At 38.9% G+C, this 72,089-nt stretch overlaps 2 protein-coding genes across 2 annotated transcripts; one reads left to right on the top strand and one right to left on the bottom strand.

The window, feature by feature from the left end:
• Nucleotides 1-5,161: 5,161 nt before the first annotated feature.
• LOC110906469 (UPF0481 protein At3g47200) lies at nucleotides 5,162-6,386 on the top strand. The gene is made up of 2 exons (XM_022151598.1): nucleotides 5,162-5,492; nucleotides 5,611-6,386. The coding sequence occupies exons 1-2, from the start codon at nucleotides 5,162-5,164 to the stop codon at nucleotides 6,384-6,386; spliced, it is 1,107 nt and encodes a 368-aa protein (XP_022007290.1).
• A 30,558-nt stretch (nucleotides 6,387-36,944) lies between these two features.
• Nucleotides 36,945-38,261, bottom strand: LOC110906470 (vegetative cell wall protein gp1-like). Its single transcript, XM_022151599.2, has 2 exons — nucleotides 38,175-38,261; nucleotides 36,945-38,093 (listed from the first exon to the last, which is right to left on the bottom strand). The coding sequence occupies exons 1-2, from the start codon at nucleotides 38,259-38,261 to the stop codon at nucleotides 36,945-36,947; spliced, it is 1,236 nt and encodes a 411-aa protein (XP_022007291.2).
• Nucleotides 38,262-72,089: the final 33,828 nt, after the last annotated feature.

Below are 72,089 nucleotides of genomic sequence, written 5' to 3'. Positions count from 1 at the left end.
CGCAACGTTTTAATTAATTATTTCGGTTATCTTGCGAAACCGTCGCTTAGTGCACAACCATTACCTATTAAAAACCCAACCCAAAACCACCCCTCCCCTCCTTGCGCCACATATAGGCCCAACCCCAACCCAAGTCCCCTTATTTGAAACATTAGGCCCAAACCCACACTTCTTGTTCCTTGTAGCCCATTAGCCCAACTTTCTTGGGTTTTAATTATATGTAGGAGACTTTGGGAATAAGAAATCAAAAACCAAAACCCTAATACCTTCCTTGTGTACGTCGACCAGAAGAACCCCCCCCCCTGCGCAAATTGAAACCCTAGTTCAGCTTCTTGATTCGCCTTCCACTTCCTCGTAATCCCTTCTGTTGCTCCAAGGTTAGTATTCTTGATTTGGATTGTGATTCTTGGTGTGATTTTTGTAGAAACATGGCTGTGAATTTTAAGTAACATGCTAGGGTTTTGATGTTATATGATTTATTTCGGTTAAGAATGCGATTTGTTGACGTAATCGATAGTATGTATACATATATCATCATAGGCTGTGTTTTTATGAAAAATCATGATATGTTATGGCTAGGGTTTTGTGATTTTGAGATGGTTAGATGATAATTGATGATTAACATGTTGTGAGTTGTTATTAGGAAGAGTTGAGATCGTTTACACGCATTTTGGTGTTGTTTAATTGTAAAACTGCATGCTGATTGATGAAAACAGCCAACTTCAGTTGGCTGTAAATGGACCGTTATAAATTGAAAAATTGATTGTCTGAAGTCTAAATTATATGTTTTCCAAAAAACGAATCAAATGGCACTAGAATCATATTTTTTTTGAGGCCTTTTGCTATTTTTAAAGGTCCGTTTTCTACAGCAGCAAAAGCTGCGTTTTTTCTGCAGAAAATGTGTGTTATGTTTTTCGTCATAACTTGAAATCTGGATAGATTCAGGTCACGAAATTTGTACTGTAGATGGCCACTGATGTCGTTGTAATTATCCAACTGGAATTTCATCAATCGGACTTACGATGAATTTTAAATGAACTTTCCGTGGACTGCAGTCAGAATGTGACGAATCTGATTGCAGCCCGGTAAATGATTTTTATAAAATAATTGGTGATGAATTGTATCCCAAGATTTTTACACAGTAATATTTGGATCGTTTAAAACATTCTGCAAAATTTTAGGAATTTTTATAATAAGTTAACTATTTTATTAAAATACCCGAAAACAGCCAAGTTGTGGATGTTAAAGCTGAAACAATATGAGTAATGATTTGCGAGTCTAAATGTCGGGTATGTTATCTGATAATGATCCAATGTGTTATATGTCAATGTAAGTGTTATGTGCGATATCGTATGCTTGCTCTTGAGTAGTTATAGGTGGAATGTTTATATGGGCATGAATTGTTAAAGTGAGTGCATGTTATGTGGTAGATGCGTGTAGGAACTACGTGCTTTATTTGAAATCACTAATAAACTAAATGGTAATCATACTAGGATGTGATTGACCAACCCTGACTATTAGCTATATTTTAGGAGTTCAACCGAGCAACCAAAGGTGAGTTCACACTTTCGTCAAAGCATGGGATTCCCGGTGGTTTGGGAATGGGTTAAGTAACAACGGTCCCCCTTAGGTGGGATGTAATCGGAATGGGTTAAGTAACAACTGTCCCCCTTAGGTGGGATGTAATCTGCGTATTCTCCTTGGGTAGAATACGTACCTCGGTCCTCCTTGGGTAGGACAACAACCTTAAACTTACTAGACAAAACTCTATCATGAAGTCCCTCATTTTTATATCGACTTAATCGCTGGGCCAATGGCGAACGGGTCATTAGTTAAATAGCGCTATTAGGTCTGACAAGACTCACACCATGCCGCAGAGGACGGGAGTGGACTAATGTACTTGGGCACTGTCAATGATGATAGACATTGACTTAGGGCACATAAACATAACTTAAGTCAGTAGTCGATATGGTAACGGATCTTGTACGGTTTACAACATGGGGAAGCCTCCACGGTATATGGTTATGGGAACATGGAACTGGATAACTTTTGGTTTTCAAAACAACTTAACTACTTATGGTTTTTGGAACAACATTAAAATGGACAACCAACTGTGAACTCGCCAACCTTTTTGTTGACACGTTACCACATGCTTTGAAGGTCGTTAGGTTATTTGTTGGAGCTTGCATGGGGAAGGAGTCGTTGTGGGACATGAACCGCTGCGTGTTCATGATAAACTTATAAAACGTTTAACTTATATTTTGGTTTTTGAACTTATGCTTCCGCTGACTTTTTAAAATTGGTTTTGGACTTTGGTTTGGTGAACTTTAAACGTTTAGTTGCAATGGTTTTAATTTACCTTACTTAATGTTTATTATGATTAGTGTATGATTCTGGTCAGTCACACGCCTCGCGGTAATACTCCGCTTGTGGATTTTGAGGGTGTGACAGATTGGTATCAGAGTCATTAGTTATAGTGAACTTGGTTTTAAAAAGGGAAAAATCTTTTTGACAAAAACCAGACTATAACCTATTAAGTGCTTAACGATCCACAACGACACTTCGCTTTGACACTCAACTACTTACTTGAAACTTGACAAGCAGTGATCAAACTCTTTTCCTATTTCCTTCTCACCCTCCTATGACAACTGTTTTATCCGTTCTATTTATCCATACGACTGTCTCGACATGATGTCGCCGTTACAGCTAGAATTCAGATCTGACTCTCCATACATTCGGTTTGCACGTCGACATTCACGTAGACCAGAACCGGCCCAAACGAACTCGGATCTAGGCGAACAATATACCCACGCGTCCATGTTGATGAACCCCACACCTCCACTAATCGTCATCACCAGAAGCGAAGCAGTCACAGTTACACGTGTTTGGCGTTGTACAACTCAAAACCCTTTCATCCAAACTCTGTTTTGGACCAATGATATACTCACGTGATCATGATGCAACAAACCTTCCTTTCGTGTCGTGCTGCCATCTACCATTACTGGAACTGTCTCTGGAGAGCGGAATAGTTGGCGAAATTCTTTGGTTATTTGTTGGATTTTTGTTTTCACTCAATTCTTCGTATGAACATCACCAACCTCCTGTTTCTTCGATCCTCAATAACGAAACTCTAACAACCATACCACGATTTCCACCAATCGCAAGATTACCCCCCCCCCCCCCCGCATTGCCCTGTTGGGTGGTTAATTCTTATTCTGATTTGATTTACACCTTTGTATACCCAACTTAGCAAGTGGATGCCTCCTAATGATGAGATAGTCATCGGGACATTCAAGGACGGTGATACGGATTGCTCAACCTACAGACGAACACGATGAACTACACATTCACCTCACCCCTTTCCCCCTTATACTATCAGAGTCGCATTTTGATCTTATGAAAGTTTATCTTAATTGTGTGAAACTTGTTCGCTAGCCTTTGTACCAACCTATACTTGTTAATTAATGCCATGCCCAATTTTTTTCTACTATTGACTTAAACATAAGCTATACTTGTTAGCTTTTTTTTTTAATTTAAATGTTTCGTTACAAATTTGTTACAATCAAAGATCTGTTTTGTTGCAAATGTGTTGCAAGCATTAAAACATAGCAACTATGAAATGCGTAGGAAACGCGTAGCAAAATTTGTGACGCAATATTTTCGTAGGAATTATGTTAAAATTTGCGTAGTAAATGCGTAGTAATTAGTTTCCGGCGAGGCTTTTTCCAACATCAAGGTTTTGTTGTAAATGTGTAGCAAATCTCAGTTTACTAAGCATTTGTGACGGAAATGCTTGTTAGAAAATGCCAAATTTCTAGTAGTGGTGGTTTGGGTCATGACCACACCCTTATAGTAGTGATTTTGGATATGGGTTTAGAGGTGGATGATATGACACCTATGTAACAACAATAATTGGCTTCCTTCATATACTCCCTGTTTTAGGAGTATGAGTTTCAAGATTCGTTTCACAGGGTTTTTTTTTCTTGTTTTCAGAGGGTGATGTGTCATTTATTTTTATTTTTGCTATTGTGGGTTCATCTTTTAATCTTTGATTCTTGTGCAAATATAAGAAAAAATAGAAGTGGCTGTTGATGGGGCCAAATGGGGTTGGGTGTCTTTCCCTTTCTATATATATAGAGAGATATATATATAAAATTATAGAATGGTGATGAAGATATGTCAATGTTTTTTGGTGATTTTGAGTTTTTTTATTGGGTGGGTTTTGAGTGTTTTTAAATAATGAGTTTTTTTCTAATATGACAGCTGAGTAGGTATGTTTTTAAGCGTTTTTTAGTTCTCATATTATGGATGGTCTAAGGATACATATGAAGTAGCATTCGACGAGAATGTTGGTTATGCATTACTCAATAAACTTTATAAACTATGAATTATAGTGAAAGCACAAACTATTTTTCCACGCCGAATTCTTTTTCTATATGTTGGTTACACATGAACACTTTTTTGGCATCACCTTGGAAAATGCTTCCATTTAAAAAAAAGGTAGATGCACGGTACCCCCGACCGCGGAAGGGATCCCCCTTCTCAAGCTAGCGACCCGACAACGTTGTCTGGCGGTGAAACCCCTGCCAACCCGAGGGGCTGAAACATGTTTCGAACCCGTGACCTCGAGTGTCCTCGGGCCGGTTTAAGGAGGGGGTCGGTGGCCACTAGGCTGACGCCCAATGGTTAAATTTTGTTAAAAATTGGCCCCACTAGCACGGAGCATAGAAGTTGAATTTTAGAATATGTGGTATTACCTATGTTAGAAATATGTGGAAATTTAGCACTTTAAAAAAGAAAAAAATACAAGTGGTCAGAACATCTTTAGTCATGTCATTAAACTTTGTCATAAGCGTATAAACTTTTTAAGTGATGTGAAACTTATGGAATAACTTTATATACATTAAGTTAGGAATGCTATGCATTATAATGTTCTAAATCGGTTGTTCGTAACTTATGTCGTACCATAATTCCAAACTTCATATTTGGACAAAGCTAAAGTTTCAATATTCACTAGTTCAAACGTGAGACACATGAACACATGTATTTATATCCTCGTACCAATTCCATAATAATACTTGCTTATGATCACATATTCAAAATCACAAACACTAAACCTCAAAATCCAAAATTTCCTTTTAAAGACCAAACCCCACGTAGCATGGAGGTCACTAATGTTGATCAACTCGAAGAGCAGCAATGGGTTATCGACTCCATTTTCGAAGCCAATAAAACCCCCCCACCACAATCAACTGCAAAAATCCATACAATATCAGAAATGATAAGAGAGAGCACAGACGAGTACCAGAAGTTCTCTCTTCCGAAGGTTGTCTCCATTGGTCCATACCATTTTGGAGAACCAAAACTCGAGTTTGTCGAGAAACTCAAGCCTGTTTTTACATTGAAGCTCCTTGCAGGCAACAACATGCTTGAGAAGCTAAATAGTTTGTACGAAAAGCTTGGTGCACCAGAAATGGTGCAAGAATTAAGAAGTTTCTATGAAGAAAATTCGACATCCAAGTTAAGCAATAAGGAGTTCACTAAGATGATGTTGCTAGATTCTTGTTTTATTTTGTATTACATTCAATCCATTTTTTTGCCAAAATGTAGAAGATTGTGGAGAGTTAAACAGCCACCAGATTGTCTATCTTCATCAAGATTTATTCTTGTTGGAGAACCAAATTCCTTTTGATGTTCTAACAGAGGTGATGAAGTTGGCGGAAATCAATTGTGTTGATAAGTTTAAGCAGTTCATCTGCGGCAATATTTTGGCAGGGAAGCCAAAAAAAAGGTGGTTAAAATCAATACTGCATATCGGAAACAATCAAAGTTCGAAAGATGAACAGTATTTGGAGTTAAAGGACGCGGATCATCTTCTCCATCTTCTTCATCGTACTCTTACTGAAAATGCCGATATTCCAAGGAAGGATGGGATTTTACAGTGTACTTTTCGCAATGTTAACGAGCTTATGGATGTAGGGATTCATTTCAAGCCAAGTGAAACTATGTCTTTGGCTCACATTAAGTACCTTCAAGGCTGGTTGTGGTTTACAGCGGATGTTGAACTCCCTCCAATAACCGTGGATGATTCCACCAAGCCTTTGTTGTTAAACTTGATAGCCTATGAAACGTGCACACGTGATGCATCTAAGGCATGGGTTACATCATACATATGTCTTCTTGATTCTCTGATTGATCACCCTGAGGATGTAAAGGCTCTTCGAAAAGCTGGGGTGCTTGAAAACTCATTAGGGAGCGATAATGAAGTTGTCAAATTGTTCAATGAAATTGGCACTGATTTAGTTCCAAATAGTTTAGCATATTTGGATGCTAAGAGCAAGATACAAAAGCATTATAAAAGCTGGAGTAATACACTTATTTCTTAACTCAAGCATGAATATGTCAAGAGCCCATGGGCGTTCCTTGCACTTCTAGGAGCTTTGATAGCTCCTGGTCTAAGTGTTGTTCAAACTTACTATAGTGTTTGGAGTCCCAAAAGCGATTGTGATGAACTTTGCAAGTTTTTGAAGATAAACCATCACTTATAAGGGGTAACGGGTCGATGGATATTGTATTTTTTATGGTGTTGTATTTGATGATTTATGCGTTGTATGATGTTGGTTTTTCTTAAATAAGTTCATGTTTGTTCGAGTGCAACCATGAGGTGAACTATGTTGCTACCACTGATAATAAAAAGGTATGCTATATGTATGTGTCTAGCTATGATTGATATGATAATGGAAATATGTTGTAATTTTATTATAGTTTATGAAATATGCTACTACTTTTAAAATTGTGAAAGTATGAGTTGGTATGTTAACTGATAAGGTACTAATAATATTCTACTCGTACATTACTGCCAAAAAATAGCAGTTCCTTTTCAATGTAACGGGACTTATAGAAAGAGAGTTATCTTGTTTGTCACTACATGACAGAGTTTTATATCATTAACTAGATTATAGATCCGTGTATTATACGGATTTACAAATATAAATTATGTAATTTTATAACAAGGTGTAAACAAATTTACATAACTAAATTATTATTATTAAATACTTTAAACAATAGCGATTTAACTTACATATTTAATTCAATATTTGAAAAACGTAAAATAGGGGAACTATGTAGTAACTAGTAAATCATGTATAATGTCATGAAAACGAAAAGTAAAATTATGCACATATGTTTCACCCCAAAACATTTGAAAAACGTAAAATAGGGGAACTATGTACTCACCTTTGGGTGCGTTATTATGTGTTAACACAAAATCCCTCAAATCGTTTATTCGTCCTAAATTAAGTAAGAACGATTTAATAATCAAAAACTCACAAAAATACCTAAGTTTCTCTGATACTTAGAATTTTCACATAACTTTGAGATTTTCTCGAAAAGTTATTATTTTTTATTATATTGGTGTATTTATATATATATATATATATATATATATATATATATATATATATATATATATATATATATGATTTCATATATATATTTTAAGAACTTTGCGACTTGAACGATTTTATTCGTGACCCTCGTCATGTTTTAAGCAATAATCTACGATTTGCGCGTTGTAATATATATACTCAAACGTGACATACAAATAATAACGTAATACACATAATCTTGTCAAGTATTAACATGTCATCATACACATATTATAAAACACATAACACATAACACATTGTAACACATAAAGTTTACCCATGTACAACCCATTCAAGTGTATATTGAAAAACACGTATTTTAGTGATTCGGCAACGTTTTTTGGCGTCGGAAGTCACGTATGACTAACCAAACACCAAGTAAACTTAATATAAGTTAAAATACTTATTTTTATATCAAAAATATCAGTTTAGTTACTGATCTAAAACAGTTTTATAAAAATCCTCCGAAAAGCCGATTTTTAACCGTTTTACCGCATAGTTTTGCATCAAACGTTACCATAACCACCCCAAATCGTAACGACTTGATATTTTAACATAACCCATGCTATTTACTGAATAAAATAGTGGTTATACTCATGATAGTGTAGGTCTCACATAAACCACATAAATCATGCAAATCTCACACATTTTACCACTTTCTAAGCAACATGTACAACATGCAAAGCTACCAAACCTATGACAAAGTTTCATGCCATATTAATACATCAAATACTGTTATTTTTAATGTCTATAATCTGTTTTAAAACATTTTTGTTATACATTCGTTTTTCATCATTTCTTGAGCATTTAATCAACATGCATGCTTATGTACAAGTATCTAAAGCACACTTATCATATTATCATCATTTCATATGAACTTAAATGCATCAAACATGATATTAATTCATACAATCCAAGACATGTTCACCAAATCATCATTTAATCATTTAAACATCATTTCATGCAACATTCTTTCATTAATTTATACTAACTAACAAAAATTCACATGTGCATGTACATACATATACATATACGACACATGCATACATATATATGTTTCCAAAAATTTCCTTTGTCATATAATCAATACAAATCACAAGAACTTTTACATAACATTCATTTGATTAAAATGCATTCACTTTTCAAGAATAAATCAAACAAGTATCCATAAAAAAATCAAACTCAAACTCAAATACATACACATACATATATATACGTTATATATACACACATACATACTTCCCTTTTTATTTTGTGTAAAAACCCATTTCTTTTTAGTTTCAAGTTTGTGAATAAATCTAAGAACCTTGAGAAACTTTTATCATCATCAATACCACTAAAAATCAAGAACAAGGATTTTAAAAATAAATCTTATACCTTCAAGATTTTTGATGGGTTTTTGAAAAAGTATGATGATATGGAGCTTGGTTCTTGTTTGAAACACCTTAAAAACCGCTTTGGATCTTCAAAAGTGCTTGAAACTAACTTGGAATGAGCTTGGATCTTGAAGAAGAGGATTAAAATTCGAAAATGTGTGGGTGTGTGTGTGTTTACGGTTTGGGAGAGAGAGAGAGAGAGAGAGAGGAAGAGTGATAATGTGTCTTGGTTCATGGAAGATTATGTAAGATAAAGAGGGGACAAGGTGGGTTTCCAAGGTTGCATGCATCATGCATGGACAACACTTGGCAAAGTGTAAGAAAAAGGTGGCAAGTGGGTGTGAGAGGTGTCATATTCTCTCACATATATACACAATTACACATGTATATATATGCATACATACATAAATATAAAATATAAATGGGTAAAAACAGGTATTTAACTGGATACCGGGTATTTTATTTAGCGTTTTAAATTATTTTTATTATTCTAAAAAAATATACTCGCCAAATTATTACTGAAATAAATATCAGTTGCCGAGACTGGCTGCGTTGTCCGCGTTTTGCAGTATAAGCATTGTATTGCGCAGTAACACGCGGTACGCGCTTAAACTTGAAAAATAACGTTTTTAAATGTTTTAATTTATTTTTAAACATGAACATGATTAAAAATAAAATTATAATCATAACAGTATATTTTTAGGATTTAAATATTATCCGGTCGGTCACAAACGTTCGTTACGCAGTTTTGTCGCAAGTAGTTCTTAAGTTCAAATAATCATGTTTTTGCCATACTGAATCCTTTGAAACTTATTTCTAAGTTCTGTAAAGGGTATTTAGGGTATGTTTAGCATATGTCATTTTTCCGGAGTGTACGTCGCGTTAAACTGATTATATTTACACAACGGTTTATGATTTCACTTCCATAAAAGGTTTGAGAGTTCGAAAATGAACAATGATTAAAAACGTGTAAATGTCACAAATAGTTATACAAATATTGAAATTAAAACACCATATTTCATTAAATGCAAAGTTGTTCAGAAAGTACAGGGATTAAAATACACAGATGTCACATAACGCGACTTATGAGCCTCTGTGACACTCTAGGTTTTCCCGAGTAACCCTCTTGTATTAGCAATGTGTACGTACGAATTATTAAATGAAAGTTGTGAGTATATTGTTATGCTATGTGTTGTATGTATGTATAATATAAGTATGTATGTATAATAGTGAACCGAGACTACAACGAACCCGATTCGAGACCACTCGGTCTCGAGTAAACAGTAACGGTTGGGCCGGATTGGGCTATACACCCATTTGAGCCCACTCGGAACCATTGTAGGGTGCACCACCCAAACTGAGTATAAAACCCATGCCCAAGCCAACCATCCCTCATTTTCCACCATTCTTCCACACTCACTCCCACACACACACACTCCTTCACTCTCTCTCACTAAAACCCTAACAATCAAGCTCACCTCCTTCTCCCTCTCTCGGATTCAATCGGCAACAACAAGGAACCTCGGTCAAGCTCATCATCATCACTTGGACACTTCATTTTCTCACCTTCTTCCTTGACTCAGTACCTTTTCATCAACCGGTTAGTGTTAAATGTGTGTTAAGAGTTATGTGTGCTTAATGAATAAGAAACATGACTAGTTTAGAGGTCTTTTGCATGATTTTTGTATGATTAGTGAGTTTGATAATGTGTGTGAACTATTATATGATAATGTTTTGCTAAGATGTTCAAATGGCAAAAGAATGATAGTTTAAGAGTGTTTATGACCATCCGGATTATGTTAAATGTTATAGAATAAATGTTTCTTTTGTTTCTTGCAAGAAGATCTTGATATCTAGGTTATTTTTGTTCATAGAATGCATGGTTATGTAGGATGAACATGTTTGATAATTTAGAAACCCTAAAAGATGAACCGTATGAATGTGATATGAAGATTTGAATTGTTGTTTTTGATCCATTTGATTAAGGTTTTAGACAAGAAAACATGTTGGTGTGATTTCATTGGTTAGTACACGAAAATCATGGAAACAAATTCTGTTGGATAGTACAATCCGGGCAGATGTATCAGAATTCAGCAGGCAAACGAGTCGAGACCACTGGTTTCGACTCGAGACCATGAAGCTACAACTCGAAGACCGCAACAGTTGCGACTCGAGACCTAGACCAAGCAGCTCAAAACTGACTTCAGGGACTCGGGACCATCAAGGTCTCGACTCGAGACCACATCGTGACAACTCGAGACGGGACTCGAAACCTCTGAGGTTGCGAGTCATGCCTGCACCACTCGAGACCAGCCATTACAACTCGAGACCTCCTGTTTGCGACTCGAGACCGCATGTTCTCGAGTCGACACCACCTTGTCTCGACTGGGCTGCTCACTTTAGTTATTGGGCCACAACATTATTTGTTTGGGCTGTCTGTTTAACTGAACTATGTGTTAGTTGTTACTGTTGACTGATCCAATAGTAAAGCAGGCCCAATAACTCAACATGTAACTGTATGCATGCTATGTGTTAGATTATGTGTAAATATATGTGACATTCTCTGTACCCAAACCTGACCTATACTAGTAACCATGTTAGGACGTGGTGACCAGCGTGCTTGACAAGTAACCTAATCTGCCGAGCAACCCAAGGTGAGTTCACACACTAAAAGCATGCGTCCCAGGGAGGGACACGGACAAACTGCCAACTTTGGGAAAAATACTTTTGAACTATTATTTCCGGGGGAAATCCGAATGAGTACTTACTATCTCCGGGGGAGTTACGTTTGGATAATATTTATAAATCACAACTAGCCAAGCTAAACGAAACTCTATCACCTTAAGTCCCTGCTTACAGTACCGATTAATCGCCGGGGGCGAACGGGTTATTAGTTGATAGCGCTATTAGGTTTGACAACCTCACACCGTGACCGGGGGGATCGGGCGTGAACTAGTAGACCTCGCATCTTGGTCAATGAGGATAGACATTGACTCGGGGCACAACAACTTTCCGTCAACAGTTTCGGTATCTACAGTTTAGTGAGCTTACAGATGGGGTAGCTCCCCATAACGTGATTATAAATGCTTTATCTAAACAACTTACGTTTTCGAAAACTAAAACTTGATACCTCGTGGACTCGCCAACATTATGTTGATACCCTACTGCATGCTTTGCAGGTACCCAGTGATTCAGGAGCTTGCAGCTTGCGGATGTGTAGTGGTCGTCTAACCCGTGTGTTGGGTTCCAAGCAAACTTGAATTAAGATCTTGTTTTAAACTATTTTGTCTATGCTTCCGCTACTTATCTGAACTATTACTTAAACTTAAAACTTTTGAACTTTGACTATGATATTTGCTAACCTTGCGGTTGGTGAGTATTACTTATGTTATTAATTAAATTGCTCAGTATAATTGGTGGCTGGATCCTGGTCAGTCACGTGTCCAAGCGGTGGTACTCCGCATGTGGATTTTGGGGGTGTGACAGATTGGTATCAGAGCCATTGGTTATAGTGAACTTGGTTTTAAAAAGGGGAAATCTTTTTGAGAAAAACCAGACTATAACCCGTGACTCGTGACGACACTACACTCCAAGTGCAAGACTCAACACATTAGACCTCATAGCTCGGACTAGTGATTACTCGCTTGCTTGCTTTATGTCTTCTGTTTTGCTATACGTACTAGTGTGCCTAGTTAGATAGATACACCTCCCTCTTCTATCTCATTCTCACTACATTACGACATCACACTCATACTATGTTTTCTGATTATGAAGACAATGAGTGGACGTGGAAGAGGAAACATTAACATGACTCAGGCTCAATTCACTAACCTGCTTAACACGGTGGCTGCAGCTTTCGCAGCTCACCCTGGAGGTAAACTCGTTATCTTAGGATGTTTAGACCCTACCGCCGCATCGTCTTTTCACCCCTAAACCTATTCGCTTCGCTTCTCACCACAGGTCAGCATGCACCTGCGCAACCACACGTGTATAGTTTCAAAACCTTCATGGATTGCAAGCCTCTCCCTTTCAATGGCACTGAGGGCGCCATAGGTCTTCTGCACTGGATTGAGAAAGTCGAAGCCGTGTTTGCTGTCTGTGAGTGTTCCCCTGCGAATTGGGTGAAGTTTGCTACTGGTACGCTTGAAGGAAACGCGCTTTCCTAGTGGAAGGCGCAAATTCAGATGTTTGGGTTGGAAACTGCTAATGCTACTGCGTGGGAAGATTTCAAAGACATGATTAAGGAGGAGTATTGTCACAAGGATGACATCCACAAGCTCGAAAACGAGTACTTTGAGCTCAAGATGGTTGGATCAGAGATCGAGGCATACACCAAATAGTCCAATGACTATGTTGCTCTTTGCCCAAACATGTCTCGACCTATGTATCGAAGGATCGAATTGTACATCAAGGGTTTGGCTCAAGAAATCCGAAGCCATGTGACTGCAGCCAACCTCAATACCATTCAGCCGGTCGTCCGTCTTGCTCACAAACTCACTGATCAGGCTGTGGAACAGCGCGAGCTGCCCAAAAGGATCAGTGCTACTGCTGGAACTCCTAGTGACAACAAGCGTAAGTGGGAAGGAAATCAAAGCAAGGATGCTAACCCCACTCAGGCCCCAACCCAGCAAAGGAAAACTGGCAACAACAAGCGCCCTCAACAACAGGGTGGCTATCGCGGGAACCACCCCAAGTGCAACAAGTGCAACCGACACCACAGCTGGCCTTGTGGGAAAAGTCAGTGTCAGCGATGTAACAAGATGGGGCATGAGGCCAAGGACTGTAGGAGTCCACGTCCCGCGGGGCAGAACCAGCAGCAACAGCAACATCATGGGAACGTCAAGGGTTGTTTCCAGTGTGGAGCTGAGGGGCACATTAAGAAGAATTGCCCTGAACTGAACCAGAACCACAACAACAATCAGGGAGCTGGAAACAACGATCAAAATAAAAACAATGTTGAGAATGGTGCAAGAGGAAGAGCTTTCGTGATTGGAGCCGGAGAAGCGAGGAATGACCCCAACGTCGTGGCGGGTAAGTTCCTACTCGATGATCGTTATGTTTCTGTATTATTTGATTCCGGAGCCGATGCTAGTTATGTATCCCTACGTATTAGTAAGAAGCTTAAGCACCCGCCTTCGTTACTAAGTTCTAAACATATCGTCGAGTTAGCTAATGGTAGAAACATCGAGGCCTCACGTGTTATCAACGACTGCAAACTAGCACTGTCTGGTCAGACTTATAGCATCAATCTTTTCCCTATCGTTCTTGGAAGCTTCGACGTCGTCATTGGTATGGATTGGTTATCCAAACATCGCGCGGAAATCCTCTGTCAAGAGAAAATGGTTCGCATTCCCCGCCGTTCTGGCAAACCCCTCATCATACAAGGGGACAATGGCGGAGAAATCATAGGCATCATCTCGTTCTTAAAGGCCCATAAGTGTTTACAAAAGGGGCACACCGCTATCTTAGCACATGTCACCAACACACAGGAAAAGGAAAAGAGGATTGAAGATTTTCCAGTGGTACGCGACTACCCCGAGGTGTTCCCTGAAGAACTACCTGGACTCCCTCCCCACCGTCTGGTTGAATTCCAAATCGAGCTAGCTCCCGGAGCAGCGCCTATAGCTCGTGCGCCTTATCGACTAGCCCCCGCAGAACTAAAGGAACTCTCTACGCAACTACGGGAACTATTGGATAAAGGATTTATCCGCCCTAGTTCATCACCCTGGGGAGCACCAGTACTCTTTGTTAAGAAGAAGGATGGCACATTCCGAATGTGCATCGACTATCGTGAGCTGAACAAGGTTACCATCAAGAATCGCTACCCTCTCCCGCGTATCGACGATCTATTCGATCAGTTGCAGGGATCGAGCTACTACTCTAAGATCGACCTACGATCGGGCTATCATCAGCTAAGAGTCCGTAATGAAGACATCTCCAAAACTGCATTCAGAACTCGTTATGGTCATTAAGAATTCCTTGTCATGCCCTTTGGAATGACTAACGCGCCTGCGGTTTTCATGGACCTCATGAACCGAGTGTGCAAGCCTTACCTCGACAAATTCGTGATTGTGTTTATCGATGACATCCTGATCTACTCGAAAAGCCAAAAAGAGCATGAACAACACCTACGCCTTATCCTCGAACTTCTTCGCAATGAGCAACTGTACGCCAAGTTCTCGAAATGCGACTTCTGGCTTCGAGAAGTCCATTTCCTTGGGCACGTGGTCAATAAGGACGGGATTCACGTCGACCCAGCTAAGATCGACTCTATAAAGAATTGGCCTACGCCCAAAACTCCGACCGAAGTTCGCCAATTCTTGGGATTGGCAGGATACTATCTAGATTTATCAAGGGGTTCTCGAAGATTGCTCAGCCTCTCACGACTCTCACTCATAAAGGTATTGCTTACAAATGGAATGAAGCTCAGGAATCCGCATTTCAGAAGCTAAAGGATAACCTCTGTAGTCCATTGATGTAAAACTTGCCTCGAAACAGTGCTCCAAACGCTGAAAATGGCGCTTCAATTCGGGTGTTTAAATTTCCAATTAACCAAAATCAAGTCACTTGGAGCACCATTTCGAAGTAAGTTTTACATCAACGGACTCGTATCATCATTCTGATCAAAAGCCCTAAAAAATCTGTTTGTAATTTGGAAAAAAGCTTAACTCCGTTAAGTTTTTTTAACGGGGGACCATTGTAGGAAAAATAGATGAAAGGTGAGACTGTTGGGGGGAAATATTCTGAGGTGGGATTATTAATGGCCAATAAGGTCTAGGTGGAATTATTACAGGCCAATTCCCCTAGAAAATATACTATACTGCTTTATTTATAAAAAAAATATAAGTCAAAGTAAATATATCAATGACCGATTTAAGTGTATTTTCACTTTTTTTTTATTGAATAACATAAACATCATATAAGGGTATAAGTAACGTTATTAGAATCACACGTAGCTTTTTTTTCTTCTATCAAATATAGATTTTTAAAATAGGTCATTCTTTTAAGATTCAAACATGATTAGATTAGTAGTTATTTAATGAATTGGATTTCTCTAATGAGTTTAGGGGTTAGAAATATAAAAAAGTTTAAAAACATCATTTTTACTAAATATTTTTCCACCAATACCATTTTGATAAATATTTTTTCCATCAATAATATTATTAAAAAAAAACTCCATTTTTGGGGCTGATGATATTCAAAATATTCCATTGGGCCCAGATGAATGAAAGTGACGGTTGTCCATATGGTGAACAATTGATTCCATCTTGTTTCATTTTGCTGGTTGATTTTTTTGTGGGTTCACATATTTATCAGTGGGAATTATTAATTTGGGCAACATGGGAATGGATTAGATACTGCTTGTTTGATTTTCAATGATGTCCAAATACCCATCTTGAATTAGTGTTGGGTCCAGTAGTATACATCATTTTCTCACATGCATTAAATTAAAATATCCAAGATTCGTGGACTATTTTTATTTGAGCCTCACAAATAATTCAGTTCTAATATTGGGCCTTCAGAATTAATGGGTCGAATACGTTTAATTGGGATTATTATTTTTGGTCGTTGATAATGGTGAGCCATGGAGTCGTGGTCCCGTATCTATTAATGAATACAAATTCATTTCACTTGGACCTATTTCTAATAATACATCGTTGCTGGATTGAAATTTGGTACAAGTTCGGGAGGACGCCAGATCAGTTTTAGATAAACTAAAACACCTGATTTTTGAAGAATGTGTGGTAGTCACAGTTACCAGTGTAAACGTCAAATTTGGTGACTTGACTACTATGGGCCAAAAACGTAAGATTTATTTCCGCACGAGAAAATTTAATATGTTAACGGTTTTCGGAAATGTTCGAAGGTGTTTTGTTAGTTGTCATAGTCTCGCATTTTATAATGATTTAAAGAAACTGGAGAGCCAAGACCGGTCCAAGCGAATTCACAAGGTCGAAGAGCGATGCCTATGATGGAAGTAGTCGGATTAGGTGTTAGAAGAATTTGGGATGGGGGGGGGGGGATACAAGTCGGATCCTACGGGGCCAGGTGACTTTCTTTATCAACTAAAATATGCAAAGAAGAAAGCAACTTTTGAAAACCGAGAAGATTTGAAAAAATCTGCTTTATGGAGAGAATTTGTTTAGTGAGGTAAACAACAGTTCCGCTCCGAGGGGGGATTTTGTGAAGATTTAGAGAATTCACCAAAGAAATGGGGGATAAAAATTTTCATATTTTTGGATTTCTTCGGTAAATTTATAAACGCAATCATAGGTGGTAAAGTTCGTGACTTTATGTTTTGCACATACTTATATTTGAGGATTTTAATTAATTCTCCAGCCAGCGTGAAGGGTTTTGCACGGAAACATACTGTATGTAAAGTCGACAGTAGTTCCAAAATGCTATTCACTGAAGACCTAGGGAATCTTTATGAGGGCTGATAGTTCAAGGCTGGCAAGTGTGGATTCTGACTCTCTCAGATGTCGTTTAGGTTTTTGGATCGAGATGATCAAAGCAATGACACCTTGCGGAGGGAGATTGCCGAAACTTAACGCGGATGAAGTTACAGTTGAGGGGGAATTTGTAGGATTCGGTTTTGTGACACTCGACAAAATTAATGACAATTCCGTACAACTAAACAACTATTTATACATTTACTTGCGTTCATTTATGACTTAATTTGTGCATGATTATGTCATACAAGTCTAGAAACCTTAGGACATACTGAAACCTAACAATTGATATTGCTACTTTTGTCGCGTCGCGAGAAAACAATTAACTATGTCCTAATATGTTGGCAAAAATGCTGAAAACACTATTCATCATCACCATACTCAGTAAATCCCACCAATAGCAAAGCAAAGGTAGTGTCTGAGGAGGGTAAGATGTAGACAGACTTACCTCTACCCCGTAGGAATAGAGAGCCTGCTTCCAGTGAGACCCCCGGCTCGATAGTAGTTTTGCATCAAGCCTTGGACATAAGGCACGTAACACTTAGCAATCGGGACAAAGACCGATTAGAGCATGTACCCTTTTGTCTTTCAGCTATCAACGCCACCACATGATGCATGATTATCCTAGAGACGTGTTTTTTTTGTAGAAATTGACTTTAAGATACTGTGTACGGTTTTTTTTTTTTATTTTGAACGGCAAATTTGGATCACTGACGGACCACATCGTGCCACCAGCAGAACCACCCAATCATATCCATCTCCACTAGGCAATAATGTCTATACACCAATTCAGGAGGAAACCCAATAAATCTGAGAAAAACCCCCTTTGTAGGAATCGAACCCATGACCTAATGGTCATAAGCCTTATTCCACCACCAAGATACCACTAGGCTATAATGCCATGGGTAAAATACTGTGTACGTATTATCATATTATATTAGTTCCTATAAATTTTGGCAATTTCCAGACATCATATGAATTTATTGTGAATTTTAGCATATTATATTAGTTTATAATTTATGGAAAATACTAATTTATGAAAATCTTATATCCCAAGTTATATATTCTGAATTTTCCAGTAGTTCTTTTAGTGTGGGATTTTAACAAACTTCATTTTTAATCTTACAATTGAGCATAGTATGTAAACGAAATAAATTGTAAAAGTAGTTATGTTATTTTTATAAAAATGACTAGTTTATTATTACAAAATAATCCTTGTGACTAAAATAATAATTCTTTTTGAGTTATTATGATAGGCAAGTGGTTTGAATTAATGGATAGGTTATTTAGAATTTTCTAGAATTAGTAACCACAGAAATATAACAACATATGTAAATTATGTTATTTAGTACTATATGATTTGATGATATTATTCCTTAATAATATCTCCAATCAAAACTCATATTAATTTTATGTATAGGTCTAAAGTTATATTTAGGAAATTAATGCTATAGAAAATTGAACATATATTTATTGGATATTATTGGTAACTTTTGTATAAAAATCCAAGTCTCTAAAAACATATTTAATATTAAGTTATTACTCATTGAAATATTAAACCTTAATCTGTGACAAATGGCAAATAACTTGAAATTCCGTACAGTCTAATCACAATTTTTAGCATATAATCTCATGCAATTAGCGTAATTTAATTACATAACTGGACCGTACATTAGATAACAGTGTTAGGACAAAAGAACAATACTATAACATATGTTGGTTTTCGTCGTGTCGTGAAACCAATTAAACTATGTCCTAAAAGTGTTGGTAGAAAGTGTTGCACGCACTATTCACGGTTACACTATTCAAGCCAGCAAAGTTGTTGAAACAAAACGAAACGATGAAAAATGACATACGAATAACATAACTGAGTCCATATATATATGAAAACACTAATGTGGAAACACATCTTGCAAAATACATAATTTTCCGGTACAACACCCTAATCACAAAATCGTCCGTTCGGTTACAAATATAACAATTCTAACTCGTCTAAACTATTAATTTAGCATTTCCGAGACTCCCGAATTATATGACAAATGATGACAAATACACGAAAATAATATGAGGATATTAATGGGGTGTCCGAAACATAAGCTTTCGGTGCTACGTTTCAACCCCCACAACTTGTATGTTTTTGTACCGACAAGTTAGTAAATAACAATTCAGACGCCAAAACAACCAAATGGAAGACATGGCGAACTAGTTAAGCTTATTTTGGGACTCGGAATCACTTCGTGCATCGCTTGACAGCGGAATAACTTGCGACAAAACTTCGTCGGTGCGACGCAAAAGTGCCGTAAACTAGCCGACGACCAAACGGAAAGCATCTAAAGTATCAAAACACCATTTCTACTAGTTTAGTGAACTAGTTAATGTCGATTAATGTTCTGAATCCCTAATTACCCCTTAATGGCGTAATTAACCCCTAATCACCATACTTTATGTAATTACCAAAATATCTACTTTTTAACCATTTTTATAAAAAAAAAATCATATAATACCCCCCCCTCAAACTCGGTCAAGGTTGGTCCCACCCACTTGATCTTGGTTGAAATTATGCAAAGATATGGAGTATGGTGGTAGAAGATTGTTGTTGGATATCTTGTGTATAACATCATTATTTTCTTTCAAACAACCATACCACATCCTATCAATTTTCATCACTTTCAAAACAAGATAAACCTCCTCCCTTGCCTTCATTTTCGGTAGCCAAGAATCACATCACAAACTCACCATAAAACTCCACTAAAACACCTTAAATCACACATTTTCTAGCCATCACAAGATCAACTACACATGGATTAAGCATGAGGAGCTTTTAGGGGAGTCTTGGAAGCTTAATCACCTCTTAATCATCTTTTTTATCTTGTGCACAATTGTAAGCATTCTTCAACCATTTTTAAGCTTCTTATTATGTGTAGAATTAAGAAGTACAGGTTGATTATCTCGAAGATTAAGAAAAACATAATCAAAAACCCTAATCTCAAACATAATAATCTACTAATCATGACTTATTATGTGATTGTTTGTGTAGATTAGCATAGTTAGCTTGTGTAATCTTGATGATTATGTTGATTTTGTAAAGATTAGTGATATAAAGTTTAGATTTATGATGATCTTGTGAATTTTATCATGTAGTATTTGTCACACCCTGGCTTTTGCGGAAGTGTGGGTTTAATTTGGTGTGACTTCTTAATACCATAGCAGCAATCATAACAATGCTATATGTAAATAAAACACATGATAGTCATCCATTCATCAGGTTTAAAGTTACCATAACATCATTCTTTAAAATGTCGACACATAAAAACAAGTTACAAACATGACATGAATTTAAAACGTGTTCACATGACACAACAAAAGATTTTAATGAAAGCATGGTTTAAGACTTGTAACCCGTCCAGGAAAGGGTCACACCTCCTAAACCTGGATGACATCATTATTCCCTACGCAGCTTGAAACGATTGCACACTTTGCCAGATCCACTAATTTCCTGAAATACATGTAGTTTGAAAAATCAACAAAAGTTGAGCGAGTTCATGTAAAAGTGAGTATGTATAAACCTTTCATGTATGAATAAATGTCCCTGGTATGTAGCAATAAGGAAAAAGAGATCACCAATGGGTTGCAAAGCCACTGGTATGTGTGAGAAGGTGCAGGAAAACTCAAACCTAGCAAATTTGTTATCGGGCTTCGGCGGTAAGACACAGTCACCTCTATGGGCCGCCCCGGCCTCACGGGTGTGGGCTCGCTACACCCAAATAGATCTATCACTCTTGTGTCCCTCGGTCCTAACAACGAGGATTAATGGCCTTAAGTATTGTACCCACCCCTCACATGATCTAGTAGTAAAACCCTCCCTACGCTAACCATACCATGTAAATAATGTTTGTAATAATTGTCACATGTATTTCACCCCCGAAGTATAAAACTGAAAACAGTAAAGAAGAAAAGGGGGACATGAACTCACAGAAGTGCGTATCCTGTAACGTCAACCTCAAACTCAATCTGCTGCGCGACGACCTACACTTACTAATGCCTATTAGACGGACGGGCCGTGTCTTGGCTTAGTGTTTAATGTTTTGAGTTGCGTTACCTTGATATTATATCAAGTTTGTGATTACTAGTTAAAATAATAATAATTATTTTAACTTAAATTTTATTTTTAGGGTTTTGGAATAATAGTTAGGAAACTATTTTGTATCCGAATTTCTCGAGTATGTTATACACGTATTTCCTTCCCAAGGATGGGGGTGTTTATACATGTACACTTGTAATTCCGAAAAAAATATATTTCAAGTCCCACTTAGCAAAATATATTTAAATTATTTGTCTAAAACATCTTAATTTAAAAAATATATATATTTTTCCCAAAAATATTATATTTTACTTCATAAATTTTCCAAAATAATATTTTACCAAAAATATACGTGTAGAAGTATTTTTCTGAAATATCACATAAGTTACGTTTTAGCATTTCGTATTGCAATAATAATTGCGTAACTTAAATATTTATTTCGCAAGAGTTTTGGTATTATTTTGGTGTCGTAATTTCATGGTATACATAAGTTATATTATTTTACCCTAAAAATAATATAACTAGTTCTCAAAATAAACAAATAATCACACGAGAGTTTTAGTATGAAATATATATTCTAAATATATATTTATCAAATTTTACTTACGAAAATCAACCTCCGGCACTTAGTATTTTTGTAATAAAAATCATGGCGAAGTTTATTTTGAAAACAAGGTTAAAAATATATTCGTAAGCACTTGCTAGAAAAATATTTTCTAAGTCTTGAGATTTTTAGAAAATTTCGCCAGAGTTTCCCCTAAAAACGGAGGTGTCCATGCTATTAAGCATATCATTTTCTTTTCAAAATCAATCAACAACAATCCTTGAATCATTTTTACATTACCAAGAGCAAAGTATATGCGTTTCACACTAGTCATGAACTTAATATATCTCGAAAACGCATAGTAACTTGGTAAAGCTCTTAGTAGACTTAGTTACCTTCCGAAACGTATTTATTTCTTTAAAAATCATTCTCACAAAATGGTTTAATGTTTACAACTTGTAAATAATTTTTACAAAAATTTAAGCTATTGAACTCTTCTTGTAAATAAAAACTTTTTACACTTATTTTACTTACAAAAATTATGTAAGAGTATGTAAAAGTCATAAACTTTTAGAGATCGTTTCTTGAACTTGGTTTGTTTACAAAAAACCTTTTGTAAAACTTGGATTAACATACCCATCAACTTACTAGTTAGTTTATATTTTGTGAAAAATCATTTTTATCAAGTTCATGTCTAGTTAGAAAGTGGTCTTTTTATGTGACACAAACCACTTTCTAGTCTTGTTAAATCATACTTTTACGTATTATTTAACAAGATTCACATGGTGTTTAACACCACATAATCAAGGATCACCATAAAACTAACAACATACTCATGACAACATCAAACTAGTAGCTTTTATCATCTTCAAGTAAACTTTTAAGATTTCATGTAAAGTTTCATGTTCATCTTTTAGTGTTCTTGTTTCTTTAGTGATTTGAACACACTAAACATACTACAACTTTTGATCACAACAACAAGATGAACAAGGGTGTACAAGTAACTTACTACTAGCACAAGGCTAGGGTAGAATCTAGTGAAGAAGATGATGAGAAAAGATGATGGTGAAGCAAGAAACAAGGCACCTTTAAAGCTCCACAAGTAGCAACTTCCTTGATTCACCTTACAAGCACTTGGATGAAGCTTAAATGGAAGAGATGGTGGTGGAATGGTGGTGATGTTGGCGGTGGTATTGTAGCCGAGAGAGGGAGAGAGAGAGAGTGTGAGAGTGAGAGTGAATTTTGTGAAGCATGGTATGTGATCTGGAGGCCATGCTTTATAAGGATATGATCATATGTTTTAGTTACTTCAACAAGCAAAGATCTAATAAACTAATGAGATTAAATCTAGTATAAGATTGGGGTATGGTGTAGATAATTTGTGTGGGTCCACATGGGGACCGAATTCGGACTAGGGGGGTTAAGGTAAAGATTTTCCAACTAACAAGTAACTACTAGTTAGAATTCAAGCATAATCTTATATATGTTAGTTACTTTGATTTTTAGTGGGTGTTAGGGTGTTCGGGGATCACGACAAGCCAAGAAATAGTGAAACAATGTGTTCGGCAAAACTTTTGTGTTCCGGGTAATGTCCGGTTATCCGGTTTGATACCGTTCCGTTAAAGTGTTTAATTATTCCTTAAAGTGTCTTTTATATATATTTTTGCAACACTTTTAATCCCCGGCACTTAGGAAAGTATACAGGACCATTCTGACATATTTTTGCACTTCACTAGTATTTTAAAATGCTGAATTTTATTAATGAGTGCAGAATTCTCCATTTAAAGTGTGTTTTAGGCACTTCCCAACACTGTAACTATCACCTAGTGACGCAGTTTTATGGTCCCCATTTCCGTACACTCCATACTAGTGTAATATCCTGTCCCTGGCCCATACTGGGCCTTACACACATTGTCTGTCTATTGCTGGCATTGTCAGCATATTTCTGATATCCGTTTAGTGTGCTAACTGTGCTTTGTGCATCAAGTATGTCACTAAAGTTTATGCGTAATATACGGAGTGACAGTATGAAATATGATGCATATGTATGTATGATTCAGAAATCATAAAGCAGTTTAGGTTGTCAGTTGTAATCAAGCACAGTCATTAAGCACATAATTAAAATTAATTAATTGTACAGTACTTGTAATTGTGAGGGTTGTCACATTCTCCCCCCGTTAAGAAAATTTCGTCCCGAAATTTTAGGTTCTGCTTCTAGTTGCAAGGGTCTCGGGGAATAAATGTGGGTATTTTTCCTTCATTCGATCCTCACGTTCCCATGTGAATTCTGGGCCGTGTCGTGCATTCCATCGAACTTTGACGAGCTTGACACTACTCCTGCGTGTTTTGTTAATCTTCCAATCAGTATCCTCAACTGGCTCTTCAACAAAGTGGAGCGTGTCGTCGATATGAACTTCGTTAGCAGGAATGACAACTGTTTCTTGAGTTGGACTCTTCTTCAGGTTTGACACATGGAATGTATCATGAACGCCATTAAGTTCAGCAGGTAGGTCCAACTTGTATGCTACCAAACCAATTCGTTCCAGGATTCTAAATGGACCAATGTATCTGGGATTCAACTTCCCACGCTTTCCAAAGCGTGCCACACCCTTCCAGGGTGAAACCTTCAATAACACCATATCTCCTACCTCAAATTCCAGAGGTTTCCTTCTTCGGTCCGCATAACAATTTTGTCGATCGCGAGCTGCTTTGATGCGCTCTCGGATCTGTGCAATCTTGTCTGTCGTTTCCTGGAGTAATTCCGGACCAACTAGTTGTCTATCACCCGCGTCAGCCCAACAAATCGGTGATCAACATTTGCGTCCATAAAGAGCTTCGAACGGTGCGGCTTGAATACTTGCATGATAACTATTATTGTATGAAAATTCAACCAATGTTAGGTGAGTGTCCCAACTTCTACCTAAATCCATTACGCAGGCTCGCAGCATCTCTTCTAATGTCTGAATTGTTCTTTCACTCTGTCCATCAGTTTGCGGGTGAAATGTTATACTCAGATTCAACTGAGAACCAAACGCTTCTTGAAAGGATTGCCAAATCCTTGACACGAATCTTCCATCCCTATCTGAGATGATTGAGAGAGGCACTCCATGTCGTGCAACAATCTCTCTCATGTATATCTCAGCTAGTTTGCTCGTGTTGTCTTTTTCCCTGATGGGCAAGAAGTGTGCAGATTTCGTTAACCGGTCTACTATTACCCAAATAGTATCGTGACCTTTGGGCGTCCTTGGCAGTTTCGTTATGAAATCCATCGAAATCTGTTCCCATTTCCATTTGGGTATTTCAGGTTGCTGCAGAAGACCTGAAGGCTTTTGGTACTCGGCTTTCACATTGGCGCAAGCTAAACACTTGCCAATATATACCGCAACATCGCCTTTCATCCTTGGCCACCAACAGAAATCCTTAAGGTCTTGGTACATTTTATCCGCTCCTGGATGAATCGAGTACCGTGACTTGTGAGCCTCATCGAAAATAACCTTTCTCAATCCACCAAACAGAGGAACCCAAATTCGTTTCATGAAACATAAAGTTCATTCCTCGTTTGGTACTAACTGCTTCTCCATCCCACGGAGATACTCGTCCTCAATATTCCTTTCTTTGAGAGCTTCTCTCTGTGCGGCACGAATGCGCAATGAGAGGTCTGTCTGGACAATCATTTCCAAAGCCCTAACCCTTATGGGTTTGATCCTTTCTTTCCGACTTAGGGCATCGGCGACCACATTCGCCTTCCCTGGATGATACTTGATCTCGCAATCGTAGTCGTTCAACAATTCAACCCAGCGTCTTTGTCTCATGTTAAGCTCCTTCTGGTCAAATATGTGCTGCAGGCTCTTATGATCAGTGAAGATTGTACATCGCGTACCATACAAATAATGTCGCCAGATCTTTAACGCAAATACCATCGCGCCTAATTCCAAGTCGTGCGTGGAATAGTTTTTCTCGTGCACCTTTAACCGGCGTGACGCGTATGCTATAACTTTCTGTCGCTGCATCAACACGCAACCCAAACCTTGACGCGAGGCGTCATAATATACCACGAAATCGTCCGTTCCTTTGGGTAGCGATAAGATCAGTGGATTACAAAGTTTGTCCTTCAACAACTGGAACGCTTCTTCTTGTTTGTCTCCCCAATCAAACTATTTGTCTTTCTGGGTAAGGGAAGTCAAAGGTTATGCGATTTTTGAGAAATCCTCGATGAACCTTCGATAATAACCAGCCAAACCTAAGAATTGTCGAATCTCGATTGGCATTTTTGGGGTCTCCCAGTTCTTTATTGCTTTGATCTTTGTGGGATCTACATGGATTCCATTTCCATTAACCACATGTCCAAGAAATTGGACTTCGCGTAACCAGAACTCGCACTTCGAGAACTTGGCATACAACTTCTCCTTTATAAGTAGCTCCAAAATAGCTCTTAAACGTTGTTCGTGCTCATCCTTCGTCTTCGAGTAGATCAAAATGTCATCAATGAACACAATCACGAACTTGTCGAGGTATGGCTTACAAACTCTGTTCATCAAATCCATAAAAACGGCTGGCGCGTTTGTTAACCCAAACGGCATCACCAGAAACTCGTAATGTCCATATCGAGTTCTAAAAGCAGTCTTAGGAATACTTTCCTCTTGTATCCTCAGTTGATGATATCCTGATCGCAAATCAATCTTTGAGTAGAAACTTGAACCTTGCAGCTGATCAAATAGGTCATCAATTCTCGGCAGAGGGTATCTATTCTTGATAGTCAACTTGTTTAGTTTGTAGGATCGTGATCTGACCCGAACGAGTCGTTCAGAGGCATTCTACTCTGTTTCAGGTGCGGAATAACAAGAAACGGAGGTAAAAATAGTTGATTCTTCACTTAATCTACTGTTTATATTGATTTGACAACGTTTACAGCTCGATCTTCACACCGGCAGCACTTCGGTATGGAATACAAGGCAACGATAATGATTTCGCTCATGAGACCACTATATATAGGTCTGATGGTTTCGCTCCAGTGGACATGACCACATAAGCGAAACCCCATCATAACCACATGAGCGAAACCTCATGACCATATGAGCGAAATTGTCACTAAACCACATATAATCTCCTAATTTCTCGTAAAACGTGCCCTAATCTATACAATACAATATAAGACTCGATACAAGACGAAGTCGACAGATGTAGTGCACCAACAGACTCCCCCTCAGATGTCGACGAGTCGACTATCGAGTCACGACAATGCTATGACTTCACATCTTCAATCTTAATCAGTCTCTGGGCTTTTCTCTCTCTCTATCTTTATCAACAGACTCTCCTTTTGACATTATCTGCTTGAATATCTTCAGACTCCCCCTCTCGATTTGCTGGCATTCCTTTGTTCTTCAGCAACAACTGCTTCAGGATCATTGTCTGGCTCTTCATGTTCCAGGATCGATACCTGGCTCAAGCTCTATCTGCAAGTCTTTAATTTTCAGGATCGAAACTTGGCTTTCTTCAATCAGAGTCCTCAGATATTGTAACCTGGCTCTTTATCTCTATATCCAAGATCGAAACCTGGCTAATCCTGCACATTCTTAACCCAGAAGTAAATTTTCTAATTTTAACAATTTGAAAATACACGTGTGCACCAACATTCTGAAATAATCAGATGACTCCCTCTCATAAACATATCAAATCAAACACATATGATGAACCACTTGTTGATTTAAAACCATATTTTGACAATTACAACTCCCCCCCTCACAACAATATCATCATGTTTAGCACTCGGAATTTTGAAAATCAGCTTTCCAACATCAGTTGTCGAAAATCTTTTTGACTTTTTCAAAAATTTATCCTAAAACACATACAAAATCTTTTTGGATTTTTCTGAAAGAAAGTAACCAATACTATTTGAAGAAACAAGAAAATGCAGAAATGAAATATTTACAAACATATTTTGTGAGTTCGTGTAAGAGAATCATATCAGTTTTTGAGACATGTCACCAACACCGTTATGCTGATTACATACTAAGTTCTAAACAATTCACCTAGATTGTCAGTATGTTTGTCCACTTAAATTTTCACACAAAGTTCAATTGTTTCGAGATACGATGTTAATGTTTTAAGCGACTTAAACTTATTCGTGTGTCCCACTTCTTGTATATACTCACGTATCCAGATCCCAATATTCAGTCTTACAGGTGGTGAGTATACCACAGATGATATCTGTTCAGGGGTTTGATGCGAGGGCCGTGAGAGCTCAGGTCGATACTTCCGTATACGCAGAGAGATGACGGCTTCGACTTTTGGTGTGTCCCCTTTAGAGGATCTTTTGATTTACAACAGCAGCGACTATCAATTTTATTGTTTCATCAGCTTGCTGAGGGCGGTGCTTATATTTCAAAGCATTTGTGGAAAGCATTATCCGGGGACTAGGTCAGTACTTCCATACAGCAGAAGTCCCGGGATAATACCCCAGATATCACTGAGCATAAAGACCTAGTATCTCAGAATAAGGGACCTTTCAAACAAGATTTCAGGGGTTACCTATATATCCAAGAAGTTGTTAACCCACAGAACAAGCAAGTTTGAAATTATGTTTATATCTCGTCACAATTTACTAAGTGTGTAAAAAACCTACTGACACATCCACAATGAGATTGTTTATCACATTTTAACATTACAATTCTTTAGCATGTTGTGACCGCCTACTGATGTACTATCATTTCCTTTTTTCACAACAAAACTCATTTTTGATTTTATCATGTTTTTGGATTTTTCAAAATTTCTAGTGTTTTTGGATTTTTTGAAATTTTCTTACTCCCCCTAAAATGCAAACACATTTCAAAGGAAATTTGAAAACTACTAGACTCTTGACCCAAATGAAAATACAGAAAGTAAAACAAACTATACAGAACTTGACAACTGACATCAAATCATATCAAATCGCCATTCACTATGCATAAACAATCAGAACTCCTCCTATCACAAACCATTTTCTCATTTAGATCTCATAACACTTAAGTTTGTTTTAATCAAAATGATTTTTCCGGAAAATGAGTTTGTTTTTACCACTTGTAGGTTAACCACATGTTAAGTATGGGGATATGGTTCATCATCTTGTCTATTTTAACCATATGTAGTAAATCAAGTACAAGTTAATGTCCCTGATTTACCATTTGCAGTTCAGAAACCTTTGTACCACTTGTAAAAATAATCACCTGTAAGATCACACACAATACCACTTGTAGGTATGACTAACCAATACCAACTGTAGAAATGTTACGTCTACATGCATCATTTTACCAATCAGGATGCCGATTCCTGCTTCGCATTTACCAACCTGGAAGCTCCGGCGTAATCCTTTCACCTGTAAAATTTCAAACTTATTCAACAATCTTTCAAACAAACTTTTTCAAACACTAGAATGATGCCGATTCCTGATCCATGATATAAACTTGGGATCTCCGGCATAGTCCTAAGACTTCAAGGGAAACAGACTTCCATCCAAGTCTTTTCAGACTTGATGGCTTTTAGTTCTTACGCAGTGGGGTTGTATGTTGCCTTTTTAGTTGCATAAAAATCTTTAACCCCCTTTGCCTTCCCATTCAACATTTTCCCAAAAATTTTCTTTACACTTCCATTAAATGTTTTCTCGACATCAAATTTGGTTTTCTCGGTGTAAAACTGTCCCGAGATTTCAACCTTTCCAACTTTCTTTTTAACTTCTGCAAATTTCAGTGATGGAAACTCATCATCATTCACTGAAATTTTTACCTCATCCTGTGGCTCTTCTGGCTTTGTGGAACCAAATTCATCACCAACATTCACATCAACTTTCTTAACAACCCACACTTGGTTGTCATTCTCTTTCTTTTTATAAAAATTCTTTTTCAAACACTCACCAATCTCATAAATTGAATTTTCAAAAATTTGAAGTCTATTGGTTGGTGGTTCAACATCAACAATCTTTTCTTTCAATTTCTGAGAAACTCCCTGTTTTGTTTTGGTGTTTTTCTGACAATTCCATGCAATGTGACCAACTTCATTGCATCTGTAACAGGTACGAGTTTCCTTTGGATATGACACTTCAGATCCATTCTTCCTCTTCTCAGCAAGAAACTCCTGGTTTGACTGTCTCCAGAACGATTTCTTCTGTTCCTCTTCTGAGCTACCACCTGTCACAAATTATGTTTTTGTTTTAGAATTTTTATCATTTTTATGGTTTTCTGGTGGAATAAATCCTAAACCTTTCTTTTTGTAGCTACTATTTTGATTAGGTTTCTTTTGAAAACCAGAACCAGAATTGTAACCCTTTTTCTTGTTTAAACGTTGTTGAACTCTTGAAGTGTATTTTTTAGGTTTTCCAGTAAGATTTAAATCTTTTATTTCAGAAATATTAATTTCTGTCATTTTGAAAACCTTTTTGATCATGTCAAAACAAACACTTCTTATTGGAAATTCTTTATCGTAGTATAATTTGTCCGAATCATTTAAAGTATACGCAACTTCAAATGTTTCATCATCCAAATTTGCCTTTGATAATAAAAACCCTTTAGTGTAAGACCGTTTAACCGACGACTTTTGACCGTTGACTGACGAATTTGACCCTCTAGACTCTGACTTTGACTCATCCTCATCAGTATCCAACACCTGATCGACCACCTTTTTGATTAACTCAGACTCATGATCAGTGTCAGACGAGTTAAACGTGACGTCAATGTTTTCTGGTAATTCATCAGTTGTGTCGGTTTTTTGCTTTATATTGACTGCTTTTTCAAGTTGCTCCTCGTTTGGTTTTCTAGGAGAATACCCTTCCCAAATTGGAGGCGGACACTTGTTATACCTAACAGTCGGTTTCTTACCACTGTCTTTCTTTTTCTTCGGCTTCTCATCTTGCAAAGCTTCCATACCTGCAACAGTTGGGTAAATACGATCAATGAGATAATCGGAACTAGAATAAATTTGCAATAAACGTCTAATTCTCTCATTCTCAATCTTTTCTGTCTCCAACTCTTGCTTCCACTTAGCACTCTCTTCGATGTAAAAATTGATTGCTTTTTGCTTTGTCATCATCACAACATTCATCATTGTTAATGCTTGTTCTCTTTCTGAATTTGTCTTTTGAAGACCAGTTACTGTTTTGTTCAAGACATCATAAGATTCTTTTACATAGTTGAGATTGAACAGTAACTGCTCCTTCTTCTTCTCATACTCAGCAATTATCTCATTCTTTGCTGCACATTCCTTGCAAGCTTCAAGACACTTTGTGCAAGGTTTGACAACTTCAATAATCTTCTCAACCTCGATTGTCTTTACCACTTCTACCACTTTTTCTTCTACCTTCACTTGCTCAGTTTCAATTATCTTTTCAGCAACACTTTCAACACTCTCTTTCTGAACAACATCTTCAGATTTCATTTGTTGTTGTTCTTTAGCAGCTCGTTTTTCCTTCAGTTTCTCCATGCGATCTGCAATATAGAAATGAAAACTTTCAGGAGATAGATGAGATTTTGCAATGTTAATATGCTTTTCCTCCTCATCATCACTACTGCTATCATCTGGAGGTGACTGATCAAACTGTGCATATTTTTCAGAACTAGCATCTGATACATCAGAATTTGACGGTGTTTGATCAAATGCAACTTCTTTTTCTGAAGTAACATCATTCTGTACACTCTCATCTGCACTCTGTGAACTTTTATCAAAACTTTCTGAACTTTCATCAGAAACAACAGACTCTTCTTCCACATTCTTCATAGTCACACCAATAGACTTCATCCAGGTGGCAAACATGTCTGGCTCTTTGACAATCTTCGCAATGAAAGCTTTGAAATCACCCTTTTCATCAACAAACATATCCCAGCTGAAGCCTTCAGGTAGTTGTTCATTATCTTGATCAACTAAACATGCTTTGCTATCAGGAGATATGTAGTTGCTCCAGTTGAAATCTACCAAACACGCTCTTTTTGAATCCTCAATCTTTCTACCATGAGCCGTCTATGAATCTTGTGATTGACCAAACTACTGATAAATGGCTTTCCGGTAGTAGTCATCTTTTCCGAACGGATTCTGAGCTCCACTAGCTTCCCTGTTCTTGCATTCCCGTTTGAAATGGCCCTTCTCCATGCATCGAAAACAAGTAACTTTAGATTTATCAAAACCTAAAGTAGATACATGAGCATCAAGAAAGTCATTTCTCCCGGTAATCGTCTTGAACTTTTCAGCACGTCTAAGAACACTAGAAAGACACCATTTGATATCCATTAGTTCCATTTCTTCGGCGTCTATCTGATCGTAATCCTCCTTTGTAAGCATAGGATTTCCGATCCGACCAGCAACAAGACCTTCATATGAAAGCAACACTGAACCAAGTAGAGCCATGTGGTCTTTTGCAGTTTCCTCAGAAAAACATTGGCTTTCTGGAAGATTTCGAGCGATGTTGCACTGAATCACATAACCATTTCCTGTCTTAGTGCCTTGAGACTGATAGCTTGTGTTTGACTCTTTCGGATTAACACTCGGAAATTATGAGAATCCACTGCTTTTGTTTGAAGTCTGATCAGCTTTTTCTGTTGAATCCCCAGCACTGAATGCAGTCTGGATTTTTGGACTTCTTTCAGATTCTGGAACTGGAATACTACCCTTGTAATACATTTTTACATCTTGTCGACCACTCGGACTGTTCATCCTTGCGATCTTCTGTTGTTCCAGATCCTGACTCTCGATCTTTTCAATAAACTGAGATATAGTCAATCCATCGTAAACACCCGTGTTTTTCAGAATCATCAAATATGTTCCCCATTCTTTCTGAGGTAACGCATCAGCTAGCTTGTCTACCCACTCTTCACGATCTTTTGTAATACTTAACATCGACATTGATCGCACTAAGTGACAGTAACGTTCGACCAGCTTCTTTGTATCCTCTCCTGGTAGACTGTTGAACTGATCAAACTCTTTCTTTAGCAACGCCTTCTAACGCCTTCTTGCTTTTAATCATATTTTCGCTACCCTCAAATTTGACTTTAAGTGCATCCCAAATTGACTTTGCAGTTTCGTAATGCTGTAACAGAATGAAGATATCTTCCTTGATAGCTTGTTGAAGCAGACTGATCATCATTTTCTCAGCTTTGTACATAACCCGTTCTTGATCTGTAAACTCTGATAACTCTTTAAGAACTTGTAAATCTATTCGTGGCAACACGTATTTCTTCAAGATACATTCCCAAGATCTGAGATGGTTTGCCTGAACCCAGTTCTCAAATCTGTCTTTCCACCCATAGTATTCTTCAATACTCATCAATTTCGGGGGCTTTTGGGTGGTTCCCGTTTTGTTTTCCAAATTCATAGCTTGAACAACGGCAGCTGGACCAGACGGTGTTGCAAACGCGTTATAGAACTCGGTATCCATGATGACTTAGCACGTTTTCCAAAAAACTGTGACAAATAAGCGAAATCAGATGTCTGTGCACTAAAAGCGAAATCCCAGATGATCTTATCAACGAAATCAGATGTTGCACACAAGATCGAAACCCTAGAGATCCTAAAAGCGAAACCCCTAAGTTCAAATGAGCGAAACCCTAATAGTCCTTATAAGCGAAACTCTGATGTTCACAAGAGCAAAATTATCCTTGTTTTTGGAGCGAAACCCTTAGATTAAGTGACACAAGAGCGAAATCAGGATGACAGATAAGCGAAATCACAATATGTCTGTAAAAGCGAAACCTAGTCCGAGGTCAATTTTGTCCATTTTTACTTTGAATTTCAGTCTCAAACTTTCCAGGGTTTGTCTATGTTCAATTACACACAGTCTGTGACCATTAAAACTTTCTGAATTGAAGAAAGAACGTGTAGAAGTAAGAAATCTCAATAAATTCCAGCTAATCTCTGTAGAACTCCTCCTCCTGAGCTCTGATACCAATTGTAGGATCGTGATCTGACCCAAACGAGTCATTCAGAGGCGTTCTACTCTGCTTCAAGTGCGGAATAACAAGAAACGGAGGTAAAAATAGCTGATTCTTCACTTAATCTACTGTTTATATTGATTTGACAACGTTTACAGCTCGATCTTCACACCGGCAGCACTTCGGTATGGAATACAAGGCAACGATAATGATTTCGCTCATGAGACCACTATATATAGGTCTGATGGTTTCGCTCCAGTGGACATGACCACATAAGAGAAACCCCATCATAACCACATGAGCGAAACCTCATGACCGTATGAGCGAAATTATCACTAAACCATATATAATCTCCTAATTTCTCGTAAAACGTGCCCTAATCTATACAATACAATATAAGACTCGATACAAGACGAAGTCGACAGATGTAGTGCACCAACATAGTTCTCGGTAGTCGATACACATGCGGAAACTACCATCTTTCTTCTTAACAAACAAAACTGGAGCTCCCCAAGGTGAGAAGCTTGGTTGGATGAATCCCTTGTCTAACAGCTCCTGGAGTTGCGTCGACAACTCCTGCATCTCCGAAGGCGCAAGTCAGTAGGGTGCCTTAGCCACAGGCGCGGCGCCTGGAACTAAGTCAATGTGGAACTCGACTTGTCTTTTAGGTGGTAATCCTGGCAAGTTTTCTGGAAAGACTTCAGGATATTCTTTTACGACTGGAATATCCTCGATCTTTGGCTCAGCAACTTCTTTATCCACGATGTGTGCCAAGAAGGCAACACATCCCTTCTGTAAACACTTTCTAGCTTTCAGATAGCAAATGATTCTCAGAGGCGTATCGCGCTTTTCTCCATGGACTACGATCGTCTCTCCATCTTCTATTGGGATGCGGATGGTCTTTTCGTGACAAACAATCTCAGCTTTGTTGCTTGACAACCAATCCATCCCTACTACCATGTCAAAACTTCCAAACTCAACTGGTAGTAGATCCAAAGTGAACTTGCGTTCTCCCAGCTCAATTACACATCCCCAGACAACTTCATTCGCTTCAACTAGCTTTCCATTAGCCAGTTCAATGGAGTACGGAATGTCTAACTTACTAGCAGTTAACCCAAGCATATTCTTAAATTCTAACGATACAAAGCTATAGTCGGCACCAGTATCAAACAGAACAGATGCAAAGCGTTGGTTTATAGGGAACGTACCAGTGACAACGTTTGGATCCTGGCGCGCTTCCCTTGCTCCAATGTTGAATACTCTCCCACGAGCTTGATTCAGTTTTGGGCATTCCCTCTTAAAGTGCCCAACATCCCCACAATTGAAACATCCCGATCCCCGACAATTACCATTTCCATTTCCACCTTGAGTGTTGTTTTGGTTGTGATTTCCACTCCCAGCTTGGTTCGCAACATTCCCACGGTTTCCATTTCCGCCATTTCCTCCTTGTGGGCGGTTTCCATTACCATTCCCAAAACCTCGATTACCACCACGCCCAGCACCAGTTCCCGCCCAACACGTATCCTTCGAGTGGCCGTTCTTTCCACATGACTCGCATTTCCTCAATCTGCACTGGCCAGAATGATGGCGCTGGCACGTATCACACTTGGGCAGAGTGCCCATGTAACCCTTTCCTTTGTTTTCGACACCGGTGGTGGCTCTGGCCGGTGTGCTCGACTCACCCTTCTTGCTCACGTTACTGGTACCTTGCTTGAAGTTGGAAAACTTCCGTTTGTTTTCACCAGACTACTCCACATGAGTCTCTTTCTTCTTCGGTTCAGATACTGAAAAGTTGTTCAATCTAATAGCTTCCTAAGTAAGTGCCACACTGAGATCAATGGCTTCCGTGATCGTTGCATGCTTGGACGTGGTAACCATGCTCATGATCTGGGGTGCCAATCCCCAGATGAAGCGCTCAACGCGTTTAAACTCGGGCGTAACCATGTACGACACTACATGGGACAAATCGTGAAACCTTTGAACATATTCTGCAATCTTAGAACCCTCCATTTTTAGGTGCCAGAACTCAGTTTCTAACTTTTGTATTTCAGCATGCGAACAATACTTCCTCCTCATGAGCTCCTTCAGCTCATTCTATGATAACGTATAAGCTGCCGCTTCTCCTAAAGTTTGCACTTGCAGATTCCACCACGATAGGGCACCATCCAGAAACAGCCCTGAGATGTAGGTTACTTGTTGCTCAGGAGCACACTTGCTCATCCTTAGGACAGAGTCTGTCTTTTCAGCCCACCTAACAAACGCAACAGCACCTCCAGTGCCGTCGAAATTTATGGGCTTACAGTCGAGGAATTGCTTGTAGGTGCACCCTGCACATACGTTAGAATTTACAAACGGTATTAGCAGATGTGCTAGAAATATCCAAATGTATCGGAATATATCTCAGGCGACTTAACATTACCATTGGGTGGATTGTCATTACCGTTGATGTTCGAGATATTTCCGCCTGTTTCTGCATGGGAGGCTGCATACTGGGCTATAGCCGCGACAATTATCCCTTGGAGTTCCGCCTCAGTAGTAGGCATGCGCGGGTCGCGTCTGGGAGGCATCTTCAAAAAGATGATCATGTTGGTCAGGTCATAGTAAGTATAATAAATATGCATATATAGTAACATCCATCAAGCACATAACATCTCATGTTATAAAATCAAAACATATAATTTAACAAAGCATGTAGTGAGAACGTTGCCATTGAGCTTTTCATTAATCACGACCACAATATTGTTTTACATGTTTAATAGTACATCGTACATCCAAATGTAATCATAGGGTCACATCACCCTCAAAATACAAGTCAAACTACACATATCATATACAAAAAGTGTGGTCTCTCAAAAGTCTTCGTATGCTGGCTCAATCGCGACTTTCTCACCAAAATGATCGACCTGCATCAAACCAAAAATATCTATGCTGACGGCGGAGGAGGAGGATGAGGAGGAAAATGAGAGAAAAGCAAGAGACGCATGTGCAACAAGTCCTCCTCAAGTGCACAACAGATGCGCAGCAAATATGCAATCTGCTGCTCAGACGTAAAAAAACGAACATCCGAATCGGGGGAAAGTGGACGGGGAGTGTGTGGTGCTGCAAAGGGGGTCTGACAGTGACAAGGCGGATGTGGAGCTCTCTCTAACTCCTGAATACGACAGCTCAGTGCGTCCTGCTATAGCTGCAGCGACGCAAGTATATCCTCTGTAGAGGACCCCACATGAAATGGGTGGTACGGATCCAATAATGGCATAACATGGGGCGTAGTCCACAAAAATGGCTCGCCCGATGGTATGGACGATGGTGCAGTATGGGGGAACTGGGACATGAATGGAAATGATAACGGTACAGGTGGAACAGAAACAGGCGGCTGCCTCGATGAATCCTCCCCAGGACGAGGTGGCGGTATGTCCTGGAGGAATGTGATGGGAAGATCAGTGCGGTGGACGTCAGTGGTGTGTGGGTGGAACAATGGGAACTCATTGGGTGCAGAAACAGGTGCTACTGGAGGAGTGACAGGTAGCACAAACGGTGGGTAGTCGTCATCATCCTCGACCCACCCGTTACGGGTATCAGCATAACGAGGATCTATGTGAGCGGCGAAAGGTGCACGGTTAACCAATGCTGGCACGGGGTCAGGTAAAGGTGCATCAACAATAGGATCATCCACCAATGGTGGTGCAACAATGGGAAGATCAGCAATGGGTGGTACAAGGGCTGGTGCATCATCAGGAACAGGGTCATGCTCTGGTGTAGGATCAGGAGCAACAACGGGCTTTGGGACCATGACAGGCTCAGGGTCAACAAGGTCCATATCAAAGTCGGCAGGGATGTCAAACAACGGATCAATAGGAGCCACTGGCACCTCTAAGGGCTGGTCCATATGAATAAACTCGATATCATGATCAGGATCGAAATTAGGAGGAAAAACTGGATCAAAATCGTCATCGACCTCATGGTCAAACTCAAACTCGTGTGCCGGACCAGGTGCAGCTGACATCGCTACGTCGGGGTCAGCGTCAGGAGAGTGATGCTGCACACCCTGGTCGTGCAAAGAAGCAGATGCTACAGACTCCAACGAGTCTGGAACAGGCGAACCAAGAGGAGCCTCCTCTACGGGGGCCTCGGCAACAGGAAGGATAGCCTCAACATCAATCGGGGCCCCGCCCTCATAGTCGTCCTCAGGGGGACCCTCCTCGAACAGATCAATGTCATCATCAGATACGACATCGAGTGGCACATCCGCCACAGGGAAAGCAGCAAGCGGAATGGGAGCAGGGATCACCACAAGAGGGAGATCCCCAGCAGGAATGCCATCAGCAGGCTAAATCTCAACTCCGATGTATGGCAGAGCGAACGACTGAAAATCATCGTCATCTGTACTCGTGGTATCTGACGTGTATACGTCTCCCTCTGATGGTATCTCATCGTCTGACACAACTGCCATGGGGTCCATTGTGTCTGATACTCCTGTGTCGGAAGAAGAAACCATGGTGTCTGTAACACAGCCACACATATCAATCATGAAGTCAAATAAACATGTAAGTCACAATAAAGCAAACAAGTAATTCTCCTAGTCTCCCTAGACTATCCTCCCAGCCTCTCAGACTGAACTCCCTAGCCTCTCAGACTAACTCCCTGGTCTCTAAGACCAACTCCCAGTCTCTAAGATTAAACCTCCCCAATCTCTCAGATTGAACCCTTCAGTCTCTAAGACTGAAACTCCCTCAGTCTCTAAGACTGAACCTCCCCAGCCTCTAAGGCTGAACTCCCTTAGTCTCTAAGACTGAACCATGAATTTTGAAAAAGTGTATTTGTGCCTTTTTGTTTGTAAAAATATTTTGTACCCTGGATCTGGACGTTTAGTGTATGCAACGTAAAAATGTTTTCGTGAGAGCCCTAGTGATCATAGTCTAGACTCGAGATAGAATCCTAGTTCGCTATGATCGAGGCTCTGATACCAAGCTGTCACACCCTGGCTTTTGCGGAAGCATGGGTTTAATTTGGTGTGACTTCTTAATACCATAGCAACAATCATAACAATGCTATATGTAAATAAAACGCATGATAGTCATCCATTCATCAGGTTTAAAGTTACCATAACATCATTGTTTAAAATGTAGACACATAAAAACAAGTTAAAAACATGACATGAATTTAAAACGTGTTCACATGACACGACAAAAGATTTTAATGAAAGCACGGTTTAAGACTTGTAACCCGTCCAGGCAAGGGTCACACCTCCTAAACCTGCATGACATCATTATTCCCTACGCAGCTTGAAACGATTGCACACTTTTCCAGATCCACTAATTTCCTGAAATACATGTAGTTTGAAAAATCAACAAAAGTTGAGCGAGTTCATGTAAAAGTAAGTATGTATAAACCTTTCATGTATGAATAAATGTCCCTGGTATGTAGCAATAAGGAAAAAGAGATCACCAATGGGTTGCAAAGCCACTGGTATGTGTGAGAAGGTGCAGGAAAACTCAAAGCTAGCAAATTTGTTACCGGGCTTCGGTGGTAAGACACAGTCACATCTATGGGCCGCCCTGGCCTCACGGGTGTGGGCTCGCAACACCCAAATAGATCTATCACTCTTGTGTCCCTCGGTCCTAACAACGAGGATTAATGGCCTTAAGTGTTGTATCCACCCCTCACATGATCTAGTAGTAAAACCCTCCATAGGCTAACCATACCATGTAAATAATGTTTGTAATAATTGTCGCATGTATTTCACGCCCGAAGTATAAAACTGAAAACAGTAAAGAAGAAAAGGGGGACATGAACTCACAGAAGTGTGTATTGATGCGTTTCAGTGTGTATATGATTTAGGTATATATTTTAAGCCCTTTTACACTTTTTAGCCAAGTTTTAAATTTATAAAACACGATATTTACTAACACTAAACACACATATGGGCAAGTGCACCCATCGTGGACGTAGTATAGTGTTGGTAAGATACCGAGGTCGTCAAAGGACACAAGTGCTTTTAGTACCGGTTTATCCTCAACATCTAATCAAATCAACATGTTAGAAAAAGGTTTTTAAACTAAGAAAATAAAACTAACCAAAAAGCTGAAAAATAAAAAATAAAAGTAAAAACAGATAGACAAGATGAATCACTTGGATCTGACACGTGTGTAGTGTAACCTTTGATTATTTTCGCACTTTTGCACTTGTTTAAGAGATTATCTTAGTTATTGTAGTAGGCCCCTCTTTTGAAGGCGACGTTACCCTCAACCCAGTAGTTTGAGTCAGCAAGGATACAATCCTAAAGGGTCGGATTATTGAAAGATAATTAATTAAGTTATTAATGCATAATGTGGTAGGCCCCTCTTTTGAAGGCGACGTTACCCTCGGCTAAGTAGTCTGAGTCAGCAGGGATACAGTCCTAAGTAGCCGGGTTAAAGTTTTAATAGTAGTTTAACTTATGAGGGGATCAAAGAGTTTGGACCCCCGCCATCCAATACCTTTGGGTTGTCACACCCCGACCGCGTATAACATGCAACCGCGGCGGAAAACGTCGGGGAGTGTTGTGAACAGAATTAATTGTTTCATAACCATGGCATACATGTTGTATTTTATTTATAAACAAGAGTAGTACATTGTTTCAAAACAAGAAATACCAAGTTCATAACATATTTATACTAGCCTATCTTCATTGTTAGGCTCTAAGGCACAGGTCCGCCCTAGTATTGTGATCAACGTCTTATGGAACAACTCCTGAAAACACATGTGAAAGTAGGTACGTCAGCATAAAAATGCCTGTGAGATACATAGGTTTTGTGAAAATGTGATTCATGACTTGAGTTTAAAGAATGTTTAATAGTAGTCAGTCATGAACCTTGTACTTTGTCTTGCTTTGTAAATCATTTGAAAAACGATAACATCAGATGATATATATAGATAAGTGCAAGGTTAAACGAGTAACCAAGTAAAATGAGTTGAATATGATAAGTTGTTTTGTAAGATGATGTTTTATGAAAAGTATGTTATTTGTATAAAATGTTATATGTTTAAACTGAAATGATTTAGATAACGCTAAGATATGTAATATTATACAAACATTTATATATAGGAAGTACCAGCGGTGTATCCACCATGTTTGCATCATATTGCATACTCCACGTTACTCAAACCATTTACCCAAACCAATCCACCATGTAAATTGTTCATGTATAACCCAAATGTCAAGTGTTATTGTGTAAATCATGTCAAATGTTTATGTTCAATGTAAACCATGTAATGTGTAATCCCAAAATGTATCATGTATGGTAAGCGAAATGTATCAACTTAAACCATATGCATAAAACAAGTCGTTGAAGTAAAACGTGGTTTAAATCAACGTTATGTTCTGCGGAAAATGCATGCTCTATTGATATTAACATTTATACGGTATTGTAAACTATGCATACATCCAAGCCTTGAGACTGTGGCGATAAACCCTTAAACAAATTAAAGGTTTATCTACGTTATGTATATCGAATTCGGTCATTCCTTCCAGTCCTATCAAACCCAGGACTTCAAAAATGGGAGTTGTCAATTCCTATGGTACCACTACCTACTAACGAACGGCGTGATCAATGTTAATGAATGTATTGTCCCATGTTAAACAAACCAAATGTCATAACAAAATGAAGGCATGTGATGTAAACAATTGTACTAGGTATGCTAAGTAAACATACTAAGCAGAAATGTTATGTAAATCAATGTGCCCATATGCTGAGTAAACATATGTAGCAGAAATGTTCATGTAAATCAATGTGTCCATATGCTGAGTAAACATATGCAACAGAAATGTTCATGTAAATCAGTGTGTCCATATGCTGAGTAAACATATGCAACAGAAATGTTCATGTAAATCGATGTGCCCATATGCTGAGTAAGCATATGCAGCAAAAATGTTATGTAAATCAATGTACTAAGTACGCACAAAATGGGCATACATAGCATAAAATGTAATGAAATCATGTACTATAATGTACTAATGAGCATAGCAGATATACGATGTGAAAACATGGAAAGCGTGAAAGTAACAGATAGGCACATGTGTCTCACCCCAAAACAGTTTAGAAAACAGTAAAAGAGGGGTTCAATGTACTCACCTGAGATTGCTTTGAGTTCCTTGTATAATAACCAGATAATGCCAAAGATCACGGAATATCAACGGCACCTAATAGGTAGCTTATGTTAATATACCGGACCAAATCGGAAGGATCGGACAGTACGCGGGTTCGAAAACCAAACGAGTATGAAGACTCGTGTAATATGGTTTAACAAAGCCTACATACTAAAATGAAACTTAACCTAAGTGCTTACGGTCCATCACGACCCGTTGAGGTAGCTTATGCCACCCTAACGCGTCATTCGCGTAGAACGCGTTTGGAACGCCTAACATTGCGACCACAAGGTATAACCTCGGAAGGTTATAGCTATGGTCACCTAATATGTTTGGTTGGATCCTAAAGATCGACCAAATGGGTCGGGTTCGAAAGTATAAGCGATGGTTTAGATCGCTTACCTTACGACCCTATATAAGCACTATACTAAACGTGACGAGCTAAGCATGTTAGAACATGCTTAACTAAGTTTAGAAAACAGGTTGGGCATCAAAACAAACGGCTTTGATGCTCACGAGTAGTTTGGTTACAAAAGACGCAAGAATGCGCATTTTGGCCGAAACTACGACTCGTCACTGAGCCTAGATAACGGGGAAATCAGTAGGTATGGTCACTACAGACCATAACCATCGTGATCACGCTCACGTTATGAAGTTCCATGAACTTCGCATCGACCATAAGCTGGTCAATGCAGAAAGTCAACTAAACGTCGACTTTCGGACTCGAAAAGCGAATAAAAGAGCGAAAGAAGACTTACGGAGGGTCCCCGAGTGCTAATCTAGATCAAATAGCTCAGGTATGAAACAATGGTTCCAACTTAGAGCTTTAGATCTGATTCTTGTGGGTTTTTACACAAAAGGGGGGGGGGTATTTATAGGAAAAGTGGAACCGTTAGGATCGTTTATCGAATATCGTGCCGCGATCTCGAGCGTACACTTGTCAAATTCTTGTGGTAAGTCAGAAATTGCCCCTTGGCTCTTGATTGGGTGAAAGGGCATTGCCTCTTGATCGAACGAAAGGCCAACTGCATTAAATAGATACATTGAATCTGTCTGACAGTCTCACGCGCCCCGCGTAAGGATTTGGTAAATCCTTACGCGCCCCGCCTAAGGTTCCCAGATCAGAATTTACAATTTTGGTCCCTGCACTTCAGAAACACGTATTTTGGCCCATTTTTGGCACGTTTAAGCCCCGTTAACCTCATTTCAAGGCTCTAAGATGAAGTTAAAGTGTAGGGGACATGAAATATGCTCAAAAATATTCCGGATGTCGGTTCGTTTGGCCGTACGATTGCGGTGTTCGCTTAATTACGACGGAATGCGCATAAGCGCGAAAGACGATCCAAATGACGCGACGAATGGATTTTTCTCATGCCAAACACTAAGGCATAATATAAGGATGCTTACATAAATTTTTGGATGTCCGGATGTATTCAGAACGTAAGTTATGCGCGAAAGTGCAAACTTATGCACTTTTTGACACTTTTAGTCCCTGAATGATCCAAAAGTTTATTTTAGCATACCAAACCCCTCAAAGCCTATTTCTAAGCTATGTAAAGGATATTTATGGTATGTTTAACTTATGGACATGTTCCGGAATGTTCGTTACAGTTCAAATTGGCATACTTTCGCAGTTTGTCAAGTTTAGTCCCTGTAAGCGAATTAACTTGTTTTTGCCATACCAAAGCCTTCAAAACTTATTTCTAAGTTATGTAAAGGTTATTTAAGGTATGTTGAGTATATGTTGATGTTCCAGAGTATTTGTCGCATTAAACTAAGTACGTTTACGCACCAGTTTGCGTATAATTCTCTAGAAAGCGATGTAGAGTTTGAATTTGAACAAAAGTCAAAACATGAAAAATGGAAAACACAACCAAACAAACATTGGGATCAAATAACATTATTTTATTGATAATTGAACTGTTCACAATGATTACAAGCACAAATGTTACATGGGTATTGAAGGAGGTCCTACTAAATTTGACCCAGGTCCTTTGTAGGATCTATACACTGAACAATGGCAAGACTCTTACCAAACCGTTCCCTTAACCCCCTGACCAGGTAGCCAACATACCTCCATATAGACCGTGGAGATATGAATGGTGAAAATCTTTTATTTTATATAGACAGTAAAATAATGCCAAGACACCACGGACAAACGATAAAGAAGAATCACCTTCAACATAAGAAACTAGTAATTAAAGTCATTAATACAAAACGAATTAAAAAGTGCAAAAGATTAAAAATAAAAAGTATTACACTAAACACTTGTCTTCACCAAATGATGTAAGAGACTTAGGCAAACATGGCCTTTGATTGTCAAGAACTCTTACGATCAATCTTGGATCCCGAGACGACTCACACACTCTATGATGGACAATGGATGATGGTGTTGGATGATGGTAGTGGATGATGGTGTTTTGATGGTGGTGGGTGGTGGGTGAAGTGTGAGAGAGGTGGTGTGCCAAGGGATGAGTTGCAAGAGCTCCAAGCACTCCTATTTATAGGCTGAACAGAAGCCCGGACAAGGCCCTGTGCCCGCCGGGCACGGCCCCGTGTCCATCTGACACACTCTCTCTTCATTAATTGTAATTCGCAATTACAATAAATGCGCCTGCAGGAAGTTGACCACGCCCCCGTGTCCGCTGGGCACGGCCCCGTGGTGGGCAGTAGAGCTTCTATGGGTTTGTCTTTTCTGCTGCTTCTTGGGCACGGCCCCGTGCTCGCTGTGCACGGGGCGTGGTCAGTCTTCTTTGTTTTGCTTGGGAAGATGCTGTTGGGGGGGTCGGGCATATCACTTTTGTTCCTTTTCTGGTATTTATGTTAGATTTGGCTGTCTTTTTGCTTCTTTTGTTATTTTAAGCTCATTTAATCCTGAAAATATAAAAGGAATACAAAAGCACACTTTTTCCAACATTAGTACTAAAAAGGGTTAGTTTTAAGCCACAATTGATGTAATTTATATGTTGCATTTTGTGCACATCGAATACCCCCACACTTGAATCTTTGCTTGTCCTCAAGCAAAACTCTTTATAATGTGGCTTTATTCACTCCCAAATAGAATGGGTAGAAGAGAAGGTTTTTCGGCTTGTCATAGAGTGTCGGGAATTCCAAGATTATTTAGGTTTTATTTTTATTTATTTACAATCCTATTCGTCATGATTTATTAAAAACGTTTCATAAGATAAATTATTTATTAGGGCATAACATACCTTTTTTTAAAATTCCATTTATATACAAGTTCACATACCTCACGGGGGAATCACTCAACACACGGCCGAAGGTGTATTTTTAGTGAATCACTTGAGAGCGGCATGGAACTTACTCCTACCATAAGCTTGCCAAGCAATCAATCAATCAATCTTCCTCCTTTTTAACTATATACCTTTGTAAATATCAAGAGGACTTTTATTGGGTGAAGGGTTAGGCTTGTGCTAAAGGTGGGTGGTTGGGTTAGTTGTTAGTAAAAGGGCGAAAAGCGTAACAAACGTTGGTTTTCTGAAAGACTTTTTATTTTTCACATTTTTATTTTATTTTGATGAACCAATTTTTCTTCAAACAAAGTTATTTTTTGATGAACTTGTTTGTTTGTTTGGTTTCATCAAGATATAAATTTTTTTTTCAACATAAGTCATAAGAAAACCGAACATCGTTACTAAAACAAAAGGGTTAAAAACAAAAAGGTTTAGGTGGGTAAAAAGGGTGATTATTTTGGGTTAAGAAATGAAAAGGTTTAGGCTCAAAGGGGTTAACTAGGGGGAGTTTGAGTAGGTGGTAAAAAAAATGAAAAATAATGGTGTAGAATGAAAAAAGGGTTAGTCCTAATGCCTCCATCATTTACTTACTCGGGTTTAAGTTGGTAAGGACCGGGAATGTATTGTTGTGGCAAGTTCTAGAGTCGTACGAACCAAGCGGCTATTCACACAAGAAACGAAAAATGAGCATTTAGTGTAAAGATATATATTTGTATGCTCGTTAAGGCTCAAAACTCACTTTTGTGGGAAAGGGCTTTTTATGTGATCAAGTATATATAATTAAATTTTAACTAAGTTTGTCATGCCTTTTCGTAATTTTCTTATGTTGGTTCTTTTTATCATGACACTATCGGTTGTAAATTTGTAAAAATATAACCTTGTTAGAGCTTGAATTTCCAACTTAAACTTAGACAAGTAAAATAATTTTTTTTTTGAAAAAATTTGGGGTGATTAGCGGTTCCAATAGAGTTTTGTGTAAGGCTTGTTATTAGGACTTGCAAAATTCAAGGTTTTAGCATCCCCCCACACTTAAATTACACATTGTCCTTAATGTGTCCCAAAAATAAGTTTTTAGGTTGATTTAATGTGTAAAATGGTGTTAAAAGCAAATTTTTATGTTACTGGCATCCTGGACACGGCCCTGTGTCTGTTGGACACGACCCCGTGTTCAACTGCCAGTAACGAAAAATTACAGAAGATGGACACGGGGGCGTGTTGGCTGGGCACGACCCCGTGTCTGGCAAAAATCTGCAGAAATTAAACAAACAGCAGGTCTGGGAGGTGGGCACGGGGGCGTGTCGGCAGGACACGACCCCGTGTGGACAGTCTGCAGGGCTGAAAAACAAGTTTCTTTCTCCGGTTTTCCTGTCCCGGCTTTAGTAGTACTAATGTTTAGCACTCTAAGCCTCGTTTGTACCTATTTTATCAGTAAATACCACACCAAACAATACCAAACGTCCTAAATTACCAAATTAAACATCCAAACCATCAAGTTAAAGATAAAAAAAAAAGCAGAAAATAAAAATAAGTTAGGAAAAGTAAATTGTTCAACACTTTGGCACGCAGGCCGGAAATTGTTCGATAGAAAGGGAATTTAACCTGTGGGATCACCAACCAGCCGCTCCTACTCTTGCTCCACCCGCCTAGTCCATGTCTTCATCACTGTCATCACCTCCTTCCCCGTGCCCAGCCATATACTCCCGGATGCTTCCGATGTCGTCTTGGATATCGGTGATGTTTCTTTCAATGGCTCCGACCCGGTGGTATGTGTTGTTGGCGAGGTTGTAGGTGTTCCTGGTGCACATAAGGTATTCCTGCAAAAGATCATGTAAGCTTTGAAAGTTAGGAAAATCACCTCCTTGTGAGGAGGACTGGCCCAGGTCACTGTGGGGTTGGTACTGGTATTGGGGAGGTGGTGCGTGAAGGACTAGCGCCTCTTGCGGGTTCCATGCATGGCCTTGCATCCTCTGAAAGCTTACCGACCCGTCTTCCGCCTCATAGATTAGGTTCATGGTGCGACAAATGTGCACATCAACCCGTCCTGACCATGGGCTCCTTTCGAAAGACCTAGGTATGCGCGTGAAGTGCTTGAAGAGGTGGTACACCCATCCCCCGTAGAAAATAGGGGTTGGTGCATGAGCAAGCCGGTTCAGATGCATGTTCCGGAGTAGGAGGAATGGAACATCGAGGGGTCTTCGGGTGTGAATGCAGTGAAGGACTACCAAATCTCTTAACCCAACAACGTCGCTGCTGTCATGTCTTTGACTAAGAGAGTAAGTGAGGAGCCTATGAATGTAGCGATAAAGCGGATCCCTCAGCTTAGTACTCTTAGTGCTGCTCGGATTCTAGAACCCGTCACCAATCTGAGCCCATGCGGCTTGGCGTTCATTTTCATCCAACTCTCGCATTCCCCCAGTGTTTTCTTCACTTCCCGAATCCTCTTCTAAATACAGCCCCACTATTTCCCCGAATTGCGCCATAGAGATCGAGTACCTAGTCCCACCACATCGAAATGCAACCCCCTCATTGTCGAACGGGTCACACCTTGAAGTGAAGGTGAAGGTACTATAGAACTCCAAAGTGCACTCGTGTACCGATCGAAGTCGAGTGGTTAGGGCAACCCTTAGTGGTCCGGTAACGAGGTTGTTGAACCGGTCAAGTTGGTTCACCATCGCTAAGAGGTCCGTGCATGCTTGCCTTGGGTATTCTTCGGGTCTTGTTTGAAGTATGTCATATCTGGCCCTAGCATCGAGCTCATTTGCGTTGAATCTTGTGAACTTCTGCGACATCTGAAAGAATACACCAAAAGTTAGCACGAAACAATGAGATTTTCTGAGAAAACTGCAAACAGTGAGCTGGACACGGCCCCGTGCTCAGCGGGCACGACCCCGTATCCAGGCGTCTGTTACTCAAAAATTGCATTTTTCGACCTGGACCCGAAAATCTGAAAATTTTTGGCCAAGTAGGTGCGGTTTCCCCCGAAAATGAAACCCCAAGTGCTGTTTTTCCCAAAACAAACCGTTTACCCCTTCAATTTTATCTTTTTCGGTTAAAAAACAAGGGTTTGAGGTTTTTGTGAGAAATCGGGCAAATCTATCAACAATACAATTGTATTTATTTCCCATTACACTAATCTAAACTAATACTAACAGATTATTGCAAAAATTTGAGGTTCGATCCGGATGAACTTCAAGAACCCTAGATTTTTCCCCAAATTTTTGATGTTTTAACTACATGCAATTAACTAATATAACTACTAATGATGACAGGATCATACCTTGATGTTGTTAGAATGAGAGGAGACGTCGAAAATCTGCGGAAAATCGCCCGGACCAGAGCGTTTTTCGGGGAAACGGGGCGTGTAGAATGGTGTAACTGATGTGAAAAGAGGGTTTTATCCCGACAGTTGCGCGGACACGGCCCCGTGCCGAGCAAAGTTTAAAATTTTTTTTAGTGCTCGTGTGAGTGCCCTGTTTTTCCCAAAAAAAACTTGGTTAAAAGACTTACCGAATTCGATGTTTATCCACTTGTTCGTAACATACCAAGTATGATGTGGATGCATTTATTCATTGACCGTTTGAAGCGAGATCTCTTCCTCTTCATCCTCAATGGATCCTCGATAGAGCTTTAGTCGTTGACCATTGACTTTGAATAGAATTTCATTCCGAGATTTAATTTCTACTACACCTGAGGAAATATATGGGTGATGGAAAAAGGTCCTGACCACCTAGATTTTAGTTTACCCGGAAATAATCGAAGTCGTGAATTAAACAATAGAACCAGATCTCCCACTCGAAATTCATTAGGTTTAATGTATCTGTCGTGTAAATTTTTCATTCTTTCCTTATAAATTTCCGAGTTAGAGTAGGCATAATTCCTTAATTCGTCTAATTCATTTAGTTGACAAAATCGATTTTTACCTGCAATTTCTAAATCTAAGTTCACATTTTTTATTGCCCAGTAGGCTTTGTGAGCTATTTCTACTGGCAAATGACAACTTTTTCCATAGACGAGCTTATATGGGGTTGTGCCTATAGTGGTTTTATAAGCAGTTCGAAAAGCCCATAAAGCATCATCTAATTTATCGGCCCATTCCTTTTCATTTAAACCTACGGTATTTTCAAGTATTCGTTTTAAACCTCTATTAGTCACTTCGGCTTATCCGTTTGTTTGAGGGTGATATGCTGTTGAGACCCGGTGATAGACCCCATATCTTGTTAAGATTTTTTCGAGTTGATGGTTACAAAAATGGGTACCTCTATCACTTATTAATGCTTTAGGTGTTCCAAAACGAGAGAATAATTTTTTCAGAAATCTTACCACTACTCTTCTATCATTTGTTGGAAGTGCCTCGGCCTCGGCCCATTTAGACAAGTAATCGACTGCCACAAGTATATATTTGTTTCCTTTTGACGGTGGGAAAGGTCCCATGAAATCGAGTCCCCACACATCGAAAATTTCACAAACGAGGATGCCATTTTGTGGCATTTCGTTTTTGGAAGAAATATTACCTGATCTTTGGCAAGCATCACATGTCTTGATAATATTTTACGCATCTTTGTAAATGGTCGGCCAATAAAATCCTGAATCAAATACCTTTCGTGCGGTACTAGCGGCACCATGATGTCCTCCATATGGACCTTCATGACAATGGAGGAGAATTCTTCGTGCTTCGCGGCCATGTACGCACCTTCGGATGAGTTGGTCGGCACACATTTTGAAAAGATAAGGGTCTTCCCAAAAGTAATGCTTTACTTCAGCAAAGAATTTCTTTCTTTGGTGATGTGGCCATCATTTGGTGACTATACCGCTAGCTAAGTAGTTAGCGTAGTCGGCATACCATGGTTCTTTTCTACGTTCCACCATTTCCAAGGACTCTGTTGGAAATTTTTCGTTGATTTGCTCGTCCCTGGTTGCCTCCAAAGTTGGGTCTTCTCGGCGCGAAAGATGATCTGCTACTGTGTTTTCTGCCCCTCTTTTGTCTTTGATTTCAATATCAAATTCTTGGAGGAGTAGAATCCACCTGATCAAACGGGGTTTTGCGTCTTGTTTCTTGAAGAGGTATCGGATGGCTGCATGATCTGTATAGACTACAGTTTTAGAAATAACAAGGTAAGAACGAAATTTATCAAAAGCAAATACCATAGCTAGTAATTCTTTTTCAGTGGTTGTGTAATTCTCTTGTGCATCATTTAGTGTTTTACTAGCATAATAAACCGGGTGGAAATGCTTTTCCTTTCTTTGTCCCAAGACTGCTCCAACGGCAAAGTCACTTGCATCACACATGATTTCGAAAGGTAATTTCCAATCGGACGCTATCATGATTGGTGCATTGACTAGCATTTCCTTGAGGGTTAGAAATGCTTGATTGCAATCCTTGTCAAAGATGAAAGGCGTATCTTTTTCAAGTAATTTCGTTAGAGGTCTTGAAATTTTTAAAAAGTCTTTGATAAACCGTCTATAAAATCCGGCATGCCCTAAGAAACTTCTGATTGCTCTAACGGGGGAGGGGGGAGGTAATCGAGAAATTGTGTCTATTTTTGCTCGATCAACTTCCATTCCTTCGCTCGAGATCTTGTGACCGAGTACTATTCCCTCTGTTACCATGAAATGGCATTTTTCCCAGTTAAGGGCGAGGTTAGTTTCCTCACATTGGGATAGCATTCGTTCGAGGTTATCGAGGCATTGGTCGTATGAATCTCCAAAGATAGAAAAGTCGTCCATGAAGACTTCCATTGTCTTTTCTATCATATCATGGAAAATGGCCACCATGCAACGTTGGAATGTTGCAGGGGCATTACATAGACCAAATGGCATACGTCGATAAGCAAAAGTTCCGTAGGGGCATGTGAAAGTTGTCTTTTCTTGGTCTTTAGGTGCTGTTGGAATTTGAAAGTAACCTGAAAAACCATCCAAGAAACAGTAAAATTTATGACCGGATAGTCGTTCTAACATTTGATCAATGAAGGGCAAAGGAAAGTGGTCTTTCCTTGTTGCTTCATTTAATCGTCTATAGTCTATACATACTCTCCATCCTATGATGGTTCTCGTTGGTATTAATTCATTCTTTTCATTAGTTATTACCGTCATACCTCCTTTCTTTGGGACTACTTGGACGGGACTTACCCATGGACTATCGGAGATAGGATAAATAAGTCTGGCGTCAAGGAGTTTGATGACCTCATTTTTAACCACCTCTTGGACATTTGGATTTACTCTCCTTTGTGGTTGTATTACTGATTTGTAGTCATCGTTCATTAGAATTTTGTGCGTGCACATGGAAGGGCTTATTCCTTTTATATCTACAAGCTTCCAAACGATCGCATTTTTATGTTTTTTTCAAAAGTCTAATTAATTTTTCTTTTTCTACACTATTAAATTTAGACGAAATAATTACATGTGAATTACCATCTTTGTCTAGAAAAGCATATTCCAAACCTTTCGGGAGTTCTTTGAGCTCAAGGGGCGGGTCTTTAGGAGACTCCTTATTTTGGGGCTTATCTAGATCAAGAACTTTAAAGGTTTATTCTATGGCGACCTCTTCTTCAACAAAGTGGTCAATCTTTTCACTTATATCGGGTGGCTCATCTTCATCTTCAATTAGGGGGTCATTGTTGCCAAAAGGATATTTCATTGAATGCTCAAGATCTATGCTCCTTTTGAATGCCCCTAATTGAAGAGGTAGATTATTAAACTTCCGGTTTTTCAAAGCTTCATGAGTTTTTACAAAAGGTCTTCCCAACACTAGAGGAGCTTCATCGAGGATGACAAAGTCGGTTGGAATAACCATTTGATTTGTTTGAACCAAGACGTCCTCAACTACACCGATTGATTTTATTACTCTCCGATTAGATAGAAAAATGGGTATTTGAAGTGGAGCAAAATCACTAATACTTAATTTTTCAAAAATGTAATTAGGCATTATGTTAACACAAAGATCTTTATCAATGGTGACGTTACTAATAAATGAATTTTGAAAAAAAAACATGGAACTTCTTTTATTAGCGAAGTTTGATCATTAGTTAACTTAACACTTACCATTTCTTTAATTTTAGTGCTAGTGTTTAACTCTTTTAAAAACTTAGCATGCGTTGGTACTAAACAATGATTTTCGAAAGAAGGTGACAAGAGATTAATTTCTTCAAAATTAGACTCTTCTTGAATTTTAACGTTATCGGCCTCACCTTTTTCGTTGTTTAGCACATGTGTCGGTTTTTCACTTATTTGTTCTTCCATTTTTAACTCTTCAACTATCGTTTCTTTATTTAATTCTTCTCTTGCGCGGGACTCCTCTTCCCTTGCGCGAGATTCTTTTATGAAACGTTCGATAGTTTTAATGTGTTCTAATATCCTATCGGTCACTTCGGTGATAGAGAAAGGATCGGGATCCTCAAAGCTTGAATCCGGTTGTTCGATCCTTGGTTCCTCATAGTACCCATATGAAGTAGACGGTTCACACCATTGTTCCTCATTGTAAGTATATGATGGATAAGGGTCGTAATTTTGTTCTTCATAGTACTCATATGAGGTGGGTTGTTCACGCCATGGTTCTTCATAATAAGTATATGAAGGTGGTGGCTCATATCTTGACTCCTCAAAGTATGAGTATGAAGGCTCATACATTGGTTCATCAAAATATGAGTATGAGGGAGAAGGTTCATACCTTTGGTCTTCATAGGATGAGTATGAAGTCGATGGCTCGTACCTGGGCTCCTCATAATAGTTGTATGAAGTGGATGGTTGAAATAAGTTACAATATTGTACCGAGTGCGGGTCTCCACAATTAGTGCAATAGTCTCTCATGTAATCATCCTCCTCATAGGTGTAGTTGTAGCCTCCTGAGTATTGATCCATAGGGATCACTCAACAGACCACAACTGAGTCTCGGGACCAGAAAACAAGAATAAAGACGGAAACAGAGGCTGGACACGGCCCCGTGTTCTGTGGACACGACCCCGTGTTCAGGGTCTGTATCTGGGCATTTTAATAAAAGGTACTGGTCTCGTAGAGCACGGGGGCGTGTTCAGTGAGCACGACCCCGTGTTCAGACTCTGTATCTGGGCGTTTAATGAAAAATATGCAGCAAAATGTGCGCGCGTTTTTTAAAAAAGTTTTGAAAAACTGATTAGGCCGTTGATTTTAAGCTTTCTTAAAATCCTTGTGTCCCCGGCAGCGGCGCCAAAAACTTGCTGCGTGTCAGTGTGTATATGTTTTAGGTATATATTTTAAGCCCTTTTTTACACTTTTTAGCCAAGTTTTAAATTTATAAAACATGATATTTACTAACACTAAACACACATATGGGCAAGCGCACCCATCGTGGACGTAGTATAGTGTTGGTAAGATACCGAGGTCGTCTAAGGACACAAGAGCTTTTAGTACCGGTTTATCCCCAACGTCTAATCAAATCAAAATGTTAGAAAAAGGTTTTTAAACTAAGAAAATAAAACTAACTAAAATGCTGAAAAATAAAAAATAAAAGTAAAAACAGATAGACAAGAGAAATCACTTGGATCCGACTCGTGTGTAATGTAACCTTTGATTATTTTCGCACTTTTGCACTTGTTTAAGAGATTATCTTAGTTATTGTAGTAGGCCCCTCTTTTGAAGGCGACGTTACCCTCAACCCAGTAGTTTGAGTCAGCAAGGATACAATCCTAAAGGGTCGGATTATTGAAAAATAATTAATTAAGTTATTAATGCATAATGTGGTAGGCCCCTCTTTTGAAGGTGACGTTACCCTCGGCTAAGTAGTCTGAGTCAGCAAGGATACAGTCCTAAGTAGCCGGGTTAAAGTTTTAATAGTAGTTTAACTTATGAGGGGATCAAAGAGTTTGGACCCCCGCCATCCAATACCTTTGGGTATTGAAGGAGGTCCTACTAAATTTGACCTAGGTCCTTTTGCAGGATCTATACACTGAACAATGGAAAGACTCTTACCAAACCGTTCCCGTAACCCACGACCAGGTAGCCAACATACCTCCATATTGTTGGTGCAGTCATCTGTCGTCTTCGTCTTATGTCGAGTCTCGGATTCATTACAGATCAGATTTGAAGGCTGACCGTTTGAATGAAAGGGTTCCGTTTGAAAGACATGTCCGTATGAAGTCATCCGTTTGAAAGACATGTCCGTTTGAGTTGGCCGTTTGAAGGCTTCCGTTTGAATGTTTAGTGACCGTTTGAGCATGTTCAAACGGTCAGGTCTTGCACTATATATAGATCTCAAACGATGACATTTGTAACAGACAAGTAATTTGATACCGAGGTGCTGCCAGTATTTCCTCTCATTGTAGACGTCGTTTATTGAATGAAAAAGAGGATTAAAGTGATTTTCTAGCTGTTTTCAAGTTCGTTTCTTAGTTTCCGCCTCTGAAACGGATTAGAGCTCTTCCGAACAACTCATTCAGGTCGCGAAACCGATCCTACAATTGGTATCAGAGCTCAGGACGAGGAGTTCTTGCCATATTCAGCTTGGAAATCTAGTTTTCTACACCTTCTGTTCAAAACTGATACTTTCCACGGTCAAAATCAGCTCAAAACTTCACACTGTGTTCGGAATTGTTTACTGACAAAGCCTTGAATTTTTCAGACTGAAAATCGAAGTAAAACGGATAAAAATTGCCTGTCCGTTTGAACAAGTTCGACAATTTGCTGACATCATAAGACCTTCCGCTTGAAAAATTGTTCTCTCCGTTTGAAGACCTCCAATCGTTTGAAATATCATTTGAAACAGCTGTACTTTCGTTTGAACCGGATTCCATCGTTTGAAATTAGACTCAACCGTTTGAACAATACCTTCCCGTTTGTACCATTCGTTTGAAAAGTGATTCGATCGTTTGAACGTTATATGTCGTTTGAAAAGTAATTCTGTCGTTTGAAATCACATCAGACCGTTTGAAAGCTTCTTGACCGCTTGAGATAAGACCCTGTCGTTTGAATTTTGTCTGACCGTTTGAAGTTGTGTGTGTTTGAGAAAGTATTCTGTTTATCATGGATTCTGAGTTTTATAACGCTTTTGCAACACCGATGTCAGTGACTCAAAGTGCTATGATTGAAAATGAAACCGGAACATCTCAGAAACCACCCAAACTCATGGATATTGATGACTATAACGTGTGGTCTGAACGTTTTGGAAATTGGGTCGAGGCTTATCATCTAGATGCGTGGGAACACACGGAAGAGGCATATGTTAGACCAGTTAAAAATGGTGTGCAGCAAACAATTCGAGAAATGAGTACAGATGACAAAAAGAAATACCGAGATGAAAAACTCGTGGTGAGTCTGCTTCAGCAAGCAATAAAAGAAGACATTCTGATCTTGCTTCAACATGATGGAACTGCATATTCAATATGGTCAGAATTGGAAGCAAAGTTTATTGGAAGTGATGATATGCTTAAGAATAAGAAATCTCTCATGAAGAAAGAATTCGATTTGTTTCGTGGTTTAAAATCTGAAAACACCAAGCAGATTATTGATAGATATTGTAACTTGGTGAGAAATATGACAAAACTTGGTATTAAGAAAGATACTGATGAATTAGTTGAAAAACTTGCAGATGCGCTTCCACACGAAACATGGGGAACATTTCTGATGATGCTAAGATCTAACAGAAAAGATTACAAAGCTATGACATTGGGAGATTTTATCAAGCATCTGGAAGCTCAGGAGATGGAGCAGAGGAAGATCGCTAGGATGAAAAACTATGATGGAAAACAGGATATCAGTTTGTACTACAAAAGTGGTGCTACTAATTCTACAAAGTATTCTCCAAAGATCGAAACTGCTTACAGTGTTAAAGATTCTCCTGAGAAGAAGGCATCTCAAGGATCAAACAGCACAAGATTTTCATCATACGATCCTAACATATCTGTAACAAAGAATGGTAGAAAACTTCAGTGTAACATTGTGTTAAGCCTTGAAAATGATCAAGACTACACTGAACAAATTGCAAAAAATCAAATGTCTTTGTTAGGGATGATTTTAGAGTCTTATAGTTGCTTTGTTGCAGGAAAGATCGGAAATCCAATGCTCACGAAAGAGGATTACGATCAAATCGATGCTGAGGAAATGGAATTGATGGATATCAAATGGTGTATGGCGAGTGTGATGAGACGTGCTGAAAAGTTTAAACAAATTACAGGCCGTGATGATTTTCGTGATGCAAACGTTTCAGCTTTGGGTTTTGATAAATCTAAAGTTACGTGTTTTCGTTGCAGGGAGAAGGGGCATTTCAAGAGGGAGTGCAAAAACCGTGAAGCTACCGGAGCCCAGAACCCTTTTGGAAATAACGACTATCACAAGAAGGCCATCTATCATCAAATCACACCACCAGCACAACAACAAGCACAAACAGCTAATGGGAGAGATGTGGTTGATAGAAAGGCATGTGTTGTTAGTCAGAGAAAATATGATAATTTTACCTAGGAAAAGTATCCTTCGAAAGACAGCAAAGTGTGTTTGGTTGAACAAGATGATGAAAAGTTGGCTGAAGGTTTTACTTGGGATGATTTTTGTCCGGATAAAGATCTCATGGCCAAAGAGATGTCCAAAAACACTTCTCATGCTTTCTTTGCTAATGCTTATGATTTGAAATGTGCAGAAAGGTGCAGAAAAGTCATGGAAGCTGCTGAAGAAAGACGAAGGAAGAACAAAGAAGAGGAAGAAGAGGAAGAGAGATTGAAAACCGAAGCGAAAGCTGAGAAAATAAGAAGAGCTGAGTTTTTACAATCAAGCAGAAGTGTCAAAGAAGTTCCAGAATATGAAGTGAAGATTGATGCAGAACGAGTTGAAGTTTCTGAAAAGTGCATGAACTGTGATTCGTTAATCAAACAAAACAATGAGTTGTTGCACAATATTCACAAGTTGAAAGAATCGTATGACACAATGAACAGAGAAATCAATAAATATACTGATTCGAGTGGTGAACAAGCAATGGCGATGAATACATTGAAAGTAGCATATCTTAGACAGGTGGATGATGCTAACTTTCATATCAAAAAATGTGCTGATTTAGAATTGGAGTTGGCAACGCAAAAGATAGAAACTGAGAAAGTTAAAAAGTTATTAGATAGCTACTCATGTTCTTCTTTTGTTGTTGACAGGATTTATCCAGTAGTGGAGAATTTGAAGACGTTTGAAGAAATGAAAATGTCTGAAGAAGAGAAAGCTGTGACTGAAGATGAAGGAAAAGTGAAATCTTCTGGTAAGAAATCAAGTGTGGTCTATAATAGATGTCCGCCCCCGGTCGAATATGGATTTATGCCTCGAAATCCAAATTCTGAAAGAGTCAATAAAGCAATCAATTTGCAATGGGAGTCTGGACCGTCGGATAACTTGCCAGAAAGTATTGATGTTACGTATACGTCATCAGACACTGATCATGAGTCAAAGTTGATAAAAAGTGTGGTAGATCAGGTGTTAGACAAAGATGACAGTGAGGAGTCAAAACCGAAGTCCAAAACCGAGTCAAAGTCTGGGTCAAATATGTCAAAGCTGACAAATAAAAAGGACAAACGGGTTTATGATAACAAGCTTTTACTTTCGAAATCTAATTTAAATGATGAATCGGTCAAAGTGGCATATACTTTGAAAGGTTCTGACAAATTATATTCTGACGAGAGTTTTCCAATAAGAAGTGTTAGATTTGAAATGATTCAAAAGGTTTTCAAAATAACAGAAATTAATATTTCTGAAATAAAAGATTTAAATCTTTCCGGAAAACCTAAACAATACACTTCAAGAGTTCAACAAAGAATTAACAAGAAAATGGGTTACAATTGTGGTTATATTTTCCAAAAGAAACCAAACCATAATCGTAATTTCAAAAAGAAAGGTCTTGGTTTTGTTCCACCGAAAAACTATAAAAATGAAAAAAATTATAAATCAAAAACTATGTTTGTTTCAGGGAAAACGTCAGAAGCTGAAAAAGAACAATCATTTAGAAAGCAGACGAATCAGGAATTCCTTGCCAAGAAGCAAGAAGCGTTAAAGAAGAATGTTGTTCAGAAGAAGATAGAAACCAGAACCTGTTTTCAGTGTAAAGCTGTTGGTCATGTTGCTAAAGATTGTCCAAAGACATTCAAGCCAAAACAGGAAATCTCTGGTAAAATGAAAGAGAAGATTGTCGAGAAGACTGAATTGTCAACCCGGAAGTTCACTGGCTTTGAAAATTCAATTTTTGAAAAGGGAGAATGTTCAAAGAGTGCTTCAAAAAGAATAGACAATGCCACAAATCAAAAATGGGTTGTGAAAGGTTCAGGTAATAGTTCTGATGATGAATCTGATTCCATAAAATCAGAGGAGCCACGTGTTAAGAAAAAAGTTGAAAGATCAGTTCCAACTATGAATGATGAAAATTTTCCACCGTTGTGTGCTGAAAATTTTATGAAGAAAGTTGGAAAAGTTGAAATTTCAAATCAATTTTATTCTGACAAAAAGAAATTTGATGTTGAAAAGACTTTCAACGGCAATGTGAAACGTATCTTTGGACTAATGGTCAACGGTAAGGCCAAAAGTATCAAAGATTTTTATGCTTCCAAAGGAAGTGTTTACAAGTCTGTTGAAAGAAAAGATGAAAAAGATGTAGTTACACCCAAGGAAGGTCAGGCTTGGGTGGATATATTTTTCAAAGAATGAAAACTTGACTTGCCGGAGATCCCAAGTTGGTAATCGTGGATCATGAATCGGCATCTTTCTTAATCTGTGTTCAAGGTATTGCAGGAATTGCCGGAACTCCCAGGTTTGTAAGCGTGGAGTAGGAATCGGCACCTTGAGAATTCAACCAACAGATGGTAATTGGTTGAAAAACAGGTTTGAGTTGTATATTTGTAATTGTTATAAGTGATTCAGAATTTGAACTAGGTTGATCTTACAAATGGTTGAATCAAGGTCATTAAATTGAACTTGATTTAACTATCATTCACAAGATTGGTAAGACAATATGATGAACCACAACCCCGAACTTGTTATTGATAAATCTACAAGTGATAAAATCAATCAAACTTATTTTCCGGAAAAACCATTTTGATTAAAACAAACTTAAGTGTTTTGAGATCTAAATGGGAAAATAGTTTGTTGTGAGGGGGAGTTCTGATTGTTTATGCCAAGCGAATAGCGAATTGAAGTGATTCGATATCAGTTGTCATGTTCTGTACAGTTTGTTTTCAATTTTCATTAGATGTATTTGAATTTTAGGGGGAGTAAGAATTTTTAGAAAATCCAAAAACATCAGAAAATTTGAAAGAGACAAAAACATGATAAAACTGAAAAATGAGTTTTTGTTACATAAAAGAGGAATTGATAGTACATCAATGGACTATCACGACACGCTAAAGAAATGTATAGTCAAAAATGTAATAAACAATCTTACTGTGGATGTGTCAGTAGGTTTTCGCACATTTAGTAAACTGTAACGAGATATAAACCTAAAATCAAACTTGCTTATTCTGTGGGTTAACAAAACTGCTTGGATATATTGGTAACCCCTGAAATCTTGTTTGAAAGGTCCCGTATTCTGAGATACTAGGTCTTTATACTCAGTGATATCTGGGGTATTATCCCGGGACTTCTGCTGTATGGAAATACTGACCTAGTCCCCGAATAATGCTTTTCGCAAAATGCTTGAAACATAGCATCGCCCTCAGCAAGCTGATGAAACAATAAAATTGATAGTCGCTGCTGTTGTAACAAAAGATCCTCTAAAGGGGACCCACCAAAAGTCGAAGCCGTCATCTCTCTGCGTATACGGAAGTATCGACCTGAGCTCTCACGGCCCTCGCACATAACCCCTTTACAGATATCATCTGTGGTATACTCACCTGTAAGACTGAATATTGGGATCTGGATACGGGAGTATATTCGAGTAGTGGGACACACGGATAAGTTTAAGTATCTAAGAAACTAATTGCGTATCTCAAAACAGTTGAAATCTGTGTGAAAATTTAAGAGGACAAACATACTGACAATCTAGGTAAATTGTTTAGAACTTAAAATGTAATCAAGCTTAACGGTGTTGGTGATATGTCTCAAAATCTGATATGATCCTCTTGCACGAACTCACAAAAATAGTGTCTGTAAATATTTTGTTTCTGTTTTTACTTCTATTAAAAATTCAAAAATATTTTTGGTGTATTTTAGCATAAAATTTTGAAAGTTCAAAAAGATTTTCGACAACTGATATTGAAAAGCAGATTTTCAAAATTCCGAGTGCTAAACATGATGAGCAATATTTGAGGGGGAGTGTTTGTATGAAATTTAATGTTTTCATAGTCTAACCCTAAAATGGTTCATCTGGTTGGAAGATCTGTAATTGTTTTGATAAAGAGTCTGAATAGTGCGGGTGTTTACATTTGAAAGTGAGAGAAATTTACTTTGAGGTAGAGTTTTTGCAGGATAGGATGAAAAGTTGCTAGTAGGAAAGCCAGACAACGATCCTAAAGCTGATGATGTTGATGATCTGAAGAAATGCCAGCATATCGCAAGGGGGAGTCTGAAGATCTGCAAGAAAAGACTGAGAGTGAAGCCTAGAGACAGATTAAGACTGAAGTCGTTGAAGACTCGACACTTAAGACTCGTCAACATCTGAGGGGGAGTCTGTTGGTGCAGTCATCTGTCGTCTTCGTCTTATGTCGAGTCTCGGATTCATTACAGATCAGATTAGAGTTAAAACAAGAAATTTGAATGCTGACCGTTTGAATGAAAGGGTTCCGTTTGAAAGACATGTCCGTATGAAGTCATCCGTTTGAAAGACATGTCCGTTTGAGTTGGCCGTTTGAAGGCTTCCGTTTGAGTGTTTAGTGACTGTTTGAGCATGTTCAAACGGTCAGGTCTTGCACTATATATAGATCTCAAACGATGACATTTGTAACAGACGAGTAATTTGATGCCGATGTGTTGCCGGTATTTCCTCTCATTGTAGACGTCGTTTATTAAATGAAAAAGAGGATTAAAGTGATTTTCTAGCTGTTTTCAAGTTCGTTTCTTAGTTTCCGCCTCTGAAACGGATTAGAGCTCTTCCGAACGACTCATTCAGGTCGCGAAAACCGATCCTACACATATAGACCGTGGAGATATGAATGGTGAAAATCTTTTATTTTATATAGTCAGTAAAATAATGCCAAGACACCACGAACAAACGATAAGGAAGAATCACCTTCAACAAAAGAAACTAGTAATTAAAGTCATTAATACAAAACCAATTAAAAAGTGCAAAAGATTAAAAATAAAAAGTATTACACTAAACACTTGTCTTCACCAAATGATGTAAGAGACTTAGGCAAACATGGCCTTTGATTGTCAAGAACTCTTACGATCAATCTTGGATCCCGAGACGACTCACACACTCTATGATGGACAATGGATGATGGTGGTGGATGATGGTGTTGTGATGGTGGTGGGTGGTGGGTGAAGTGTGAGAGAGGTGGTGTGCCAAGGGATGAGTTGCAAGAGCTCCAAACACTCCTATTTATAGGCTGAACAGAAGCTCAGACACGGCCCCGTGTCCATCTGACACTCTCTCTCTTCATTAATTGTAATTCGCAATTATAATAAATGCGCCTGCAGGAAGTTGACCACGCCCCTGTGTCCGCTGGGCACGGCCCCGTGGTAGGCAGTAGAAGCTTCTATGGGTTTGTCTTTTCTGCTGCTTCTTAGGCACGGCCCCGTGCTCGCTGAGCACGGGGCGTGTTCAGTCTTCTGTCTTCTTTGTTTTGCTTGGGAAGATGCTGTCGGGGGGTCGGGCATATCACTTTTGTTCCTTTTCTTGTATTTATGTTAGATTTGGCTGTCTTTTTGCTTCTTTTGTTATTTTGAGCTCATTTAATCCTGAAAATACAAAAGGAAGACAAAAGCACACCTTTTCCAACATTAGTACTAAAAAAGGGTTAGTTTTAAGCCACAATTGATGTAATTTATATGTTGCATTTTGTGCACATCAGTATCCTGTAACGTCAACCTCAAACTCGATCTGCTGCGCGACGACCTACACGTACTAATGCCTATTAGACGGATGGGTCGTGTCTTGGCTTAGGGTTTAATGTTTTGAGTTGCGTTACCTTGATATTATATCAAGTTTGTGACTATTAGTTAAAATAATAATAATTATTTTAAATTAAGTTTTATTTTTAGGGTTTTGGAATAATAGTTAGGCAACTATTTTGTATCCGAATTTCTCAAGTATTTTATACGCGTATTTCCTTCCCAAGGATGAGGGTGTTTATACATGTACACTTGTAATTCCGAAAAAAATATATTTCAAGTCCCACTTAGCAAAATATATTTAAAATATTATATTTTACTTTATAAATTTTCCAAAATAATATTTTACCCAAAATATACGTGTAAAAGTATTCTTCTGAAATATCACATAAGTTACGTTTTAGCATTTCGTATTGCAATAATAATTGCGTAACTTAAATATTTATTTCGCGAGAGTTTTGGTATTATTTTGGTGTCGTAATTTCATGGTATACATAAGTTATATTATTTTACCCTAAAAATAATATAACTAGTTCTCAAAATAAACAAATAATCACACGAGAGTTTTAGTATGAAATATATATTCTAAATATATATTAATCAAATTTTACTTACGAAAATCAACCTCCGGCACTTAGTATTTTTGTAATAAAAATCATGGCGAAGTTTATTTTGAAAACAAGGTTAAAAATATATTCGTAAGCACTTGCTAGAAAAATATTTTCTAAGTCTTGAGATTTTTAAAAAATTTCGCCAGAGTTTCCCCTAAAAACGGAGGTGTCTATGCTATTAAGCATATCATTTTCTATTCAAAATCAATCAACAACAATCCTTGAATCATTTTTACATTACCAAGAGCAAAATATATGCATTTCACACTAGTCATGAACTTGATATATCTCGAAAACGCATAGTAACTTGGTAAACCTCTTAGTAGACTTAGTTACCTTCCGAAACGTATTTATTTCTTTAAAAATCATTCTCACAAAATGGTTTAATGTTTACAACTTGTAAATAATTTTTACAAAAATTTAAGCTCTTGAACTCTTCTTGTAAATAAAAACTTTTTACACTTATTTTACCTATAAAAATTATGTAAGAGTATGTAAAAGTCATAAACTTTTAGAGATCGTTTCTTGAACTTGGTTTGTTTACAAAAACCTTTTGTAAAACTTGGATTAACATATCCATTAACTTACTAGTTAGTTTATATTTTGTGAAAAATCATTTTGATCACGTTATATGTCTAGTTAGAAAGTGGTCTTTTTATGTTACACAAACCACTTTCTAGTCTTGTTAAATCATACTTTTACGTATTATTTAACAAGATTCACATGGTGTTTAACACCACATAATCAACGATCACCATAAAACTAACAACATACTCATGACAACATCAAACTAGTAGCTTTTATCATCTTCAAGTAAACTTTTAAGATTTCATGTAAAGTTTCATATTCATCTTTTAGTGTTCTTGTTTCTTTAGTGATTTGAACATATTAAACATACTACAACTTTTGATCATAACAACAAGATGAACAAGGGTGTACAAGTAACTTACTACTAGCACAAGGCTACGGTAGAATCTAGTGAAGAAGATGATGAGAAAAGATGATGGTGAAGCAAGAAACAAGGCTCCTTTGAAGCTCCACAAGTAGCAACTTCCTTGATTCACCTTACAAGCACTCGGATGAAGCTTAAAATGGAAGAGATGGTGGCGGAATGGTGGTGATGTTGGCGGTGGTAGTGTGGCCGAGAGAGGGAGAGAGAGTGTGAGAGTGAGAGTGAATTTTGTGAAGCATGGTATGTGATCTTGAGGCCATTCTTTATAAGGATATGATCATATGTTTTAGTTACTTCAACAAGCAAAGATCTAATAAACTAATGAGATTAAATCTAGTGTAAGATTGGGGTATGGTGTAGATGATTTGTGTGGATCCACATGGGGACCGAATTCGGACTAGAGGGGGTTAAGGTAAAGATTTTCCAACTAACAAGTAACTACTAGTTAGAATTCAAGCATACTCTTATATATGTTAGTTACTTTGATTTTTAGTGGGTGTTAGGGTGTTCGGGGATCACGACAAGCCAAAAAATAGTGAAACAATGTGTTTGGCAAAAATTTTGTGTTCCGGGTAATATCCGGTTATCCGGTTTGATACCATTCCGTTAAAGTGTTTAATTATTCCTTAAAGTGTCTTTTATAAATATTTTTGCAACACTTTTAATCCCCGGTACTTAGGAAAGTATACAAGACCATTCTGACATATTTTTGCACTTCACTAGTATTTTAAAATGCTGAATTTTATTAATGAGTGCAGAATTCTGCATTTAAAGTGTGTTTTAGGCACTTCCCGACACTGTAACTATCACCTAGTGACGCAGTTTTATGGTCCTCGTTTCCCTACACTCCATACTAGTGTAATATCCTATCCCTGGCCCATACTGGGCCTTACAGACACTGTATGTCTATTGCTGGCATTGTCAGCATATTTCTGAATTATCCGTTTAGTGTGCTAATTGTGCTTTGTGCATCAAGTATGTCACTAAAGTTTATGCGTAATATACGGAGTGACAGTATGAAATATGATGCATATGTATGTATGATGCAGAAATCATAAAGCAGTTTAGGTTGTCAGTTGTAATCAAGCACAGTCATTAAGCACATAATTAAAATTAATTAATTGTACAGTACATGTAATTGTGAGGGTTGTCGCAGTATTTTAGATTAGTGTTAATCTAGCCTTGATACACTTAAAAATGTGATTTAAACACATATATGTTTAAATCACACAAGATCATTAACTTCAAAGATTATGAGCATTATGAATGTAAACTTTGATTAGCGATTCTTGAAAGATTAAACTTAGAATGATCATGAATCAAGGTTTTTAAAATGTGACAACCCTCTCAAAACCAGGTATCCGTACGACTTAATTAATTATTAATTATTGCCTAATTACTGTGCTTTACTGAGTTTGCTGATAAACTGCTACTTGATTTTTGGTACTTGTACATATCTGCATCATACTTTGATATTCCTGTCACTACACTACTTAATTGCTGAACCTTAGTGACAAACGTGATGCACAAAAGCACAGTAGCACTAAACGGATACACAGTGAACATGCTGATATAGCCAGCATCAGGCAAACACTGCCTCTAAAGGCCTAAATGAGCCAGAATTATTTTACTACACCCATAGTGTGTGTAGGGATACAAGGGTTGTATGATTACGTCTCTAGGAATAAGATATAGAGATTTGGATGTGCCTAAAACATACTTTAAGCACGAAACACAGCACTTTTATTTACACACTAGCTTCTAGCTAATTAATAAAGTGCCAAAATATGAGGAATTATTCCCGACACTTTGCAGAATAAATTGTGTCGCTAAAGATATTATTTATGACGCTTAACGGATATCTTAAGCACTTTAACGGATTACTATCCGACCGAACAACCGGACAATACCCGGAACATAAAAATATTGCCAAAATTAATATTAGTACTTTTCTGAGCCAGTTAGGGTCCCTGATTACCCTAACACCCGCTTTTGATGCATTAAACAACTAACGGGGTTAGACCTTAAAGTTAACGCACTTAACCAAACTGAACCGTAACTGAACAATTGGAAACGAACCGAGCACCATTACAACTCAATGGAATCGGCCAACTAGTGGGGCCAAGGAGAGTACGCTTTTGAATATTTAATTGGATTGCACGAGGATCGAGACAACTTTCTCTATAAATAACATCACCTCTCACACACACAAACACACACACCTCACCTTCACTCTCTCTCCCTCTCCCTCTCCCTCCTCTCGGCCGAGATCACCACCACCCCCACATCCGTTTTTCGGTTCAAGTCTTGACATTCCAAGGGTATACAAGTGTCGGTGGTTACGTACAACGGAGCTCGGAACAAACGGAACGCGGAGGACCTCTACCGTTTGCTATTATCCACGCAGTTTTCGACTAGTTTCTTCCCTAGCCCCGAGCTAGAGGTATAACGTTTAAAACTCATTTTTGGTCATGTCTAAAGTGGTTAAAAAGATATTTGTCGGTTGAATGTCGGTAACCCGCTTGATGGAACTTTAAAGTTTGCTAAAACGTGAATATCGTTGGTTAAAAGCTCAAAACGCGTGTAAATGTCGTAGTACTTGAATATGTTGATTAATATGGCCTGATCTACGATGTGGTGGCTCTCATCATCGTTTAACCCGACTTTGTTCGGATCACGTATCTTGACATACACTTGTTTCTTGTGTACAAGGGTTAAAAGGTGAAACTCCACCACACGGGAAACATGAACTTGTGTAAAAATGTTTTAACATGAAAAATAGTATTTAAAACAAGCCGATCTACGTATGTACAAGTGGTATATTCGTAGGACCGGGTGTCGAGAAAATCATGTTTTAATAAAAATGGATAAAGTGTTAACAAATACGATTTCTATAAACTACAAGTATAGAAACACTTGTAGAATAAAAGATCCGACAAAATAACAATGTTTACAAAAATTGTCGGGAAGTTGTAAGAAGTAAGTTGTTCTAAAAACGAGGTTTTTGCAAGACTAAGTTATGCTATATATAGATCCACTAAAAATAACGAGATCTACACCGTAGTTTTTGTAAAAACTACAAGTTCATGAAACAACGCGGTTTTACATTCTAGTCTTCTATTTGATGTGTTGAAAATTGATTTGGTTGATTTGATAAATTGTTGAGATGATTTGTAAAAGAAAATGATACGCTTGAAAGCGTGGCCACCTCCAGTTACAGGGGAAACTCTGGCGAAATTTTCTAAAAATCTAACACTTAGAATTATTTAACAAGTGTTAGACTACTTTGACATGTTTTCAAAAATATATTTTCGCCACAACTTTATTTATAAATAATCGGAGGTGGGATTTTCACAAAACTAAAAGTGATAAATATTTATTCGGTAAATATATTTTGTCACCTCACTGTTTATGATTATTTTGTGAAAATGTATAAATATTATTTTTAGAGTAAAAATAATATTTACTAACCTTGTCAAGCCCGAAATAATACAAACGCCTTCACGGCAAACATATAAGTTACAACGGTAATTTCTATTACCACCTAATCACCAAAACGTAACTTACGCTTTATTCGGAAGTGTTCATAAGCACGTATATTGTCAATATATTATTTTGGGAAAATATTATGAGAAAAAGGAAATATATTATTTTTGAGAAAAATAAATATATTTTGGAATAAGAAATAAAATATATTAAGTGGGACTTAATAAAATGATATAAATACACATGTATTTAAATCCCCCATCCTTGGGAAGGAGAATGCGTATCAAATATATACACGGAACGGTTGCCTAACTGTTTCCAATGATCTAAACTATGAAGCTAAAGCACGGCCATCCGTCTAATAGAATTAGCACATGTAGGTCGTTGCACAGCACTTGGATATTGGATTGCTTGATTTTGTGACGCGCTCACTGTGAGTTCATGTCCCCCTTTTCTCTTAACTGTTTTCAGTTTTATAAACTGCGGGGGTGAAATACATGTTACAATGATTATGGATATGTTATACATGGTATGATTAGCATAAGGAGGGTTATTACTTAGATCATGTGAGTGGGTAGGCAGAAACTTGAGGCCATTAATCCTCGTTGAGGACCGAGGGACAGGAGCGGTAGATCTATCTGGGTGTAGCGAGCCCAGCCTCAGGTCCAGCATAACGGACCTCGGGGTGACTTAGTGCCCGACGCATAAATCCGCTAGGTTTGAGTCATCCCTACTTGCACTTCACACATATCAGTGGACTTGCAACCCATTGGTGATCTCTTTTATTTCCTTATTTGCTACATACCAGGGTTTTTGATAAAGATAAAGGTTTATTTACTCATTTTCGCATGAACTCGCTCAACATTATTGTTGATTTTTCAACTTACATGTATTTCAGGGAATTAAGGATCTGGCACGGTTTAGCAGGATTTCCCGCTGCATTTAGATTCAGAGTCATCCGGGGTTCAAGGCTCATGGCTCTTTCCTGGACAAGCCATGGCCCCTGAACCATGTTTATTTTGTTTGCATTGTGATAGTAGTTGTACTGTTTAAGACAAGTAATGGTTGTTGGGTGTTTACCCATTTAGACAATGTTTGACAATTTTATTTTCAATGGATGACTTTGCATGATTTTAAATTCATATAGCTTGTTATGGTTAAGCTATGGTATTAAGAAGTCACACCAAATTAACCACGCTTCCGCAAAGCCAGGGTGTGACAGCTTGGTATCAGAGCTCTGATCATAGCGAACTAGGGTTCATTTTGAGTCTAGACTATGATCACTAGGGCTCTCACGAAAATGTTTTTTTTCTGCATACCACTTAAGTCCAGATCCAAAACTTTTTATAAACAAATGTTGAGCATATTTTATTATTTTAGGCTCAGTCTGGGAGGCTGAGGCTCGGTCTGGGAGGTCGAGGCTCGATCCAATCGATCGAGGTAGTTGTCTAGTGGGACTAGGGAGTCAGTCTGGGAGGCTGGGAAATGTTTGTCTAGTGGGACTAGGGAGTCAGTCTGGGAGGCTGAGAAAAGTTGGCTAGTGGGACTAGGAAGAATAGTCTGGGAGGCTGGGAGGCTAGTGGGACTAGGAGGAATATGTGATTATTATGTGGTAACTTGTGTGATTACCTGATTTACTGATATTTGTACATACTTGTGATTGTATTACAGACTCATGGATACCTCAGATACAGGAGATTCGGACACTACTGGACCCCGACCCATGGAGTCAGACGAGAGTATGTCATCAGAGCACGAGGTGCACACCTCGGATTATACCAGTACAGACGACGACGACTTTCAGCCATTCGCACTACCTGACGGCGTCGATGAGCCCATCGTTGGTGGTCCTGCTGCGGATCTTCCTCTCGCTGTGATTCCCGCCCCGATTCCTCTTGCATCCTACCCAGCTTATGAGCTTATGCTTGATGCCGAGGCTGGTGACGATATTGATCTTTTCGATGATGAGCTATACGAGGACGAGGATCCTGACCCAGCTCTTTTGCCCGCTGGCGGTCTTTTGATGATCGCCGGTGCTCCTGCCGGAGACTCGCCTGTTCATTCTCCAGCTCCAGACTCCTTTGAGTCTGTGGCATCTGCTCCATCACATGTGGCGAGCACGCAGCTTTTCGTTCATGACTCGGATCCTGACCAGGCGTCATCTGCCGCCCCTATGCCGAGCTTTGTTTTTGAGCATGACGATATCGAGGATTCTGACCCTGTATTTCCTCCTGGATTCGATCCAGACCGTGATATTGAGTTCGTTCATATGGACCAGCCTGTAGAGGACCCCGTTGACCCTGCCGACCCTTTTGATCCTATCGATCCGGACTTTGACTTCGATATGGCGTTTGACGATCCCGAGCCTGCAGTAGCTCCAGAGCAGGCCGCTGCTTTCGATCCCGCACATGAGCATGGTTTGGCACATGCTGATGTTCCTGTTGATCCTATTTTGGCGGGTCAGCCACTTGGCGATGTTCCTGTTGATGATATTCCTTTGTTAGATGCTGACCATGTTGTTGATCCTCTTGTTGACCCTCTGATCGCTGACATTCCAGTTGACCCTCATGTCGATCATATTGATCCTGTTGTTGCTCACGTTGATCCTGTTTTAGCTCCTGTTGATCCCTTGCCTATTGAGCCCGAGCATGCTCTGTTTGCAGAGCACATGGATCCCCCTGACGAGGAGGCTCAGCACGGTTGGATACCGGCTGACGAGGATGTTCCGCCGCTTCCTCCTCACCGCACTGATGCTCACCATCCTGAGTTCTCGTTTCAGATTCCTTCTGTCATACCTCCAGCGGGGCCTGGAGAGGGCTCTTCCGCCCATCCATTTGGCCATGTACCGATGCCATTATCTGTCATGCCTCAGATAGCATCCATCCCATCTTCTGTTGCACCTATCGATCTTACCAGCACGCCATTACTTTGGTCCTCTTCCTCACCCATGCCACCCACAGATCCATACCACCCATTTCATTTGGGCCATACTATTGAGGATCTTTTGATGTCATTTGTACACCAGCATGATTCCCATTCTCAGCGTTTGCAGGAGCTCGAGAGAGCTCAGTTGTCTTTTGGTCCATATCTTGGTCCGTCATCCTCATCTGCTCAGCCATTTCGATCATTTCCTCCTGACATTGTTGCTCGACTTTCGATCCTAGAGCAGCAGATTGCATCCGTGATCCGCACCCAGCAGGCCTTGGAGGAGGATTGGCTTCTCTTTCGCCGCCTACATTATCCTCCACCACCACCACCATTCTAGAGATCATCGACGTTACCAGGGTAGACACCGGTGAGACAGCCGCGATTGTTATGCACAGCTTTTGAAGACCATTTGACCACACAGATTTTTGTTGATACATGTGATGTATTGTTTGTATGTAACACTGATATGATGTATTTTGTACAGGGGTGATGTAACCCCTATGTGATTGATGGATGTACTAACACACTTACTATGCTTATGGTCTTGATATATATGCAATCGCCGCATTCTCATCATATCTGATTTACTTGATTGATTATTTTTATATTTGGACATGGGATGTTGGACATGGGATGTTGTGTGTGATATATTGATAACATGAGATGTTATATGCTATTACTATTACTATATACGTATGATTTCTATGGCCTAATCGACGTACGCATCTTTAGAAAATGGCACCAAGACGTCAACCGCAGCCGATGCCCACGACTCAAGAAGAACTGCAAGGAATCATTGCTGCCGCGATTGCTCAGTATGCTGCATCGCAGGGAGGACCCAGCTGGAGTAGCTCCAACGGCAATGGCAACCAGAATCCCACTCATGGTAACCCTAAGTCTTTACGACGTACCATGGTCTAATCGGATTCCTGTAACAATTGCTAATACAGTTCCTATGTTGAAACGAATGTGCAGGGTGCACCTTCAAGCAGTTTCTGGACTGTAAGCCCACAAACTTCGACGGCACGGGCGGTGCTGTTGCCTTCGTTCGTTGGGCAGAGAAGACTGATTCCACCATTCGTATGAGCAAATGTGCGATCGACCAGCAGGTCACTTACATTTCAGGGCTGTTTCTAGATGGAGCCCTATCTTGGTGGAACCTTCAAGTGCAAACTCTAGGCGAAGCCGCCGCCTACGCCCTGTCTTGGGCCGAATTGAAAGAGCTTATGCGAAGGAAGTACTGCTCTCGCGCGGAGATTCAAAAGCTTGAAACTGAGTTTTGGCACTTAAAGATGGAAGGGTCGAAGATAGCGGAATATGTTCAGAGATTCCACGATCTGTCTCACGTGGTACCTTATATGGTAACACCCGAGTTTAAAAGAGTTGAGCGCTTCATCTGGGGATTGGCTCCTCAGATAATCAGTATGGTGACTTCTTCCAAACCCGCAACCATCACAGAAGCCATTGATCTCAGTGTGGCTCTTACTGAAGAAGCGATTCGGTTAAACAAGTTCGATGAGATTGAACCCAAGAAAAAGGAGACTCATGTGGAGTCATCTAGTGGTAATAAGCGGAAGTTTTCAAGTTTCAAACAAAGCACCGGGACGGTGGTCAAGAAGGGAGAAGCGAATGCACCAGCTCAAGATTCAGTTGGTGATAAAAAGAAGAGCAGGGGATACATGGGTGCACAGCCCAAGTGCAACTCATGTCAAAAACATCATTCTGGTCGCTGCAGTCTAAGGGTTTGTGAGTCTTGTGGGAAGACTGGACATACGAGAGATTTCTGTTGGGCTAATGCTGGCCGGGGAGGCCAAGGAGGAAATGGGAATAGAAACAACCGTGGTGGTAATGGGAACCGCCCACAAGGAAATCAAGGAGGAAATGGAAACCGTGCTAACCAAGCAGGCACCGTGAACCGAAACCAGGGAAACCACCAAGCTGGAAACAATGGTGGAAACGGGCAGAGGCCCGGATGTTTTAACTGTGGAGATCA

The sequence above is a fragment of the Helianthus annuus genome, chromosome 13 (assembly GCF_002127325.2).
Source record: "Helianthus annuus cultivar XRQ/B chromosome 13, HanXRQr2.0-SUNRISE, whole genome shotgun sequence".
In the NCBI taxonomy this organism is placed as follows: Eukaryota; Viridiplantae; Streptophyta; class Magnoliopsida; order Asterales; family Asteraceae; genus Helianthus; species Helianthus annuus.
Note: the sequence above shows the minus strand (reverse complement) of the source record. Positions and strands in the feature narration are given on the sequence as shown.

What these genes read in the sequence shown, in the direction of transcription:
- LOC110906469 (XM_022151598.1), top strand. Translation starts at nt 5,162, where the DNA reads ATGGAGGTCACTAATGTTGATCAACTCGAAGAGCAGCAATGGGTTATC. An exon ending in AATGGTGCAAGAATTAAGAA is followed by an intron (nt 5,493 to 5,610) that starts GTTTCTATGAAG and finishes GCCAAAATGTAG; the next exon opens with AAGATTGTGGAGAGTTAAAC.
- LOC110906470 (XM_022151599.2), bottom strand. Translation starts at nt 38,261, where the DNA reads ATGGTTTCTTCTTCCGACACAGGAGTATCAGACACAATGGACCCCATG. An exon ending in AGATACCATCAGAGGGAGAC is followed by an intron (nt 38,094 to 38,174) that starts GTATACACGTCA and finishes GTTGAGATTTAG; the next exon opens with CCTGCTGATGGCATTCCTGC.